This window comes from Hemicordylus capensis, chromosome 4, assembly GCF_027244095.1.
Source record: "Hemicordylus capensis ecotype Gifberg chromosome 4, rHemCap1.1.pri, whole genome shotgun sequence".
NCBI classification, from domain to species: domain Eukaryota; kingdom Metazoa; phylum Chordata; class Lepidosauria; order Squamata; family Cordylidae; genus Hemicordylus; species Hemicordylus capensis.
In genome coordinates, this window is record NC_069660.1 from 194,729,480 (window position 1) to 194,801,568 (window position 72,089).

Sequence of the window (72,089 nt, forward strand, 5' to 3'; positions counted from 1 at the left end):
CAAGCAGCAGGGCACAGGCAGGACAGTCAAAGACCTCACCAGCACAGCAGCAGAGACCAGACAAGAGAAAGAGGCAGCATGACTCTAGACAAAACAGCAGCCGCCACCAGGCAACTCTTTCTTTCACCTCCGTGAAGCTGAGTGGTTTTGCAAGGCCAGGGTCTGCCCTTAAATACAAGCTGAATCTCCCTCCTTTGGAGCCCCCAGCCTAGTTCCTCCCCCAGGGCCAATAGGGTGCCAGTTCTCCGTGACTGACAGCACTGCGGAGCCTATCAGAGGGCCAGACACATCTGTCCAATTGTTATTATTATTATTATTATTATTATTATTATTATTATTATTACTACTACTACTACTACTACTACTACTACATTTGTATCCCACTCTTCCTCCAAGGAGCCCAGAGTGGTGTACTACATACTGAAGTTTCTCCTCACAACAACCCTGTGAAGTAGGTTAGGCTGAGAGAGAAGTGACTGGCCCAGAGTCACCCAGCTAGTATCATGGCTGAATGGGGATTTGAACTCGGGTCTCCCCAGTACTATCTCCCCAGTCCTAGTCCAGCACTCTAACCAGTACACCATGCTGGCAATTAGGGAAGCAGGAGCTCGGCAAATAAAAGTAAGTGACACAGGTGTCACAAAATGGTCGCCAGAACCTAAAATGGAAGCTCGAGCCTTCAAGCCTCTTTGAACCAGTTTGAATAGAACCAGGCTCTGTTTGGTTCAAACTCGGAACGGCATTGCCAATTCAATGCCCTGTTTGGTCTGAGTTCGAGCCTTTGAATCTGTTTGAATTCAAACCTGTTTGCACATCCCTAGTCTCTTCCCAGCTCCAGTTGACTTCAGGGGTTGGCACCACACACCATCTGTTTCTTTGGATAGCCTTCTTCAACCCTGCAAAAGTGATATCGAGATGTAGCTACTAGTCAGTGAGATTTGGTAATATCATTTAGGGCAAACAAAGGTATTCAGAGTGAGTGCAATGCCTGTTCATCCTGTAAGCTGTCCTGGGAATGCACATATTGGCCCATATGATCCACAGTCTTCCAGTGATGAAAGGAGGGCTGTGGGTCTGCAAGGAGCTTTCAGCATCCTTGCACAGCATGCTTCTTACACAGTGGACTGGGCATGGCGAGGCGGGGTGTGTGTGTGTATGATTTGTGCATATCTCCCTTCAAAAGCCCTTTCCACATGCATAAATATGTTGCTCTGCAACCCTCCAGAATATATTTTTGTGGGAAGAGTTTTGTATAAAGAAGAACAAGAACTTAGGATGGAGTTGGGAGAAATGAGCCTTGATTCCCCAATGACTGGGGTCACTGCAGTCACTAGGCACATACTGTCCCTCAGTGGTATTCCTAAATACAAATCTTTACTTTCTTCAATATGTGTGAATTTATTTATTTTTATTTTATTGAACATATTTTTATACCGCCCAAAACTTACGTCTCTGGGCGGTTTACAAGAAGATTGTAAATAACCATTATTAATTTCTATGGGGGGTGGGGGTGAGAATGACAGCATGTGTTTTGCGGGGTGGGGGGCGCTTCTAAGAGAAGCTGCTGAGGAGAGCCCAGAAGCTCTGCCCAGCAGCTGTCCAGTAGCTGCAAGTCCTTTCCACTTTTTGATACATTTGTAGATTTATCAGACTCAGAGAAATTATGTTTAGGCACTGTTTTTTGTTTTTTTTAAAAACAGATGTTCTCATTTTTTTGCTTCTGGACTTGGGCTACGTTCACATTATCAGATTGCATTATCATGAAGTATTTTGATGATGAAAATACGGTACATAACTATGGCCTTGAATTAGGGTGGCAAGGGACTGCATGTTTATGGAGTACTCATGGTTAAGTCACATTTGCTTGTATTTCAGAATGCTTTGCACTTAAAAAAAATCAGTTTCTTGTGAAATCTTTTTTCCTACATATATTTTGTAATGCTCAGGAGTCACATCTAATTTAGCACAAAGCTACCTCAGGGTACACAAGGTATTGGTTTTCCTGCCTGGTCCAGCACTGTTGGTAATAAACTATCAGCAGCAGATTTCTTTCCTGTCACAAATACTAGCTTTGAGTCTTTACATTTGTTTCTTGTAGTCTACCCTCTGTCAAGTAACATGCGGTCAGTTTTTTTAGTTATTGAGTCCTGATGCTCTGTCCTTTCAAAACATCCAGAGAAAGATCTACTTGTGAATTCAAAGTCTGATGAAGTGTTAAGAATAAGCATGAGAAGAAATAAGATGACCTTTTCTAAATTATTCTGGTGAAGAGAGGAATGCATATGTGATGGTGTGCATTCATTCTCTCTCCTCTTATTCCAGCACATCAGAACCCTATTCTGCCATTCCCAGACTGGGTACATCACTGCTCTGTCATTTCAGTAAGTGGTGGTAAATGTAAGCCCCATTCAGACATTTTAAGAAAGACATCTTACTCATGCACAGTGTTTAAAACAGGTCTTGAAGTCCCACCCTGGTCTTGTCAGTCATCCCCTGCAGCATACCACTCATTATTAGAGTAGCATTCCTCTGAAGGGGTGAATGCTGTATCTGTGGTGGTGGGTGCGTCTGTGATCAGAACATCCAGTGTTCTGCATCACTTGAACAATCTGACTATGAGGTCAGTGTTTGTCCCTACAGGCAAATCCTGACTAAAGACCATGGGGTGGGAGGACTTCAGAGCACACTTTCAGGCTCCTCATTTTTTTAATAACATCTGGCTTCTAAAGCATGTGGAGGAAGAAGTCTCCCAGGGTCCAGTGTTGCCCTTCTTAGAGAAGGGAGTATGCCTACAGACTGCTTCCGTGTGAGAGTGAGAGGAGCTGTTTTGCTGAGGAAACACAAGAAGCTTCCAGGTTCAGTTCAAGAATCCTCCACCATGGGATCTTGTTGCTGAACAACAACATATGGGCAGGTAAGCCTCTATTTGAGCCCTAGGAGGACTCAAGACCTAGGCCTGTCTACCAGTCTCTCTTGTTCCTCCTCCTCCTTTTCAGATAGCTCAATGGGGCATACAATTTCCCATATAGAAGTGAAGCAAAGAGGAGCCCTTACAACTCCACAAAAGGAGTCTGATTATTGAACTTGTTTTTATTCAGTTACCACTTTTTGTGCTCAGGGGTTCAGTTCAGGTTCAAGCTATCCAAGAGAGTTTAGATTCAGTTCCACTTCACTGAAAAGCCCTCTCTGGACCATTTTTTGAGTTCTGGTTCAGTTCAACTCCCTGCAATCAGGGAGACTGTGCATCAAATCAGATCAATTTTATATGGTCATCAATGTTTTCATCATGTTGGTTTCGATGCACAAAATGATTAATATTGGCACTGCTTAATACAAAATTTTCCATATATAATACAATATCTTTATTATAGTCATTGACCAGAACAGAATATCACAGGATAAACCAAAGAATAATATGTAATGTATAACAAAAATTAATCAACATAACAGAAAAGCTAGATTAGATCAAATTATATTAAACTCCTAATGATCTTTGTTAGCTATCAAACAGAACTTAGCCACATTATAAGATATTTAGCCCTTTCTCACGATCAGTGAGAAAGGGCTCAAGGGAGAGTGGGGAGGAAGGCTGATAGCACTTACTATCAGTGTGGGGAGAGTGGGGAGGAAGGCTGATAGCACTTACAGACGAGCCCTCTGTCCTTGCTGGGCGAGCAGATCACCTGCCTGGATGATTTCCGGCTGCACCCAGCAGCATGGAAGGTCGAAGGCTGGGGAGTGCCACCCTGCCCCCTGGAACTCCCATTATGCACTGCACGAGTGCATCCCCCTGACACTGGCTGGAAGCCCCACAGTCTCCCAGCTCAAGCTGCAAGCAGCCGGGGCTGGCAGATGATTAAAAAAGCTGGGGCTAAGAGAGCACTACCTCTCTTAACCACATTTAAGAGGGCAGCCTCTTTGTGGGGTCTGCATCTGTGAGCCATGCAAGCTCCTGGCAGTTCTTACAATAATCAAAGTCTGGGCTTGGCTTTCCTAGCCCAGTTTAGGCTGATCATAAGAACAGCCTCATTGTATCATTCTGGTCAGCTAAAAGGTAACTAAGATTTTTTTTAAAAAAAACCAGTATGTCCCAGATAGCAACTTATAAACGGTGTTATATATTTATACTGCAAATCACGATAAAATTGGCAATAAAGAAGTATGTGTGCCGTGGTTTCAATGGCACCCAATTTACAATGAGAAAGACACTCATTATATAAAGGATTTTTTGATATCTCCCTTCCAAAATTGCAACTTGTAGGGCATTGCAACATGCCAACATCGGGGCTCTAAAATATTTTGGCATGGTAATCAAGTTAAGATACCTAGCAGGGTTAAAACGAAAAACTTGATTACCCTGGAAGACACCTGCAGGGATAAAACCCTGCTCAGTTTTTCACTCCATATCATATATTCTCAGTCTGAGATTTATCCTATTGCTTTCATACTCCAGAAGTGTCAGTGCAGAGGAAGAAAAACCATAATAGTGCAACCTCTTCTCTAGCTCTCTTTGCCATCTCGAAGAATAAGTATTTATTAACACAGATGGAGCTAAACCTGTAGGATGGAAAATCAGCTTTAACCCAAATTCAAAGATGCTAATCCATACCCTGGCTTCCACCTTTAGAAGTCCTGCTTCTAAATGGAGAACTGTACATCTAGGGAAAAGGGTTCCTCAAAAACTTGGACTGCACAGAATCCACCCTTGAAAAACTAGAATACATATCAAGTTGAGCTCCATACAATAGCTGAGCTCAAACCTTAGTGAAAAAAGGTTTTATTACATGGGGGATGGACTGAGTGCCCCAGAGCAATAAAAAGTTTGAATTGCTAATTCAGACTTATGTACATTCTGCAAAACGTACTCTCTGTGAGTGTACCTCCAGCTTGGGAGGAGGGATGTAGAATTCTATATTACAAAGTATCCAACTAAACCTCCCTCCTTCTGTGAGAGACTTTTAGAGAAGCATTGGGAAATTACTGCTTGCCAAGGGAGGTTGCAACTGAATATTGTTGACCTCGTCTGAGTGTATATATTCAAAGCAGAAGTGAGAAAAGTGGGAGGAGGTACAGTATGCCTCCTTCTTTGAAACCCTGACATTTCTGCTTGAAATGGGGTTGGCATCATGAATGTCCACCATCAACTCTAAGAAAGTTCTTCAACACCTGAACATTTCTTCTCATTCTGATTTACAATAATAACTTTATAGACATTTTGATGATTTCCCATTATTTCCAATGGACCATTATATCCTGCAGTCAAAACATCAAACCAATGCCAATGCAAGTAATGATTCAATCCAGGCTGATACAGTTATCGGTTGCATGATTCAATAACTGTTTGCATCATAATTGATCCAGGAACTGGATCTGATCTGATATAATTTTGTCTTTGCACAGCCCTAATGGTTATCCACTAGGGGTTTGATAAACTTCCTGGTTTTGTTTTCTGCCTGGAACTACACAAGCAGGGGGGTTGTTAAAAACCTTGAAGGGCATTTCATGGCGGGTGGGCTGCGTATTGGCTTAGTGGGTCAAAATTTATAAAATGGATTGCTCTGCTCCCTTTCAAAAAACCCTATATGTTCTCAGTCTCCCATGTCTTTCCTTCTCAAGTTCCTCCCTCCATTTTAATTGATTTCCCCCCTGACTTCTATATTATTGACTCATTGAACTAAGTTGAATTCATTGAACATAGTATGATGCTTGTGACAGCTGGAACAATTGATTATTTCTTCTAGGTAGGGCGGGAGGAAAGGGAAGGAAAAGACAAATAATATTCTATATATAAACTGAAACAAAACTCTATAAAAGTTCAAATATTAGATAGCATTTATAAAAACATACAGAGAGAGCTAGATTTATTATGTTCCCCCATTATCCCTTGTAATGGCGAACAACACTGTGAAACTTCATTTATGACACGAACAAAATGTATTGACAAAACTCCAGTACTTTGGGAACAAAGGGGCACTGTTTCTTTAACCGTCTCTCTGTTAAAGAAGACATATATCTAATTTTCCAGTTGAACTGCAGTTGTAATTTAATTTTGACAAACTGATCTTTACTGTTGAGCTACATTTTAAAAAATAAAGTTCTGGTTAGTAAAAGTCCCCCTTTTTGTTAGCTTCATGAAATGTTATTTTCATAAACCTCCATTTTATCATACAAACAGAAATTGGCTCCATTTTAGCACCTTTTAAAACAGGAGTGAAACACGAGCCATAGAATTTAAACTATTTCATATAAAATTAAGTACATTGTTATATACCGGAGGGCATGATTGAACATGCCTGCTGTAACTCTAGATGCTCTTTGCAGTGCTTGTCATCTTTGTGATCTCTCTTAAAATGAAGAACCTCCGTCTGTGCACATGACTGTTTCCATTAGCCTCTCAGTGATCTGACTCTAATGACTCTTTTCTGGAGTATAAATTGTATCTGGTAATGTCTTCCAATTATAGATCAGTAACAGAGTTAATGCAGCCTTAGCTTCCATTTAAGAAAGTATCTATTTTTTCCCCCTTCATGGTCATATTTACTGGCAATAGCACAACCCACTTTAACTGGTGGATCAAATGCTATCCTCAATGCTTTTTTCTCAAGCTAACACTGAATCGACTGCTGTAACCTTTGGAATGCACTGCCAAAAGATGTGGTGGGTAGCACATTCATGGAGGATAGGTCTTCACCTATTAGCTGTTGTTAATCATGATAATTCAGTATTTAGAGACAGAACAGAAATATGAAGTGATGGAGTCCAACTAAAGAAGAAGGCCATCACCCTGCTTGTAGGCTTCCTGGAGACATTTGACTGGCCACTGTTGGAAACTAGATTCTAATCTGGACTAAATAAACATTTGGTCGGATCCAGCAGGATTCTTGTTATGTTCTTCATCAGATGGATGTACAAAATGGCTTGGCAAAGGCTGGGTAGTTGTAATGAGGAGGTGGCTAGTGAAGTATGGGGTGGGAAGAGGTGGAGCAGAAGGCAGAATATACCTCTAACAGGAAGTGCCTTCTCCCACCGCCACCTAGCGTCCCAAGCAAACCACTCACCCCACTCCCACTTGTACAGCAGCAATTGGAGGGGTCACCTGTGCTGACCTTCTAATGACCACTGCACAGATGCATTGGCTAGATCAGCAGTGAGGGTGGGGTGAGTAGTTCATGGTCTGCTTGGGATGCTGGGCTGTGGTGGGAGCATTTACCTGCATTTAAAAGTATACTCTGCTTTCCACCTCAGCCTCCTCCACCACCACTGGCTTCCCCATAGAATTGCATATCAGCATATATGTTGAGGTACAGTGGAGGAGAACATGCAATAGGTGATACTCCTTGTGGAACTTTAAGGAACGAACTTGAATGCTCCTTACAGATGGTGCTATTCAAAATATAGTTGAAGTAATCCAGAAAAGCTGGGGAAGGGGGGATGCTTTAAAAGTAAAGCAGTTTTTTATATCGTCAAATAGGAAACTGGAAGAATTGTGAGTCATTTCAGCTCAGCCCTTTATAAAACACCATGCAACGCTGGTGAAGCTTTTGAATCCATCATAAAGCTTAGCACTGTCCAGGGTGAAAATTATGAAGAATATGCCATACAAAGAAAAGGAGAGTACTTATGAAAGGAGAATAGCAGAGGGGACGAAAACTGTACATGGTGTTTTGTTGCTCTGGTCATTGGAACGTTCCTTACTCACTGGTAAATAAGAAATCAGATCACATACCATAAGTAACATGTAATTTGTTTTACCTGCTTCCATTGAAATATTCTGAAGCCAGCCTATTTTTACCCACAAGGTATCATTTGAAAACCTGTGCCATCTGTACAATATGCATGCAATTGAAGAGTTTAAAGCTTGCTCACATACTTTTGAATTCAAATTTCAAAACTTGAAATTTCAGTATAAAAATATGTTAAATAAATAAATAAAATTCTAAAGTAGGGGTGTGCACAAAACCGGGTCTGGCAGCTGTGTTTGAGTTTGAACCACACTCAAACCAGGGCCCCTGGTTTGAGCATGGGTTCTATCGAATCAGGTGTTGGTCCGGTCTGAATTTGAACTGGGCTCAAACTGTTTCAAAGTGGTTCTGCAACTGGAATAATTGAAATTCAAACTGTTCATTATTTCCTGTGGGTAGTGCCTAGGAACACCAAAATGCGTTGGTTGGTACATCATGATGGATGCTACCTACCACCCAACCTGCAAAGCAATCAGGTAATTGGGCTATTTTTAATGATTTTTTTATTTGGGGGGTCATCAGTGGGTCAACCCTTGACCCATTGACCCTGAAAAATTCAAAAATACATTTAAAATAGTCCAATTGCCTGATTGCTTTGCAGGTTGGTTGGTAGGTTGGACCCATCATGATGTACCACCCAACCCATTTTGGTGTCTCTAGGGTACTAGCCATAGGGAATAATGGGCCAGTTTGGATTCCCATTAGTTGCCATGGCAGAACTTGAAGAAACAGCACTGCACATACACAGTGTACATATGCATATTTCAGATAAAGGGATTCTTCCACAGAGCATAGCACAAAGCAGACCAAATATTAATCACTGATACAAATTCTGTGCCAGCCACATAGTGCCAGGTGCCCTGCCCAGGGCCCTCTGATGCACCATTGCCACAAGTTGCTCTACACACACACACACACACACACACACACACACACACACACACACAATTATTCCATAGCAACACAGCACTCTTCTGATAAAATAATATAAGGACAGCCCTGCTGGATCAGGCCCAAGGCCTATCTAGTCTAGCATCCTCTTTCACACAGTGGCCCACCAGGTGCCCCTGACTCTCAGTGTATGGCATCTAGAATGCAGAATTCACAGACTCAGACCACCAGACCACAGAGTCCACAGCGTGCTGCACCGCTGCAAGTGGCCAAGAACCAATAGGAGGGCAGGAATTTTGTAAACATGCTACACAAAATGGCAGCCACCACATTCAAATCAGTTCAATTTGAATCGGGCTCGAACTGGTTGGAACTCAGACTGGTCCCCTCTTTTCAGGAGCCAGTCCAGTTCAAACTCAAACTGGACGAAGTGGGCTGGTTCAAGTCTAACACAATTTGAATTGAACCAGTTCCACACACCCCTATTCTAAGGTCTCCTTGGTTGCTCTAATGCTTGGCTGCCTAGGTCAACATTTCAGCCCCTTCTGATATAATGGCAGCTAAGCCAATAAACTGCCCTGAGCCATTTTTGGAAGGGCAGTATAGAAACTGAATAAATAAATAATAATAAATAAATAGTAGCCAAAGAAGCCATAACAGCTTTGCTTGCCAGGCCAACATCAGACAAAATCAGTCACTTTGCTGCTGGATGTGACACTTACAGTACAGCCCATGAGGTGTATATACTATCAACTGCCAGAAGCAGTGAGAGGGGTCAAGGAGTGCCCTCCATTTGCTGTCCCTGCTGTAGGCACATATAACATATTCTGCTAGCAGAAAAGGGAGTGGCCAAAGCTAACCTTCCATCTATCATTCCTGCTTGTGGGCACTAGTGGCCACTGGAGCACAAGTGGAGAAAGACTCGGCTTGAATCCAACAGATTGCAACATAGAGCTCATTTGAATACCTATGCTCAGGCAATATGTGCATCAAAGAAGTGATTCTTTTCTGCCCATATTGCATCCACAAGTTCACATCTGGCGGAGTTGTTCAGGGTTGTGAGAGGGCTAAAATGTGCCCCTCCTCCCTTGAATCAGAATCTGGAACCATTGATTGCCCACTGTGATGTGTTTAATGAATTCTTTGTGGGGGAAATCTCTCTTATTTGAGCCGACTTAGACTCCATCTCAACAATTACTTCAGTGTCTGATGTGGAGGTGTCCACCGACTCCTCTTGTGTGATTAGGTTGGATCAGTTCCAGTTTGTGACTCCTGAAGATGTGGACAAGCTGATTGGAATGGTGCGGCCTACCACCTGTTCTCTTGACCCTTACCCGGCATGGCTTATATTATCTGGCAGGGTTTTTTTTGTAGAAGGCCTGGTAGAGATTATAAATGTGTCTCTGAGGGAAGGTAGGATGCCTCCTTGTCTTAAGGAGGCAATTATTAGACCACTTCTGAAGAAGCCTACCTTGGATCTCTCTTAGTTGAGCAACTACAGGCCTGTCCCTAACCTTCCATGGCTGGGCAAGGTAATTGAGTGGGTGGTGGCCTCCTAGCTCCAGACAGTTTTGGAGGAAACTGACTATCTTGACCCATTTCAAACTGGCTTTCAGGCTGGCAGTGGGGTGGAGACTGCCTTGCTTGGCCTGTTGGATGATCTTCAATTGGGAATGGACAGAGGAAGTGTGACTCTGTTGGTCCTTTTGGACCTCTCGGCGGCTTTCGATACTATCGACCATAGTATCCTTCTGGAGCGTCTGAGGGGGTTGGGAGTGGGAGGCACTGCTTTGTGGTGGTTCCGCTCCTACCTCTTGGGCAGGTTCCAGGTGGTGTCCTTTGGAGAATGCTGTTCTTCAAAATCTGAACTTTTGTATGGTGTGCCTCCGGGCTCTTTATTCTCTGATGTTGTTCAATATCTACATGAAACCGCTGGGAGAGATCATCAGGAGATTTGGTGCAGGGTGTTATCAGTATGCGAATGACACCCAAATCTATTTCTCCATGTCAGCATCATCAGGAGAGGGCACCTCCCTAAACACCTGCCTGGAGTCGGTGATGGGCTGGATGAGGGATAACAAACTGAGACTAAATCCAGATAAGACAGAGGTACTCATTGTGCGGGGTCGTAACTCGAGAGACGATTTTGATCTGCCTGTTCTGGATAGGGTCACACTTCCCCAGAAGGAACAGGTATGCAGTCTAGGGGTGCTTCTGGATCCAAGCCTCTCCCTGGTCTCCCAGATTGAGGCGGTGGCCAGAAGTGCCTTTTATCCGCTTCGGCTGATATGCTAGCTGCATCCGTTTCTTGAGATGAATGACCTCAAAACAGTGGTACATCTGCTGGTTACCTCCAGACTGGATTACTGCAATGTGCTCTATGTGGGGCTGCCCTTATATGTAGTCCAGAAACTATAGTTGGTCCAGAATGCAGCAGCCAGGTTGGTCTCTGGGTCATCTCGGAGAGACCATATAACTCCTGTACTGAATGAGCTACACTGGCTGCCGATATGTTTCCAGGCAAAATACAAGGTGTTGGTTATTACCTATAAGACACTGAACAGCTTGGGCCCTGGGTATTTAAAAGAACATCTACTTTGTAATGAACCCCACTGCCCACTGAGATCATCTGGAGAGGTCGGTCTGCAGCTGCCACCGGCTCGTCTGGTGACCACTCAGGGACAGGCCTTCTCCGCTTCTGCCCCGAGACTTTGGAATGTGCTTCCTAGTGAAATAAGAACCTTCCCATCTCTGACAGCTTTAAAAAAGTCTTTAAAGATGCATCTGTTTACTCAGGCTTTTTATTAATATTGTTTTAATGTTTTTAATGCTGTTTTAAAATATTGTTTACAAAAATTTAAATTGTTGTAATGTTTCAAACCTTTTGTTTTTGTTTTAACTAACGTTTTACTTTCTGTTTTTATTTTGTTGTAAACCACCCAGAGACGTAAGTTTGGGGAGGTATAAAAATATGTTAATAAATACATAAAATAGTAAGCATCATCCGTTGCCAGTAGACCAAGGGACTAGCCCTCAAGTTTCTGTTGCATTGTTATTACTTGTCTCATGGTTCTCTTCTTTTTTCTGATTGTCTTGATTTTGTTAAATAGGTTTATCCATGTAACATTTTGTGAAAAATTTGCCAATGGAAAGATGGAATGCATACATTCAAACATTTCTGTGAACCGCAAAGGCTAGAAACATTTAAGAACATCATTACAAGGAAACTAAGACTGCCATTAAAATTGTGCTTCACATTCCAGGCCTCATGCTGTGCAAAATATGGACAGCTATGCTTAAAGAAAGCCATGTTTCTCCCAGGCTCCTGCTGGGCATAGCAGTTGGTGAGAGCTAATACAGAATGTAAGCCCTGTGGAACATAAACATCAAACAGCTGTCAAAATGAATTGTGGACTGTATACTATGCCCATTTTCTTACTGCAGGTGAGACTGGTGCTGAACAAGGGAGGAGGCATAGCTCAGCAGAAGAGCACATGCATGCAGAAGGTTCCAGGTTCAATCCCCAGAATATTCAGTTAAAAGGTTTTTAGGTAGCAAGGTCAGGAAAAACCTCTGCTGGAATCTGAAAGCATCTTTGCCAGTCAGGTAGACAGTACCGTACTAAATGAACCAATGAACTGACAAAGAGAAAAGCTGCATAAGCTTTGGTGACAGACCATAGCTCATTGGCAGAGCATGGGCTTTGCATATATAACGGGTCAGATTACTCCTCCTAACTAAATAAAAGGGAACCTATTAAAGTGGTGATTCTCTAATATATAGCAGTGCCATGACTCCCAACATAATCAGAGGAGGCGGGGGAGTTCACTGGGGTGAATCCTTGTATGTAAGGGATTCTCAGTAAGCAATAAGGGATGCAATAAGAACAATTGTCTTTTCATAAAACAGATTGCAAGATAAAGTTTCCATTAACCTTATGCTTCTATTTATATTGTGAGCCCTTTGGGGACAGGGAACCATCTATCTATCTATCTATCTATCTATCTATCTATCTATCTATCTATCTATCTATCTATCTATCTATCTATCTATCCATCCATCCTCTTAGACGTACCCATCACTAATCCCATGTGTGGCAGCTCTCATGAGAATTCATGAGCAGCTGCTGGATAGTGACAGGATGGGAGGGAGGGAAGTAAATGGTGGCGGTGGCAGTGAACCTGTTGGCTGGCCAGCCAGAAAGCAAAAAAAAAAAAAGGCAGTGAATGGCAGCGGCGGCCATCCAGCCATCCAGTGAGCAGGGGGAAGAAGGCAGGCGGGAAGTCAGTGATGGGTGGTAGTAGGTGGGCAGGGGGGAAACAGTGGCAAACAGGAGCGGCGGGAGTAGCGGGTGGGGAAACAGTGGTGTTGGTGGTGGTGGGAAGGCGGAGAACAAAACAGCAGGATGGATGGGTGGGTGACGGCGAACTAGAGGCACAGATGCTCTGCACCCAGCCCAGCTAGTGCTATTTAAAACCTTTTGAGAACTTTGTTGAAAAGTGGTATATAAATATTTGTAGTAGTCAGGGGCTTAGCTAGGGGAAAGGGGGCCCATGTTCGCCCCTCTCCCAGCAACCCCTTGGAGTGCGGGAGACAATGAGGAAAATAGGGAGGGTTGGAGCTGTGGGGCCTTCAAGAGTTGGGGGCCCAGGTTCTTTGAACCCATCCTCTCAATTATAGCTAGAACCCTGGTAGGATAGATTCAATCAGCAGAATCTTCAGTTCAAACAGTCTTAGCTGGCAAGGCTGGGAAATTCCTCTGCCCCAAAACTCAGTTGAGCACTGGCAGTAAGGATATAACTGAACTAGGTGAACCAATAGTCTGGCACCAGTGGTAACTGGTGGTGCTGGGGCTCTGGGGGTGAAGAACTGGACACAGCTGCCTCTCTCTCTCTTTCTGCTCTGCCTCAGCTGCCTCTCTCTCTCTCTCTCTTCTTGCCCTGTCCTGGCTTTATCTTGAGCTGCATGGGCTGGTCATTTGTCAGGTAGAGCTGCACAGGCTGGTCATTCACTGGGGACCATGTATCTCAAGTTAAAGCCAAAATGGAGTGAGAAGAGAGACAGACAATGGGCTTTTCTGGCCAATCACCTAGGTGGATTGGAAGGTGACCCTTTATTTGCCTAGGGACTGAGTGATCCCGGGAGATCAAACTGGTGAATAGGCTTTCTGAAGAATGCAGGAAGGAATGAAATTAAGATGTGTTGAGCAAACTGATACCAGACTGGCAGTGGTAATTCTGCTTTATCAGTCTTGGGAAGGCCAAGGTAGTTTGACAGAAAGGCAGACAGAAAGGGCATCAGAGTGACTCTGCAAATACATGAGACTAGTTTCCAGGATTCTCATGTACATGACATTTTTGACCTCTCCTTTGCCAATGTGTACATGCATCTTTCCTGAACTTCAAAATACAGGCCTGCATTTGTTTGGGGTGGGGTCACATCTAGGTTGCCCAAAAATGGCCACTGCCAATAACTTACATATTTTTAACCTGCGCTTTACCCTGGGTTAAAGGGTGTGAGCACACCCTTTACCCTAGGTACAGGGTTGTGTGTGTGTGCTCGGACTGCACATAGCCCAAGCACACACAGTCGGGCGCCTAGAACACCTGACTCACAGGGGAATCCTCCCATGCACCACACTGCTTGCATGGTGCATTTTGGGATTCCTGGAGGCTGGTACTCATTTTCCAAACCTCCAGTGATCCGCACCACTTGGAGGAGCATGGATCATGTGGGCGTGTAACAGCGCACAGAAGAGATTATCTATTGTCTGGGGTGAAGGTAGCTTTATCCCTGCCTACCCGCCTGCTCTCCCTCCTGACCCCGTTCATGGTCATGTGTATGACCATACTGTGTGACGTTCCATGTGCGTTTTAATGAAATGTGCGCACAGTTAGTAAATGGAGTTGTTTGGCCACTGGAAATAATGCTTGTCCATTTTGTAAGAATGTTTGCATATTGTTTGTGCTTGTGCAAGAGCGCTCTTGCACAACTGCACACACAGTTCATTAAAATGCACACAGAATGTTGTGCACATATTCAGCCAGAATTCTGACCTATATGGACCTTTGGTATGATCCAGGAGGGCTCTTCTTATGTTATATATGTTCACACATATACCAAACTGTGCAGTGAGCCATCTGAAGAGGGGAAGAGCTGTCTGCACTTGGGCTTACTCTGCACTCAATCAGGAACCATGCACGCAATTAGGTCCCCAAATGGGAGGAGACCCTAAATGCATAGGCTCCCCTTTCAGGCAGGACCAGCAGGTATATATGTGGAGGGGGCACAAGTGAATGGCCTTAGGACAAGACAGCTTCATGAGTTCATATGAATTAAACTATTGTAAGGTTTTGCTTTTTTCCTGCCAAGCTCACAATAAAATCCCAAAATGCCTTCACTCCCCAAGCAGTGTAGCTCTGCAGAGATATGTGTATTGTTTTAGAGAGTGTTTCATTTGAACTTTGCCACATCCACAAATAGAGTATTTGCATTGGGGTGCACATTAATTAATTATATGCACCAGAGATCCAAAGGAGGAGATAAAGCTTTCACATCTAATGAAATTTGGATTAACTATTGAAAACTCCAGTACAGCCCTAGACTGTCAGCCAGTGGGTGGCAAAGATTGCTCATTGGAAATGCTTCCAAAACCATTTAGCTCCCCAGTCGGGTTTCTTCCAAGTTGCTGCACATAAAACCCAATTGCAATTTAGGCTTTTTGTGAACACTTTTTTGCATGTGGAATGGAACTGCAGGATACTGAAAAACACAGTATTGGTTGTGGGTAACTGTAAAAGATGCTTTTCCCTCTGTTGATATGCTGTTTCCATGAGGCAGGAATGCCGATATATCTGTAATTGTAATTAAATAAATGGTGTTTGTTACATCTGCGTCTCACATTTCAGGAAAGTGATTCCCACCCCCCCACCCCATTTGACTTGGTTTGGGCAACTGATATGTATCAAACTGCTCCAAAATGGAGCCATTGGCATGGATTTTAAATGGCTTCGGGATGGAGAAGCTTTTTGTTCAAATCTTTTACTATAGCATATACTTTGGATTTATGACTAACCTGAAATAAGATATAAGAAGGAATCTGGTTAGTTCACATACTCAGATGAACTACATTTATCTGTATGTGGTATATGCTCAGAGGAATTTTTTGTTTACAAGCCTTTTTGCCTTCCCTGGCAGCTGGATTGCAAAGGCATTGGAATGGCAGCCCAGTTCCCAGCCTGGCATCTCCCATCAAGCCTGAGGCCGGATTTAAAAGGGACCCTGGATGTGTAAAAGAAACAGATCCATGTTGGGTTGCAGATGGGCAGCATTTCATTTCAATTGGGCTATTTGTGACCATGCTGCATGCATAAGAGACAGCAACTGATTTAATTGTTATGCTGATCATGTGTAACCTAGCCTGACGCAAGTGCATTACTTTTATATATCCAGCATCTCTTTTAAATCAGCCTGGTTGGAATACCTTTCTGGTGCAAGACAGCACTTGCAGTAAAGTTTGCACTTGTTACATCCCTGGCAGAATTTGCACATAACAGAACAGTGGGTTCCATGGACCCATGGTTCCCCTCCCCCTGCTTTCCTCTCCAAATTTGGACGTAATGGAAAGCGATCTCTCTGTGGTCACCAAGACTGCAAGAGAGGAAGGGGAATTGGCTGTGCAGGCAGTGGCGTAACTAGGGAAAACGGCGCCCAGGGCAATCACTGAAATTGCGCCCCCCCCCGCTGCACCCCCCCGCCACCCCCCCAACATACATCTGACTGACACACATGTTTCAGAAAACTTTTATTTAAAAAATTACAAAAATTACCAATATCATACATGTGGTCAAGCTCCTATCTACCACTTCAGATTTATTTTTTAAAACTATCCAAATTGTGGGGCTATCATTAATTTGTTTGGATAGCTCAGGTTAAAATGCTGGAAAACGACAAATTTCAGTATGCTGGGGCTCATGAAATCCCCAAATATTATGCGGAGTTGTACTTGGAAAAACTAAACAGAAGTGCCTGTCTAATTCTCTGCTATGCATTGTAGCATCATGATTACATAAGTTTTAAAAATTAATGGAGAATTTGACTTTTCCCAGATACTCTGAAAATAATTAAATGATATGCAGAGTAAACTGTGTCACTGCTTGGAATATATTCTAGTATTTCAGAAAGACAGTAAAAATGAGAGAAAGAGAAAGAAACTCCCAGTGGGCCTTAATACTAAGGATTTCACATTGATTCAAAGACAAACTGAACATTAATAGCCATATTATTAAGACATCACATTTAACTCACTTATCACAAGAAGCAAAGTAAGAGCAAATGGATACAATCTTAGCTCATAAACTTCAGCTCAGTATTCACAAGCCCTTATTCTCTGTACATAGTGCCAATCTGAATATATGTACAGTGACATATTAATTTTTTTTTAAAAAAAAATTACCTGTAGCCCCTTTGGGGGACATCTTAAAGGCTGTGGGGGGTCTGCAAAGTTTCCCCCTCCTCCCACTGGCCTCTAGGGCCTCACAGGCACCATTTGAGCATGTGCGCTGGTCATTTTTTAAAATATATATATTTTAAAAAATGGCCGCTGAAAACAAAATGGCCACTGTGCATGCTCAAATGGCCTCTGCGAGGCGTGGCATGCCCTAGGGCCTCACAGAGGCCATTTGAGCATGCCCAGTGGACATTTTGTTTTTGGTGGCCATTTTTAAAAATTATTTAATTTTAAGAAATTGCGCCCCCCCTTCAAGTGGTGCCCGGGGCACGTGCCCCCCCTGCCCCCCCATAGATACGCCCCTGTGTGCAGGCTTCCTTCTGGACTGAAGGACAGCCTGCACAGCCAATTATGGCTGGAGTTGAGGGAGGAGCTTCCTCCCTCCATGCTGGTTGAAGGGGAAGCAGCCTATGGTTCTGATTGGACATACTGCAGGGTGTGTCCAACCTTGAGTTGCAGCAATGAAACTCACTCAGAGTTACAAATTTTAAACCTTGGGTTCATTGCCTTGCCAATTGGCAATTGTTCCAGTTTGCACATAATGCTTCGGGAACCTCAGGCCCATTCAACTGGGGTTCTGCATTATGTGTGAATGTGGCCCCTGTGTGTGGGTGTGGGTGAGTGTAGTGGTGGTGGGGGGACAGTCAGGGAAACCAGGGACCTGAGTACAGTTGTGTGCATAAATGCAGTTGGGGACCCTGCGAAGACACCACACACGGACTGGGGGGAGAACCTATTGTCCTTCATGTGCATTAATTATATGCATAGGCAATAAAGTTTGCACAGGACTTCTGGGCTTGTTTGTCTATTGTTACTTTCACCTCTTCCTCCCCGCCTCTCCGTTTGTTTTACCCCCTTATTGAAATTTAGATTGCAAGTTCCTTGGGGCAGAAATCTGTCTCGTCTGCTTATGTTCCTCTGACAGCAATTGCCATGTATACTAATGATTCTGTATACGTTATTATTACTACTAATCTTAAATTTTTAAGGTGGTGAGGTATGACAGTTATAATGAAATAACTATCTGCTTAATTTAGCATGAGCTTGGAGCAAGGCAGATTCGTTAATATGGCCTGTGGGCTCTGCATTAATAATTGGTGTAACTATTCCAATACATAAATAAACCAGTATCTAGCTGGGTTTTTTCCCCATGAAAGAATGCTTTTTGGTTTTTAGGATGTTATGGTTTCACTGCCTTCAGCACAGGAACTCCAGCTGTTACCTATGGTGCTCAGTTTCAAGTTCTCAGGATATATGTAATCTGCTGTATCTCTCTGCGTGTGGGGCAAGAATCCATGTCTTTGTACTGGATTTGAAACTTTCCGAGGGGTTTTGAAGGACTCTTTTTGGAGACTATTTATTTAAACATGAATTTGTTATTCTACTTCAGAAACCATAGGGTCACTTTAACTGTGAAATGGAACTTAGATTTCCCTGCCGCCATCACCACCTACACCACCTTCTCCTGTATTAATATTTCAGCCTTTTCAGTATTAATCTTTCAGAAAAGCTAACTGTATTCCGATATTCGTATTCATTATGTCTTAGGTAAATCTCCTTCCATTTTTGCAAATTTTATTGGAATTCTTTTAATTTAATTTCTGCAGTCTCCTACAGATTCTTTTGTTTGCCTGTGTACAATGCTCGAAATGTACTTCACATTTTGCTTAAGGTGAGACCTGGTGGTATCTTTGAAGTATGCTTGTTCCCACTTCCACCATGAAAAATATCACTAATTCCATCATCGTTCCTGTGATGAAACTAGCTTTCCTCAGAACTATTGCTGAAGTGTCAGTTGAGCAGGAAATTTGTTTGACAACCCTGATAATGCTCCTTTACTTAGAGATCACATTTACATTTAATTGATTTCACTTCTCTTTAAAATATCTGCTGCTCGGGTTAGGGTTAAATCAACTTTTCAGAGCTGTGCATGCCACATAATAATTTCTCATGGTGATTTGAATTCATCTTGTTAGAATCTTGTAGCTACCAAAAATGTCTATGCTGAAGCTTTAAGGAAGTCATATGTATATGTAATAGCTTACTTTGATCATGAATTAAGCCTACAAAGTCAAAGGAGGAGAAATATTTCTGGAGTTACTGTACTTCTCAAATGCATTGAAAAGCTACATCCAACTCTCTTTCTCTTTTCTATCCTACAGACTATTTACAGCTCCTCAGGATTTTCCATCTAGAAGAAAATAACAATTTCAGCAATTTCTTTGAAGCAAAATTGTTGTTGATTGGGGGCATGTGTTTAAATGTAGTGTAGAATGGGCATACCTGTGTATACTGCATGTAATGCAGATGTAATATACATATAATAGGGAAGCATTTAAAATGTAGGTAGTTTAAAAAATGGCCAAGTCATACTAAATTCTGTTGGCTTGGACTAAATGCTTCTGTGCATGTGTAGATTGCCTTTCCCCTAATGAAAGTGTGCTTTTGAGAGAAAAACAAATTTTGGATGAATGGGCACTTATTAGGGAATTTGATTAGCCTTACTCCACTGGACTATAGAAAAGAGTAGTGAATAACTGGAGAAGTGTAGGGGAAGAATGGCATTTCAGTTCCCAAATAGCACAGCGAAGCGAGTTTGATGAGAAAGCAGCAAAGCAAGAGGTCTTGAGACAGTTCTTTCGTATTGAAGAACTACAAGGATTTATTTAAAGAAAAGGTTACAAACAACTGTGAAATAGCTTGCAGCTTAATTCCAGCTGTAGCTCATGGCTGAAGAGAGAGACAAAAAGAAACAGCCAGGGGCGTAACTATAATAGGGCAAGGGGAGACAGTTGTCTGGGGGCCCACTGCCTTGGGACCCCCTCCCCCCAGAGGCAAGTCACATGACTGACTCCCCCAGCCATGCACCCGCCCGGGCTTCCTTCAGTTGTATTCATCCTCCGAAATTGATATGAGTGTTCAGACCTGGAGCTACCAGGTGGGGGCCCATTTTAAAATCATGCCTCTGGGCCCACTCCAACCTTGCTACGCTCCTGGAAACAGCCATCTCTGAAGAGACAAAATGGAGGCTAACACTGGAAGAACAAAGAGTGGAGGAGTCCAGCACTTTTACAGAGCAGGTTTGTAGCCTACTCGGAGAAGAAGAAGCTTCAGGAGGTGATCAAACATTTCTAAACAAAACATCTAGCCTTTCCCCCCTTCAAACTAACTAACAGGAGGAGGGGGGATTTTGAGGGGCTGGTTTCTCTTTAAGGGATAAATCCTAGTCTTTATGTGGGTTATTTGTCTGGGCTAGCATTTGACAGGGCTAGCAAACTCCTGTGTTTTTGTTTGTCTCTGCCTGGAGGGAGTAGAGTCAGCTAGGCTGTGGGAGGACCCACATTCCTTTGAGTCACATCCTGTGACTGAGTTAGAAGCCTTCTCTATACATAAGAGGTGAAGGCCCAAGAGCATAGCAAATAGGATGTTGGAGTTTAGCTGGAAGTGTGCAGGGGAGCCTGGAACAAGTCCCTGTGATCACAAGGAGCCTGGTGGAGAAGATAAGATAAGTACAAATCCCTTCCTTATTTAAGTACTGATCTCGCCATCATATTCTTGAGAAAGGCTGCTTGGACAATTAAATAGCTGACCATTACAGCTGAGACCTATCTTTCTAATAAACGATCTCTAAATATTGTAAACAGCCAACAAAACCAGTATGAATATAGAAAGTCACATGTATGACTATTTGTTCCATGGGCAGCAGAAGTCATGGGTGTGTGCTTGGTGCAAGGAGATCCTGGCTCTCAGGGAACAAATTCATTTCCTTGAGAATAAGGTGATGGATCTGGAGAAGCGCAGAGAGAAAGAGAGGCATGCGGACGAGACCTTCAAGGACATGATAGAGGCATCCCACTCCAAGGTTGTTAGCTCCTTTGCTGTCAGGGAGAATGAAGGTCTTGAGGAAGGTGGACATAGGTCTGAGGAAGAGGGAAACACTCCTTTAGAAGGGACCCCTTCCGTGGATGATGAGCCCATATCCGCTCACACAGGGGATACTTCTCCGGGGGCTGGGGACCTCCTTGTAGTGGGCTATTAGAGGTATAGAGAGATGGGTTTGTGACCCACATATTGACCACACGATTACTTTTCTACCTAGTGCAAAGGTTGCGGACATCACACAGCATCTAGATAGGCAGTTAGGCAGTGCTGGGGAGGAGACAGCAGTTGTGGGGCACATTGCCACAAACAATGTGGGGAAATGTAGTTGGGAGGTCCTGGAAGCCAAATTTAGGCTGATAGGCAGCGTATTGAAGTCCAGGACACCTAATGTAGCATTCTCAGAAATGCTACCTGTTCCACACGCAGGTACAGTGAGACAGGCAAAGCTGAGAGGTTTCAATGTGTGGATGAGATGTTGGTGCTTGGAGGAGGGGTTTAGATTTGTTAGGCACTGGGATACATTTGGGGGAAAGCAAGGCCTGTACAAAAGGGACAGGCTGCACTTAAAACCAAGATGGAGCCAGAAAGGTTGCAGAGCAGCTTTTAAAATGACGCCTGGGGACTAGCCAAAAGCAGCTGGGCAGTATCTGGTTTGGCAAATGCCATCCTTTAAAGTGTGAGGGTGCAAAGGATTCAGATAAGACAGAAGGGGACAGAGCAGAACCACATAAAGAGCAAACAGAAGGCTGTGCCAGCAGGTCAAAGAGTCAAAAGAAAAATAGCATACACCCCAGGTAAGAGATACAGCATATAGGTGCTTATATGCTAATGTCAGAAGCCTCCAAGCCAAGATGGGCAAGCTGGAGTACTTGGGTGCTAATGAAGAAATAGACATAGTAGGCATAACAGAAACATGGTGGAACAGTGAGAACCAGTGGGACACTGTTATCCCTGGATGAAAACTCTATAGAAAGAACAGGGAGCGGTGTCTTGGAGGTGAAGTAGCACTATATGTTAAAGGAGGGATAGAATCTTATAAGGTAGAAAACCTAGGAAGACAGGAGTCCTCCACATAAACCCTATGGGTGACAATACAAGGCCTGAAAGGAAATGTGCAATTGGGGCCGTGCTAGCGCCCTCCAGATCAAAATGCTCACAGTGACTGGGAGTTGCAGCAGGAAATCAGGGAGATGTCAAGGAAAGGCAGGGTAGTAATAATGAGTGACTTCAATTACCCACACATAGATGGGGTAAATTCACAGTCAGGTAATGACAAAGAGGTCAAATTTCTTGATATGCTGAATGACTGTGCCCTAGAACTGTTGGTCTTGAAACCAACCAGAGAGAAGGTGACCTTGGACATAATCCTGAGTGGCACCCAGGACCTGGTGCGTGATGTCAGTGTCATCTACCCTTTAGGGAACAGTGACCATAGTGCGATCAAATTTAGCATACATGTGGGGAGAGAATCACCAAGGAAGTCTAACCCAGACACTTTGAATTTCAGAAGAGGAAACTTCTCCCAAATGAGGAGTATGGTGAAAAGAAAGCTGAAAGGGAAAATCAGGAGAGTCACTTCTCTCCAGAATACATGGAGAGTTTACTCAAAAGCACAATACTAGATGCCCAGTTAGATTGTATACCCAAATGGAGTAAAGGTACCACTAAGTCCAGGAGGATGCCAGCATGGCTAACAGTTAACATCAAGGAAGCCATAAAAGTGAAGAAGACTTCCTTCTGAAATTGGTAGGCCTGCCCAAATTAAGAGAACAGAAAGGAACACAAACTCTGGCAAAAGAAATTCAAGGTAACAATAAGGGAGGCAAAATGAGAGTTTGAGGAACATTTAGCTAAAAGCATCAAGGGGAATAAGAAAAACTTCTTTAAATACATCAGAAGCGGGAAACCTGCCAGGTAGGTGGTTGGACCATTAGACAATGAGGGAGTGAAAGGGATTATTAAGGAGGATATGGAGGCTGCAGAGAAGCTAAATGAATTCTTTGCGTCCATCTTCACAGCAGAGGATACTGAGCATAGACCTGTTCCTGAACCAGGCTTTTTGGGGATGGAGGCTAAAGAACTGAGTCAGATAGAAGTGATAAGAGATGATGTTCTTCACTGAAAACGAGCAGGTCACCAGGGCTGGATGGCATCTATCCAAGAGTCCTCAAAAAACTCAGATGTGAAATTGCCGGGTTCCTAGCTAAAATATATAACTTATCCCTGCAATCAGGCTCTGTACTGGAGGAATGGAAAATTAATGGAAAGCATCCTCAAGGATAAAATTGTAAAAAACATAGGATAGGCTCTGCTGAGAGAGAACCAGCATGGCTTCTGCAAAGGTAAATATGGCCTCACAAACTTTTTGGAATTCTTTGAGAGTGTAAAAATTATTATTAATATTATTATTATTACATTTATATTCCGCTCTTCCTCCAAGGAGCCCATAGCAGTGTACTACATACTTGAGTTTCTCTTTCACAACAACCCTGTGAAGTAGGTTAGGCTGAGAGAGAAGTGACTGGCCCAGAGTCACCCAGCTAGTTTCATGGCTGAATGGGGATTTGAACTCGGGTCTCCCCGGTCCTAGTCCAGCACTCTAACCACTATACCATGCTGGCTCAATGTGTGTTTATCCACAATGTGTGTGGATAAACGTGATTCAGTTGACATAGCATACCTGGACTTCCAAAAAGCTTTCAACAAAGTTCCTCATTTAAGACTCCTGAAAAAACTTAGGATCACAGGAAACTGCCATATACTGAGTCAGACCATTGGTCTATCTAGCTCAGTATTGTCTTCACAGACTGGCAGCGGCTTCTCCAAGGTTGTAGGCAGGAATCTCTCTCAGGCCTATCTTGGAGAAGCCAGGGAGGGAACTTGAAACCTTCTGCTCTTCCCAGAGCGGCTTCATCCCCTGAGGGGAATATCTTGCAGTGCTCACACATCAAGTCTCCCATTCAGCTGCAACCAGGGCAGACCCTGCTTAGCTATGGGGACAAGCCATGCTTGCTACCACAAGACCAGCTCTCCTCTCCTAGACCAGCTCTCCTCTCCTTAGCAGTCATGGGATAAGGGGACAAGTACATGTGTGAATAGATGACTGGTTGAAGGACAAGGAAAGAGAGGGTAGGTATAAATGGAGAATTTTTACAATGGAGGGAAGTAAGTGGGGTCCCCCAGGGAACTGTACTGGAACCGGTGCTTTTTAGTTTATTCATAAATGATTTGGAAGTAGGGGTAAGAAGCGAGGTTGCCAAATGTGCAGATGATACCAAACTCTTTCAGATAGTGAAATCCAAAATGGATTGTGAGGAGCTCCAAAAGGATCTCTCCAAACTGGGTCAGTGGGTGACAAAATGGCAAATGTGGTTCAGTGTTGGCAAGTGTAAAGTGATGCACACTGGTAGAAAAAACCACAACTTCAAGTATATGTTGGTGGGATCTGAGCTGTCGGTGACTGACTAGAAGATGGATCTTGGGGTCTTGGTAGACAACTCGTTGAAAGTGTCGACTCAATTTGCTGAAGCTCTGAAAAAGGCCAGTTCTATGCTAGGGGTCGTTAGGAAGGGGATTGAAAATAAAACTGCTAATATTATAATGCCTTTATACAAAACTATGGTGCGGCCACACCTCGAGTACTGTGTGCAATTCTGGTCACCACATCTGAAAAAGGACACTGTAGAAGTGAAAAAATTGCGGAAGAGTGCAACTAAGATGATCAGGGGTCTAGAACACCTTTCTTATGAGGCAAGGCTACAACACCTGGGGCTATTTAGTTTAGAAAAAAGATGACTGTGGGGAGACAGGATAGTGGTCTATAAAATAATGCATGGTGTGGAGAAAGTGGATAGAGAGAAATTCTTCTCCCTCTCACATACCACTAGAATCAGGGGTCATCCCATGAAATTGATTTCCAAGAAATTTAGGACCAGCAAATGGAGGAACTTTTTCGCACAAAACATAATCAACTTGTGGAATTCTCTGCCACAAGATGTGGTGACAGCCAACAACTTGGATGGCTTTAAGAGGGGTTTGGATAACTTCATGGAGGAGATGTCTGTCAATGCCTATAGCTGGAGGGCTATAGCTCACTTTCAGCCTCAAAGGCAGGAGGCCTCTTAGTACCAGTTGCAGGAGAGTAACAGCAGGAGAGAGGGCATGCCCTCAACTCCTGCCTGCAGGCTTCCACCTCAATATGGTGGGCCACTGTGTGAAAGAGGATGCTGGACTAGATGGGCCTTGGGCCTGATCCAGCAGGGCTATTCTTATTTTCCTATCCATGACCCTAGCACCTCCTCTCATGGTCACTATGAGACATTGCAGCTGAGAGCTGATGCTGCCAGGATCCAACCTACAAGAAGTGCTCTCCTAACTAGGGACTCTTCCAGATTGCATTATACTATGTGCTTTTTAAAGCTTCCACAGTATTTTCATGCCTATTCCGACACAGTTTATATGCTTCCCAGGTACTTTCATGTTTTCTCATAGCTTCTTGTATTTTCCCTAATGAATTTCAGCACTCTGCTTACATGCTGGGGACCATTCTTTGGCTATATCCTTTGTGCTTCCTGCTGGGCAGTGCTTTTGAACCCCTAACTTTTTAATGCACTGTTTTAAAGTACAGCATTTCAAAGTCTCTTATTGTTGAGGGGTATGAGGAGAAACACTAAAATCCTCATTGAGTAGAGTATGCACTGGTGGGAAAGAATTTCAGCCCAAGAGATTATATGGAGACAGGTCGAGTTCAAAAGCAAAGATTTATTAAGAAAGTCAACATAGAGCAACATACCAAAATAGGCGCTAGCCAGTGGTATAGCCTGCAGAATGGTGGCTGGTGTTCTGACCTGGTGGTGGCCCCACCGCACATGTACATGATGTCATGTGCAAAGGAGGCATGGCCTGATCACTGAAGGACCCACCCTGGCCATCCAGACGCATTTCAAAGTTACTAGCTGGCCAGCATTTGCTGGCTGGCTGCATTTATTCCCCTTCCTCTTGGAAGGAGAGAAATGGAAATAAACACAGCCAGACACCCAGTGCTGGCTGGAAATGAGCTCCAGAAAGTATGCTTGGGCTCTTAGAGTCTGGGCCATGCCCCTTTTGTGCATGATGTCATGTGCAAGGAGGGCTCCAGTGGCCCTTTTCATTGGCGGCCTGGGTTCTTTGTCCCGTCCCTCCACTCCCCTAAAAGTACTGAAAGATCAGGCAAAATGTGATAGACATGCCACTTTCCTGTATTTATATTTTTGGCAGTGAGGGAGGAATCAGAATTTTCCACAGTATTTTGAAGTGACATTACTGCAGCCTCAGAACATACTACATTTCCCAAAAACACCCATGCCATTCTCAGGATTCTGAGAAAGTGAAGAGTGTAGGGGGAGGCATTTTTAATTTCATGCTGCAGAAGATGCTGTCAGGAGCAAAGATATAGGAAAGCGGTGTGTCTCCTGCCCATTCTGGTCCTGTAAATAGTTTGAAAGGCAGGGGTGAGAGGGAGCAAAGCAAAGCTTTGGAGCTCTAATTGGCTTTGGCCTACTTTGACTCACTTTGAAAGGTTTGGTTTGACTTGTTTCACAGATCTGCGTTGTCCCCAACCAGACAGCAGTTCAATTTTGACTACAGCAGGCCAAAGTAGCAGAGCAGGCCTCTGTAACTTTACACAGCTCAAATGAACAGGGCTTCTGTTGGGGAGACATCACAGTTGTCAGTGTGGCCACTGACAGGCCTAGACTCCATTGGAAACATAGTGCTGGACTAGATGGAACTTCCAGCAAAACTATTTTTATCTCTACAGAAGAGAAGAGCCAGCATGGTGTAGTGGTTAGAGTGCTGGACTAGGACCGGGGAGATCTGAGTTCAAATCCCCATTCAGCCATGATACTAGCTGGGTGACTCTGGGCCAGTCACGTCTCTCTCAGCCTAACCTACTTCACAGGGTTGTTGTGAGGAGAAACTCAAATATGCAGTACACTGCTCTGGGCTCCTTGAAGGAAGAGCAGGATATAAATGTAATAATAATAACAATAATAACAACAATAATAAAGTATCACTACTAGACTTCTAGCAGGTGTTCAATATCTGTTTCAGCCACATTCAAAATATACTCATCCACAGCTTCCAAGAAATGGCAAACATAAAATCAGAGGCTTATATACTGCACAGCCACCCACTAGTAGAAGTAAATGGTGGGAGCACTGCCTCTGTCTGTCCTGAAACCACACTGGTGTGACTAATGATGGTGCAGAAGCCTCTGTCCAAATGTCATGCTATGACAGGGCAGCTCTTTCCAACTCCCAGCATTCTCTGTGGCAGTCAGGCAGAATCGCTCTGACACAGTGCACCATGTAGACGGAGCTTCTCATGCCATTGGTAGGCATGCCAACATGACTTCAAGATGGACGGAAGTAGCACACACGCTACATGCTTCATTGGCTGTTATGTAAGCCAGAATTCCATAGGCAGTATGTAAACCGGAATTGTACCAAAACCTATAAGAAAACAGAATACATGGAAACTATAAATCTGTAATGTTTTGTGCTAACACTAGCTTAAAAGTACAACAGTAGACACTTTAATTACAGGAATGGATGGTTCTCCCCTATATATACATATCTGCTTCTGCATAGACATTATTTCTTTTTTGATGTTTCAAGTGAAGAAATCAAAACAAACAAAAAACACAACTTACTGAATTTAAGCTGGCTCAACAAATGAGAAATGACTTTATAATAGCTACAAGTACCTTTATACAGAATAATATATGTTTCTATTTAATTCTATTGATTCTACATCAGCAAGGAAAACAAACTATGACCAGTTGCCTGGAAATGCGATCCAGCAATAGAGAGACAATTCAAAGAATGGATTGGGGAAACTTTTTGTCTCGGTAACATTTTAGTGAACTTTGATATACTTGCATGGGCAGCCACCTCACAATTTAATGTTCAGCAAACTGTTTTCATAAGGAAGCATAATTTAGAATAGGCCTGCTTAACTTGGGGCTCTTCAAAGCAAGCACAGCCTAACAGCCGTGTATCTTGGCCAGCCAGGTTCATGATGATGATGATGATGATGATGATGAGCTTTTTGCAATCCCAAGCAGGCAAGTTGTCCCAGAGGGCTACCAGCTACTCTTGAAGTAGATGAGGACTCTACGGCATAAAACTGGGCATACATATATTGTGGAGACAATCTAGGACAAGTCTGCACAATTTGTTACTACAGCTCCCCAAGCATACTGTACGTTGTAGCCTGCCGGGAGCTGGTTATTTTCCCTGTGTTGTAGTCCCAGGCAGGCAACAAAACCATGGGTCACAGTACAGAGAGGTGGGCTTCATTCAGCATAGGTGGTCACAAGCAGTGTTCCTGCTAACAGGGATTCTCAGATGTTGTTGACTAAAACTCCCAGAATCCCCAGCTGCAATGGCTTTTGCTTGGGGATTATGGGAGTTGTGATCAACAACATCTGGAAATCTCTGTTAGAGGGAACACTGGTCACAAGTTGTGCCAGCTTGACCTAAGGAAAGCAGGAAGGGAGTATGAACTTTTCGAGCAGGCTGTCCATTTGGCAGTGGTTGTTTTAGGGCTTAATCCAAGCCATAGATCAGCTCAAGAACATGTGTTCAGTGCCACTTGGAGGAATATGATGTCACAAGTTGGAAAGATATTCTTCTTCACCTGGACATTTTAACCAGTCAGAGGAAACAATATTTATTTCCTCTATTTATACCCCACTTTACAGCAAGCATTGGCTCCCCAAACAGCTTACAGTTAAAATCCACACACAGGTATGATTTGTAATTAGGTTTGTGTGCTGTAGGAGTGGTTGGTGTCTTCTGACCCCTGGAAGTTTGTAATACAACTCAGGGTCTTCTCTTCAGAAGGAAGGGAGAGACAAGCTGCATGGCAAAGATGCCATTTTGTGAGGGCAAATTGCATTTCTGTTCTTCCCACCCTCATCCAGGGGCGTAACAAGGCTGGAGTGGGCCCAGAGACAAAATTTTAAAATGGGCCCCTCACTGATACACACATACTTCACAATATATAATGCACTCACACTCACATCCCCATTATGCCAGCTTCTCTAGAAAACTCCACTACCTCTCTTTAACCCCGTCCCTGCACCCTCCCATGGGGAAGAGCGCTCCTGGCTCAGAGTTGCTTCTGCAGGCAAGGACTTTGCTGCATGCATGCTGCCTTTGCTCCAAACTTGGGGTTGGCTTTTCCACGGCACCGAAGTTCTGAGGGTGTTGGGGAGTCATGTGACTTGCCTCTGGGGGGCCCCTCGAGGTGTGGGGCCCCCCAGGCAGCCGCCTCCCCTTGCCCCTGCCCTCATCCCATGATTATTTCATTTATATACCATTTTCCTATGATATTTGTTCTCAAAGCAACCAATGCACATCCTCCAAATCCATCCTTGTCAGGGTTTTGCTCTGTGTAAATTAAAATCACCTTAGATCTGCTTGCCAGCTGAAAACACCTTCTGCAGGTTTCTGACATGTACTGTAGTAGCTTGCTTAAGAGTAACCAAGTTTAATTTCCAACTTCACTGAGTTTGAGGGTTTTCCCCCCTTTTAAGAGAAAGAGTAAGTATTGACATAATTACAAACAACCACAGGGTGACAGATGTGGTGCCAGTGAGGTGTATGCTTGGACTGCTAGGCAGAAAAGAGTTACCGAACTATAGTCCTGTGTTGGAGCTGAAAAGAATTGAAACTCTCAAGACTGTGAATGCTCCCATTCTGGTGCACACAACCTGAGAACTTGCTTTGTGCAAACTGTGCTTTAGGCAGAATTAGGTGACACCTCCTCCTGCCTTTTTCCAGTTCTTGCCCTATGAGCAAAAATCTATTCCTGTACTTTAGTGGCTTCAAAAACAGCTTTCCAGAATTGCACCTAATCACAATAATTCAAGCTTAGTTTCAAAAAATCACATTGATAATGTGAGGAGATCTTGACATATACGCATCAGTTAGGCACCCCTGGATGGCATGATGCAAAGATAAATGAGTGGGACGAGGGACAATGGACAAGGACCATGAAGATAGATAGATAAGTTTATTCGGTCATTGACCAGCAAATGGACCATGAAGTATTATAGACAGAAGAACATGGTTGCACCTGAAGGGATACACATTCGGTCCAAATCTGAAAAGTTTGACCAACAGTTGCATACTTTCTCGTGAGGCAAGAAGTACCCAGGTTTCATTGTATTCCATTAATATAGCAAAAGTAATTTCTATGGGCTACATTACAGTAAAAAAATTAACTCCTGCTCTGTTGCTGATTCTCTGAACGTATGTTTCTTTTCCACTGAGACTAAGATTTTCTATTTTGAGTCTTCTAGTTTCATGATGTGCTTAATTTTGCAGCTGTGTTCAATTTTCCACAAACCTGGGAAACCAGAACAATAGTATCAATGGAAGAATTTGCTGGAGACATAATTCAGAAGTACCCCTTCCACAAATACTATGATTGTTTAGTAATGTGATCTGGATGGAAGATCTCCAGAACTTTCAAACTCTCAATGGGTTTTACCTTGTTTAAGCAGAATGCCTGATCAACAAAGACTCTAAAGACTTATTTTTTTCACCCAAGCTTTTTAACTGTACTGTGGTTTTAAATTGTTTTAAGGCTTTTTAAAAATCTGTTTTATTCATTCATTCATTCATTCATTCATTCATTCATTCATTCATTCATTCAATTTCTATACTGCCCTTCCAAAAAATTGCTCAGGGCAGTTTACATAGAGAAATAACAAATTTTTAAAAGTTTTTTCTGAGGTGTGAATTCTCATTGTATCATAGCAAATGAGATTTTTTTCAATTAAACAACTCTCATGACCCCACTTCCACTTTTTCACACTCTCTATTACTATGAATAATATGAGGAAGTAATCAATTTAGCACACTTCACCTTATGAAGACAAACCTCATAAAAATAAATTCACCAAAATTCACCCCTCTGCCCAATCACTCTGAAATTGGGGATGGGTGGTAGCCTCCAGCCATTAGGCACTATCTACCAGCCCACCCCATTCCTTTGGGGCAGATCCACTTTCTGCCCCCAATCTGCCCCAAAGACACCCAAACTTCAAATATTCCCAAAAAATCAGCCCTCTGCCCAATCCCCCTGAAATAGGGGTGGTAGCCTCCACCCATTAGGCACTACCACCCCACCCCACTCTTTTGGGGCCGATCCACTTTCTGCCCCCAAACTGCCCCAAAGTCACTAAAACTTCAAAAATTCTCAAAAAATCACCCCTTTGTCCAGACCCCCTGAAATTGGGGTGGTAGCCTCCACCCATTAGGCACTACCACCCCACCCCACTATTCTGCCCCAGGCCCCACTTTCTGCCCCAATCTGCCCCAAAGACATGAAAATTTCAGAAATTTCCCAAAAATCAGCCCTTTGCCCAATCCCCCTGAAATTGGGGTGGTAGCCTGCACCCATTAGGCACTACCACCCCACCCCACTCCTTTTGCCCAGATCCCATGCTATGCCCCCAAACTGCCCCAAAGTCACTAAAAATTCAAAAATTCACCAAAAATCAGGACTTTGCCCAATCCCCCTGAAATTGGGGTGGTAGACTCTACCCATTGGGCAATACCACCCTACCCCAAAATTTTGCCCCTGGGCCCCTTCCCCCCCCCAATGATTCAGATTCAGATTAAATCCAAATCCGAACCGAATCAAGGGTGATTCGGGTGACCCAGATTCGGGCACAAAACAGAACAGGGGTGATTCGGTTCGGGTCCGAGCCGAATCACCCGAAAACCCGAATTCCACACCCCTAACAACAATAAGTATAGCAAATATATATGGATCATCTTATACTCTTAAACAATAAGACTATTATTATTATTATTTTACATTTATATCCCGCTCTTCCTCCAAGGAGCCCAGAGTGGTGTACTACATACTTGAGTTTCTCTTTCACAACAACCCTGTGATGTAGGTTAGGCTGAGAGAGAAGTGACTGGCCCAGAGTCACCCAGCTAGTTTCATGGCTGAATGGGGATTTGAACTCGGGTATCCCTGGTCCTAGTCCAGCACTTTAACCACTACACCATGCTGGCACATTCACAAGACATCTACTAAAATTATTATTGAGCTGACATGGAGGGCAGTTTTGTGGCACCTGAACTGAAAGCCACCTCCATTTTCAGTTATTGTGGGGACTGAGATAGGGCTTAGAAAATGTTTGATTCTTAGAGTCATCCTTGTTAGCTGCATTTTGTTAATAAGACTGTTCTCATGAGCAGTCTAACCCAGACTAGGGCAGCCAAGCTTGGGTTAGGCTGCTCATGTGCGCTGCTCATGTGCGCTGCTCATGGATTCTGGTACTGCTTGCCTGCCTAACCTCACTTTTAAGTCTGGCCTTTAGCCGTGGTTAATTCTGCTAGCGTACTTAAGGGTGTGAGCGCCAGGGGATTGGGACACTCGCCCAGGTTTGTGTGTGTGATCGGTCTGCTTGTAGCCTGAGCACATACAGAGATGGGTTCCTAGATCACCCATCTGATGGGGGTATACCCCAATGCACCACGCTTGTCGTGGAGTGCATTGTGGGATTCATGGAGGCCAGGACGCATTGTTCCAGACTCTGCACAGATCGTGTGTGAGCACAGTCCATGTTTCCCACCACCATTGAGGAATTGTCTGGGGGAAGGGTAAGTTTACTGCAGCCTCCCCACACCCCGCCGCTGCCTGCCTGCCCTGCCCACCTCCCAGTCAAGTAAATAACCTTAATATCTATCTAGGAAAAAATGAATACCCCCCCCCCAAAAATTGAAAACATAAGGGAATATGGCAAACTAAATCAGCAGCAGATAGGGAAAACAATGGGGAAAGAGTATCTACAGACAGCTGCAAACAGCTACAAATAAAGGTAGGATTAAAACCATGTTGGAAGCCCACCCTAAAGGTAAAGACTGGAAAATATTTCACTTAGAACTAATTAAAGATGTCTTAGTAACTTGGCTAGTACCGAGGTCAGCAATGTCTGCTGCTGTAAAAAGGTAAGGAAGGAGAGGATGAACTTGTGGAAACAGTTGATCATCTTTGATTAAGTGCTGTGATCTGCATTGCAGGGCATTATTATTATTATTATTATTTTTTTAATAAGTTTATTCGGTCATTGACCAGCAAACATTTACAATAAACCAGTATGTATTTTACAAATAATATAACAAAACTTGGCCATAACAGAAATAATATCAGTGTCCTCATTAATTAAAAGATAATTTAAATAAAATTCATCAGACCGGCCAGGCAAATTGTCTAACATAGGAGATAAAAGTCTTAAACGGGGTTCCCTATAAAAATCACAATAAAGAATAACATGCGAGGTGGATTCTGTAACCCCTTTGCAGGGCATTACGCAAACAACTGCTGAGTATCTATAGAGAATATAGATTGGGTACAGAACAAATACCGTATTTTACGGACTATAAGACGCTACGGACTATAAGACGCACCTTAATTTTAATCCAGTTTTTCAGAGTTTTAACATATTAAACTGTTAAAACATATAAGACGCACCTGAATTTTGGCGGATATTTTTCGAGGAAAAAAGTGAGTCTTATAGTCCATAAAATACGGTAGTCCCACCAATCTACTATCAAATTAAAAAGGCATACAAAAGTAGTTTTAAATATGCTAAACAACAAGCATTATGAAATGTCTGGAACAAGCTTATTATGGCTACCACTAATAAAGACAGCCACTTTTTGGAGATTGGTTTCAGCAACCGGCTGGGTTAATATGCCTTGTAGAATTCCGGCTAGATCGTGGGAATCTCACTTTTTTGCGTTCTATAATGATGCCCAGCCTAGCCAGATCTTTGTTCCCCCTCTGATTGGGGAGTTGCCCCGTTGGCCTCCTGTTACTCCTGCAGAAATAGCAATAGCAATAGCAATAGCACTTATATTTATATACCGCTTTATAGCCGGAGCTCTCTAAGCGGTTTACAATGATTTGGCATATTGCCCCCAACATTCTGGGTACTCATTTTACCGACCTCAGAAGGATGGAAGGCTGAGTCAACCTTGAGCCCCTGGTCAGGATCGAACTTGTAACCTTCTGGTTACAGGGCGGCAGTTTTACCACTGCGCCACCAGGGGCTCTTAACAGATTTAATAGGTCACCTTAAAAATGGAAAAGCTCCTGGTCCTGATCTTCTTCTTCCTGAACTATTAAAAGCCAATATAGAATGGTAGGCTTTAGTTCTAGCTAATTTATTTACATCTATTAATAGTTCAGGTGTTATACCAGAGCAATGGAAAACAGCAATAGTTGTTCCCATATTCAAAATGGTTTCCATTCAGATCCATCCAACTATCGACCCATTAGTTTGTTGTCAGTGGTTGGCAAATTATATGCTCTGTATCTTTTGGATAAGCTTGAGGCATAGATTTCAGAAAATCAAATTCTCAAGATTGAACAAGCAGGCTTTAGAGCAGGCTGCTCTACCCTCGATCACTGCATGCTCCTGCACCATCTAGCAAAGAAATACTCTAGCGGCCCCAAATGCAATTTTTTGGTTGCCTTTATCGATTTAAAATCTGTGTTTGATTCTATCTCCAGATATTTATTATGGTCCAAACTTGGAAAAACAACAATAGATAAGAGATTGCTATTTTTGATGATGTAGCTTTACTCCAATTCCTCATTATGGGTTAGATATGCTATCAATGGGGCCCTAACTGATTCTGTCCCCTCTATTCGAGGGGTCAGACAGGGCTGCTTCTTGGCCCTGACACTGTTTAATCTCTTTATTAATGATTTGGCTCCATTTCTGGAGAGTGTGGATTCCCATGCCCCGAAGCTGGCTAACAAACGAGTGCCCATTTTACTCTATGCTGATGACGCAGCTGTGCTATCTCAGTCCCAATTAGGTCTGCAAAGACTGTTGCGTGCTTTTGCCGGCTACTGTAATGATAACAAACTAACAGTTAACTACAAAAAAACAAAGGTCCTGGTTTTCTCTAAATCCAGGAAATTATATAAATGGGTAATAAATCAGAACCACATTGAGCAGGTTTACAACTATAAATATTTAGGCATATTATTTCAATATAATCTAAATTGGAAAACCCGCAGGCTGTCTTCAATTCATAAAGTCCGCAATACTCTCAGTGCCTTTTTGCGATTTTATTACTCTAAAGGGGGCCAGTTTGTTCCCATGGCACTCCAGGTATTTCGTACTAAGATTGTGTCCCAACTACTTTTTGGAGTCCTGCTATGGATTCAGGGAGTAACAGCTGAACTGGAGGGAGTACAGTCTATTTTTCTAAGAGCAATCTTTGCAGTGCCTAGGTGCGTGCCTTATTCTGCTCTGTGCTTGGAATCTGGGTCTTTCTCTATTGTCTGTAAAGCCTGGGAGCTTACTTTTGCTAGATGGAGTAAACTCTGTTCAGAGATTCAGGAATTTTCTTTTTTCCAGTATTAATAAGAAAATGGCTCCCTGCCCCCAAAGAGCTCACAATCTTTTACACAAAAATTGTTTTTGTTTAATAGGTTTTTTAAAAACTGTTTTAAACTCATTCTTTAAAAAAACAAAACTAAAAGAAAAACACCACTAGGAGATGGTATAATTTGGTGGTATAAAATGCAATGCAATCTATCTATCTATCTATCTATCTATCTATCTATCTATCTATCTATCTATCTATCTATCTAAAAAGAAACACAAAGGAGACATCAAGAACACCCACAGGGAGGGACAGAATGCTCGGCCTTTTTTGCCCAGTAAAGGAGGGGTTAAAGTTTTTCTGTTGGATGAAAATGTATACTCCATTCTGTGTTTTCATAAGGATGGGAACAAATTTTCACATATTCTGTCTGGTCTGGGACCACTGTGGATTTGTTATTTTAACCACAGGTAATTAGCTGTGCCCAGTTCAGTTTGATTCATGATTATATCTGGATGGATCAAGGTTAGCATTGCTGACATTCAAGAAGTGTTTCTGAATGGCAAATATATTGCTTGCATTTTCACTTCTACTTTAGCATAAACTATTATTCTGATGGTAGGTGACCACTGGCTGTCATTACTATTTTAAGCAAAAATTATGACACCATCACATTGTAACTTATAATAAATGGCATGTTCTCAAAGGAGATGAATGTCAGCTTAAATACTTAATGCTTGACTAAAAGCACTTCAATGTCTTTCTGTTTTCAAGGCACTTAGATTCCATTTGCACATTGCACTTTGCCATGAAACCTTTTGCATTTTCCATTCATTTTTAGCACCTCTTCAGGACAATGCAAGTTTTCCTGGAGCCAGGGGTAGAATATAGAAGAGTGGTGCTATTATGCTAAAAGTGAATGTATATGATCTTCTCTTATGATCAAGTTTTCATCTTAATACACCCTATCCCAATGGAGCCAGGTTTATATTTAACCATGTTCTGAAGAATGGACAACTGCTATCCATCATACAATGGCTAAAAAAAACCCCCTGATTGACTGTACATTAGAAAGGAAACCTTTAAGCCACTAAGTAGTGACCTTTTTTGTGTGTGACAGGATCTCAGGGACAGCCTGTTCATGAGGTGGACTGAGGAAGTTGTCACCGATGCTGTATTACTGTGGGAGGGGGGGGTGCCTCCTTCTCCCTCTGCCCTCCTCCACTTGCCATTTGCTGCCCTTCTCTACCTGTGTTTGTTATCCACTGCCATTCTTCCAGTGATCCCTGTACTGAAAAGGAAGTTTGAAAAGAAATGATCTAGTGTGGTGGTCTAGGGCAGGGTTTCTTAACCTTGGGCCCCCAGATGTTGTTGGACTAGGGATGTGCACCGGACCGGTCCAGGGCCATGTTAGAGGCCTCCAAACCAGTCCGGATTGGGGCTGGTGCGGCAGGGGCGGTATGTAGTTTTAAGGGCGGGGGGTAGTACTTACCCCTCCTGCTGCTTTTCCCCCTCCGACGCTCGACTTTTTAGCAAAGTTTTTGGGGCGGAAGCGTTCCTCCTTGCTGCCCCTGCCCCCGTCGTTGCCTGGCAAAAGGGGAATTTGAGTGCACACATGTGCCCGTCGCTGCCATGCTCATGCGCACACACGGTGTGCGGCGGCAATGGGTGCGTGTGCACTGCAACGGGCGCATGCGTGCACCCAACTTCCCCTTTTGCCGGGCAACAATGGGGGCAGGGGTGGCAGGGAGGAACGCTGTCACCACAAAAACTTTGCTAAAAAGTTGAGTGCCGGAGGGGGAAAAGCGGCGGGAGGGGTAAGTACTACCCCCCCGCTCTTAAAGCTACATAACCTCCAGTGCCAGACCGCACCTCCGTGGTTCTGTGCACATCCCTATGTTGGACATGGCCATTGTGGCTGAGGATTCTGGGAGTTGTAGCCCAACAACGTCTGGGGGCCCAAGGTTAAGAAACCCTGGTCTAGGGTGTCCCATGGGAGATGCTTAAGGTCATCACTCTCCTCAACTATACACTCTCTTTTCTATTTAATTTTCTTGTTCTTTTTCAAATCCAGGTAGCATGGGAAGAGGAAGAAAGGCAGTCATGGAGACCACCGGGTAATTGGAGGGACAGCATTTGATGTGGCAATACACTGAATGACAGTGGATAAGGGCAAAGACAGTGGTGGTATCAGTATTGGATGCCTCACATCAGGTGCCAGAAAATCATATACATTCCATTTATGTGGGATGTCAAATGGAGTAGCTGGGTCTGATAACTGAAGAGAAGTTTCAAGTGGGGTGCTGTAGGATATTGTTCTGTGTCCCGTACTCTTCAACATGTTTATCAGTGATTAGTTGAAGATAATGCTTATCAAATTTGCAGATAACTAAACTGGGACAGATAGCGAACATCTAAGACAGGATTAAAATCCAAAATGACCTCGATTGGATAGAAAACTGGGCTGAACCCGATAACATGAAATTCAACATAGACAAGTGCAGAGTTCTGCACTTGGACAAAAAAAAAATCAAATGTGCAGGTATAGGATGGGAAATACCTGGCTTGACAGTAGTACAGGTGAAAAGGATCTTGAGACTGTAATCATTCACTAGCTGAACCAGAGCCAGCAGTGTGATGGAGCTGTAAAAATGGCTAATGAGATTTTAGGCTGACTTAGTAGAACTATAGTTTCCAAGACACAAGAAGCAATAATAGCACTTTATTCTGCACTAGTGAGACATCATCTCTAGTACTTTGTTCAGTTCAGGACACTGCAGTTTAAGAAGGATGTAGAAGGATGTAGATAAATTGAAAAGAAGTTCAGAAGAAAGCAATGAATATGGTCAAGGATCTGGAAAAGAAGCCCTGTGAAGAAATAATGAAGGAACTGAATAGGTTTAACCTGGAACTTTTCCAGACAGCAAGCTTTACTGAGAGTTCAAATTTGTCTAAAGAAACCGACTCAAAAAGTTGATTGTTTTTACCCCAGACATAAATTGGGCTAGGTTCTAACGCACAATGGAAAACCTGAATCGTGTGTGATGTGCACCCCAATATCTCGCATGGACTTTGGCGTGAATCTGGCCGATGTATGAATGCACATCCTCCATTCTGAGCTAAAAGCCCCATCTGGAAATGGTCCCGGAAAAGATAAGACTGAGTGGGGACATGATTGCACTCTTAATGGCAAGAGTTCAACAATGGAACTGATTACCTAGGGCAATTATGGATGGTCCCTCACTGAAGGTTTTCAAGCAAAGGCCTGAAGCAAAAATCATTTATTGGAGTGCTCTTTTGAATTCCTGCTTTGAGGAGGAGGTTGGGTCAGATGGTTGGCCCCACCCAACCTTATAATTATATAGCCTTATTCAGGCATTACACTATATGTGCATTCAGGTGTCTGTACACGTGGAAATGTTTGTGTGTGAATGGTTATATATGCACTCAATTTAAAATTTAAGCTGAGTAAAGGCTCCCTCAAGGGCAGGGCTTAAATAATACAGTGTAGTGTTTTATTTGTGCTGAACAGAATGTGTTAATAACTGTATCTGCAAGCAGATTTGTACATGGGTACATTGTGCACAGATTGCCCTGCATTGAACATAAATTGTGAATAGGGCTTATGATATGCAGCTGTTAGCAGGTGATAGTGTTTATCAGTGTCACCTATTGACTTCTGCATACTGGGCTGCTTTTAAAGGCACAAAGCCAGAGTTGATAGAAGGGCTTCTGGTCAGCTGGCAATCATCTCCATCACTATCCAGACAGAGTTAAGCACTTTTTAATCCCCTTGACTTCCTAGGGAGAAATTAAAGTGCATTATTTAACAGGTATGTATAGGGAGTTCTTCCCATTCCTTAGTAAAATGAGAGTCTCTGCTTCTTACTGTGACTTTCCCACATTGCCCCTGTAATGTTAGAAACTCCAGGTCATGCGAGGGGATTCTGTAGTGAACACAATTCCTTCCTATGCCAATAAGGTGATGCTGACCCTGTTTTGGGGTCTTCCAATATTACTGGAAGAGGTGTGAGGAGGACTAATTCAGTGGTATACCCTAGTGAAATATCAGAAGGGATCCAATGGGTCGTGTACACTTTTATTTGCTAATCTTCATAGCAGTAATTGACTTTATACACATTTTATGGGAGAGTTCACACAAAATGCAGAAGCTACTTGCAAAGTCTGTACATGACTTGTCTGTGACTGAACCCATGCCAAGGCAGGAACCAAGGCAATAAGCTCTATTCAGTGCTCAAAATTAAATATGTAACCAAGGCTTGAAGTTGGCTTGTCAAACCAAGTACTGCTCACCCAGAGGTGACTATCTATCTATCTATCTATCTATCTATCTATCTATCTATCTATTTATTGTTAAATTTATATACCACCTTTCATTAAAACAATCCCAAGGCAGTTTACAGCAAAATTTAAAAACAAGATTGTGAAAAAGACACAATTAAAATATTAAGCTAAAAATATAAAACAAATCTGATTAAAAATTTAAAACACATGCATAAAAGCAATACAGATTACATAGAACAGCAGCAGAGACAATCATATAAGCCACAATTTAACATGCTTTCTAAACGCTGTGATGGAGACTGAGAAGCCAATCGCCACTGGGAGAGCATTCCAGAGTCTGGGGGCAGCAACAGAGAAGGCCCTGTCCTATCACGTCTGAACTGACACACTTCATGGACCTCTGGTTCATACCAGGTGAGGCAGCCCCCTTTGCAATCAGAGACAAATGACTGCAAAATGGATGACACAGGGAAGGCTTACCAACTGAAGCACAGTGCAAGGCAGGCTGAGATAGCATCCAGGGCATCATTGGGAAACCAGCCAAGGGACTTTCTTCTGACTCAACTTGGCTATTACTAGCAAACTGAAATATGATGTGCCAAGTTCAAGTTCCCTTCATTCTTGGGCTGGGGGAACCTCAGCTTCCACATTATATGTGAACCCAGCCATACACACCTTGAAGAAGTTCACAATATAGGAGGCAAAAATATGTGTATATCCCCTTACTATTTTTCAGGATAGTAACAGCATCTGTCATAATTTACGACCTCATTTGTGCTCCAGTCAAACATATTTTCTGAGAGAAATATTAATCCCTAAGCAACATTCAGCCCTTGATCATTATTCCTTAATTGAAAGAAAAATATTTTCCAGTCTTGTTTCCCCCTACTAAATTATTCACTTTTAAACCATCATCTTTTATTTTCTCCCAGTTGTTGTTGTTTTTTTTTTTTTTAACCGCTTTTAAGATTTTTGAAGTTTGCCCCATGCACTCCATCAAAATGATCCCACTTGCCAAGGGCATTTGGACCAGCTTCTCATTCTGTTTAGACTTTTGTGATGGTCTAAATAGAATGAGGTGGGGTGGGGGGACAAGTAATGGAACACTCAATGGAGCACTTTCAGTCTTTGATTCTCCATGAATAAAAATGAGAAACCGAAATAAAACATTTCTCAAAAGAAAAAGAAAAGAGGGAGAGCTTGAAAGCAGAGCATAAAATGTCTAAAAATCAAGATGCTGCATGAAGCATTCTTTCTAGTCTTTGTTCTAAGGGCCTTTCAGGTTAACAACAGGACTTCAAAATATACGATCCCCATCCCACCCACAAAGTGCAATGATAGAACAGATATAAGTACTAGTCAAAATAAATTCTGGCTGAGTTTTATGTACACAAATATTTTGATTTCTTCATTGGAGGACTGTCATGGTCAAACTATATATGCTATTAAATGTGAACTTGTATTCCATCTTTCCTCCCCACCCCCATCAAATAAAAGCTACAGGGAGGAGGCTACAATCCACATCAGGGCAGTGGTATGGGAGGAGGGAGGTTTAATGGTTTCCTCCTATGCTTGGAGCTGCTATTTATCCTGGAAGGGATGCTGCAATTGGCACAAATAGCAGTTTCTGTCCTGGAGCAAATTATAGATTTGGGGAGGTGTTTGTTGTTGTTTTTAACTGGGGAAATGAATGGAGTAGGGGAAATCATTTAAAAAGACACACACACCCCATGCTGTGGTCCCAATCAAGATTGCTCCCCTTTCATTGTTGCTATTTAAAAGGATGGGGAGAGATGGAAATGCAAGCATGCCTCAAGTGTGACCCTCAAACTATAGTCCTATTCAGACATTACGCTGTGTGTACGAATATACTGGTTTGGGTGAATGACTGCACATCTGTTTGTTTTCAAAGTGTACCTGGGTGTCGGCATTCTGAAAAAAAACAGGATACAGATAGGAAATGTACCTGCATACAGATCTGTATGTGCATCAGTGGCTGACATACTGCACAATGGTATGTCAGCCTAACAACTTTGCATGCAAATGCAAAATTTACCCATTTTTTCCAATGGGCTTCCTCTTGTGTAATGTCATTTGTGCAAATTTTGCATCTGTGTAACTTGCATTTATGCAGAATTATCTGGCTGAAGTACCATTGTACAATATGCCAGCTACAGTATGCACAGATTGTATGTGCTTTGAACTTAATGTGAACAGGCCTTATGTCACTTGTCCATATTTTTTCTCTTCACTGAGCTACATGACTAGCAGATTCATGCAGAGGTGCACCTAGGTAATTTTGGAGCCTGGACCTAAAGGCCTTTGGAGTGCCCCACCCCCCTCAAGTTAAGCATCATTTTTAACATGTAGGTTCTTGAGGGCACAAACCACACCACCAAGAACAGACTAAAAAGCATCCCCCCCCCGGAGGTGTGGAGGCCCTGGACTTCGGCCCCAAAGTCCAGGGGTAAGAACACCTCTGGATTCATGTCCACTGCTGAACTGTACTGCTTCAAACTGCAAGTGTGGGAGCAAATGTATGAATGACCTCCTATACATACAAAACTAGCCCGTCAAGGAGAAGTCTAGGTTAGGGACTAGGGTTGGGACAAATATTTCCTCAAAGTGAAATCTGAATGCAGGTTTTTCCCCCAAGGAGAAACATTGGAGAATTTCTTCACATTGCTCTCTTCCTAACATTCTGTCTCTTCCTGTGCTTGGAGTTCTATATATATTTATTCAAAAATTTGATCCTCCACCTCCCAACATGCAGTGGTATAGCCCAGGTCACATCAACAGACACATCACATGATGAGCCCGCTGAATACTCAGTTTCACTTATCAGTGTAGTGATGAAGAGAAGGCATGATATCTCTCTACCATGCAAAGGCCCAAATAATGTGAACCACGATAAGCCCAGGGATATTCAGTGCAAGGGCTATGGGCTGTTTTCATTTGACTGTATGCTTTGTAATGAATTCCACTGATTTAGGCTGACTAGTTCAACATGTCAGCTGGAATGTGGGGGAGATTTGAAGGCACTTCTGAAAATGTAGAACGTTTTTTCACTTTCAGTTCTATTAAGTCTCTAAATGCCTGTATTGATTTAATCATTAGACTTGTGATGACCTCCAAAAACCAATATTCTTTTGGGGCTTCTCTTTTCTTTTTTAAGAGGAGAGGAATGGTATGAGGAATTCAAGGAAGGTGGGTTCTTTCCCCTCTTGACAAATAGTAGTTTTTATCTCCCATTGTGAGCTTGGATGATTATGGAAGTTATTTCTCATATGGTCTGTAAGCCTGACTTGATTGAAGCAGAAGTATTTTGGATGAAAAAAGGTCCAGACGGGCAGGCAAGAATGGATATTGTGTAGGCTTATATTGAATGTTTGATGATGCATTTTTTCAGCCAGCTAAACTGGAGTACCAGAGCAGACATGTCACGCACTACTAAAATAAGCCTTGTGAGCAAAAAGCAAGACTTGCTAGCATGTTTAACTTCAGAGTGCCCCTGATTGAAACCACAGAGTGCCCCTGTGAAACCACAAAATGTCACCTCCTAATTTGTGATTGTCTCCTTCTAGAAGCAACATTCTGAAAAATGAAAAATCTTGCTAGATAGCCTGCACAAGTCAACATGTCATTTCCAGTTAAAACAGGTCTTCTTTACTTAAGGCCACCAAGTGAACATAACCTGTGAGCTCTGTACAGAGGTTTCATAGGAACGTAGGAAACGACCTTATACAGAGACAGACAGGCTCTCCAAGGTTTCAGGCAGGAGTCTTTCCCAGCGCTGCCTGGAGATGCCAGGGACAGAACCGGGGCCTTCTCTGCATTCATAGCAGATGCTCTGCCAGTTTCAAAAGGGCCTTCTTAACCCTTCTGATTTTGCTGCCAGAATGAGACTGCAAAAAGCAGTGGGAAGTTTTATTGGGCAGACCACACAATGCACCCTGTGGACTGTGTTCAGCAAGGTGGATAACAAGCTGTTTAGGCCTGAATTAAAAGCATCATCATTCCACATCCAGGCTTTTAGGCTTCCTCTTTGCAGATAAAGGCTCAATGCTCACATGTTTGATTGGATTTTATTCATTAACTAGAGTGAAATCTCAAATCGAGAACTCCTCCCAGCCCAACGATTCAAGCAGCCAGAGCAACCTAGTGCCCTGTGTGTGCGCCTATTCAGGCTTGCTAATTTCCAAAATAAGGCTCTTATGGTTTAAAAAGCTGCTGGATAGTAAGTAATGCCATTGGAGAAGTTGCAACTGCCAAGCTTCTTGTCTGCCATTTTATTTCCAGGTCACTAAGAACCATTCAGAGTGAGAGCTGTTCAGTGGGAGTAAGCAACGGGGTTTCCTAAGGAGCTGTATTGGGACCAATGCTATTTAATTTATTCATAAAAGGTGTGAAGACAGGAAGAACATGAGGAGGTATGTCCAGAGTGTGCCTGAGACCTGCTTTTCCATTACTGCTTGTCATCCCAATGACAGATGAAGCTCTGTGCCACTTACAGAGGGCAACTACTTTATTGTGAAATATGAAGCATCCCTCAGTTGTGCCAATTGTCACCATGTTTTATCAGAGGAAAACAGGGGCGTAGCAAGGTTGGAGTGGGCCCAGAGACAAGATTTTAAAATGCCCCCCCCCCAAAGTCCAGGGCCTCCGCACACCCCAGGCCCTCAAGGATTTAAGTCTGATATTTCAAAATAAGTATGCTGCCTAGAAATACATTTCACTGAATACACATACACACACACTTCACAATATATAGTGATATACATCGAGTACTATATATTTGTGCTACTTTTAATGCCCTGAACACACTAGAAACACTAATTATTAAAATAGGACCCTCGCTGCAGATTAGCAAAGGAGACTTTCAGCCATGCAGTGTGAGCCTATGTATGTTTTCTCAGAATTCTGAACAAATTCAGTAAAATTTGATTCCAGGATGTTTTTCACACGAGGCTTTTAAAGCCCTTTAGCAATAGCAATAGCAATAGCACTTACATTTATATACCGCTCTATAGCTGGAAGCTCTCTAAACGGTTTACAATGATTTAGCATATTGCCCCCCAACATTCTGGGTACTCATTTTACCGACCTCAGAAGGATGGAAGGCTGAGTCAACCTTGAGGCCCTTGATCAGGATCGATCTTGTAACCTTCTGGTTACAGGGCGGCAGTTTTACCACTGTGCTACCAGGGACTGTATTGCTGGCCAGGAGGACAAGCACACATCTTTAACACACATCTCTTCTGGAATGGAGGTGCTGCATTCACATGTTCGCCAGATTTACCCTGAAGTCCCTGCGAGTTATTGGGGAGCAGTTCACACACAAGAAAAATAAAATAAAAGCACAACACATGCTTCACAGTTCTCACACAGACCTTCTGGGTTGCAAAACAACTTGAACATAAGTGCATTTATAAATGAATGAATGAATAAATAAAATAAATATAATATTGTTTGTTCCAGAAGTTTTTATAATTTTCTGCCATGAAACAAGCCACTTATAGGACTTTTTAGATAGTTTTTTAAGCCAGCAATTTTTCCAAGCTGTTTTAAATTCAATATTCAGAGACTTCTCAGTCTCCCCCCAACATATCGAAGCCCTATGGCAAGCAGATCCATGGGCGGAACTACCATTAGGCAAGGGGAGACAGTTGTCTGGGGCCCCCACTGCCTTGGGGGGCCCCCAGAGACACCTCACATCTCCCCATTGCCCCCTGCCCAGCCCCAAGGCCCCTCAGCCACTTGCCCTGTTTGCCTTCTCTCTTGCTTGTCCTCCTGGCCAGCAATCGAAGCAGCAGGCAAGCTGCAAAGAGCTCCTTTTCTCCCCGCATCTCAGCTGATTGGCAGGTGGGTGGGGCTTCCAGGGAGACCTCCGTGTAGGCCTCAGTGAACCCTAACCCTATATATCCGGGGGGGGGCAGGTTTGACCACAAAAAAGAGTTCATATTCTACCTGGCAAATGCTGGGCTGGGCAGAGGGTCTGCTGCAGAGAGCTGTGGGGGCCACTCTGCCTGCCTGCCTGCCTCCTTCCTTGCTTTCTTGAGGCCTCCCTGCAAGCCTACTCCAGTTCAGGCTTCAAAAAATCAGCCCTTTGTCCAACCCCCCTTAAATTGGGGTGGTAGCTTCCACCCATTAGGAACTACCACCCCACCCCACTCTTCTGCCCCAGGCCCCACTTTCTGCCCCAATCTGCCCCAAACTATCCCAAAGACACAAAAACTTCAGAAATTCCCCAAAAATCACCCCTTTGCCCAATCCCCCTGAAATTGGGGTGCTAGCCTGTACCCATTAGGCACTACCACCCCACCCCACTCTTTTTGCCCAGATCCCATTCTATGTCCCCAAACTGCCCCAAAGTCACTAAAACTTCAAATATTCCCCCAAAATCAGCCCTTTGCCCAATCCCCCTGAAATTGGGGTGGTAGCTTCCACCCATTGGGCACTACCACCCCAACCCAAAATTTTGCTCCTGGGCCCTTTCCCTCTGAATCGATTTGGATTCTGATTCGGGTTAAATCCGAATCTGAACCGAATCAAGGGTGATTCGGGTGGCCCATATTCGGGCACAAAACAGAACAGGGGTGATTTGGTTTGGGTCCCGAACTGAATCACCGAAAATCTGAATTGCACACCCCTAGAAAAGACATTTTGAAGCTATTCCAACAATCAGTAGAAAGCGGGATAAGGGAGCCTAGCCCACTTTCTATTGATTGTGGGAACCACTGGGCTCGTGGGCAAGCCTGGTGGTTCCAAGGCAGCTAGCCCACCTAATTCCCACTCCCCTTAAATTAGGTTAATGGAGTGAGTGCTCTGTTAACCTCATTTTCTTGCTCATGTGCTGCCGTGGCACACAGCGACACATGAGTAGACCCCCGACTGGGAGGCTGAAGCCAGCCTCCCAGCCTCAGGTGTCTCTCTAGAATGCACGGCCCCTGATCCCCATAGCCCCCACTGGTTCTCTGACAGAGCTGGTAGTTATGTGGGTGGCCGATCTGGCTGCCCAGGGCTGCAGGCATGATCGTCTGTGGGGAGAGCAGGTTAAGTCCTCTCTCCCTGAATCATGTGAAGCACCTCATAGTCTCTGCACTTAGAAGTTTAATTCCAATTAGCTACCATGGCTAATAGTCATGGCTTGTTAATTTGTCTAACCCTCTTCTAAGGTCCATAGCCATAACCTCATTCTATGTCAGTAGATTTCATACATCAATCCTGTGTTGTATGAAGCAATTTTTTTTGTCTGTCTGGAATCTTCTACCAATCAATTTATCAATTGACACAATGAATTTAATTGTGTCCCTCTGAGCTCTCATGCGATGGCAGATAGCAATACATGTCCTTCTATCAACTTCCTCCACACTGTTTGTAATGGTAAACACCTCCATCATCTTTTCTCTTAGCTGTCTTTCCCCTAAAAGCCAGATGCTGTAAACGTCCCACACACTCCATCCCCACATGCCTTTTTCTGTTGGCCTTACCCCATGGTAAGTTGCTTATATTACATGTTGCTCCACAGCGTGGCAGTATTTGTTGGTGTCCTTGCAGTGGAGTCCTATCATTATAGCCACCCTATCTCTAAGGGCTGATTCACACCTGCATGTACATCTCTTAATTAATCATCACTTGATGAATGGGCAAATAGATGTCATTGGCTTAAAAGGTATTGTGCTTGAGGTTATGTTGGATGAAAGTTCTGTGCTGTTATATCAGTAATGACATTCACACATAAGACACAATTTGATATGGCAGTCATGATATTGCACAACATGCATGGGAGAATCAGCCCTAAATTTCAGCTAATAATGCCGTCCATTAATGGATCCATGCTGGGAACAGAAGATATATTCTTCAGAATCATCTCTTCCTACCCAAGCTCTACATCAGTTTCTTTTCAGGCTCATTTCACCTTCAGTATTTGTGTGAGCCAATAAAGTGTCCCCCCCCCCTTTTTTTTTTTTTTTGCTTTCCTCACCAGGCGTAAGAAGATGTTTATCTGTCCCAGGACACACTCCACCGTTGTCAAGTTCCTCCCTATATTTTGTTCTTTGCCTCTCACAGCCAATGACTCTCTGGGGTGCTATTAATACCTTACCTATCACAGAAGTCACCTTCAGCTGCCATGGACTATAAGTCTCCATGGAGAGTTCCCACTGCCTTCTTATACTCCTGGAGCAGTTTTACTGCATGTTCTCACAGAGACTGCTATGAGTCAAAAACTGGTCAACCATGCACACATTCTGGATTCCAACTATGGAAACACACAGGAGGAAAGATGTCATCTCCCTTCCTTTAAGCTAAATCCTGGATTCCCTCCCTCCCCAACAATCCTGATTCCTAACTAACCTTTGGGGTCCTGTTCAAGTTTGTCTCAAGGAAAAGACGCCTGATTGCCAGATAGTTGTTTTCTGTCATTCCCCTGAAGGGAAGCTCTGAACTGAACATGCTTTCTGTTTAGTACCTGTTTAGTACCTCTAACTGTAATCTGAAATTGTTGCTGTTAACTTTCATGAGGTGAAAAGTTTCAAAGAGACCCTGCTCTTTGCAATGTGGACTTTGCTCCTTAAGTCAACATGCTGGCTCCACTGGACAGATATGTTCCTAGAATGAGATCTCAGTTTGGAAGAAAAGATGATAAAGATTCACAGATAGCATAGAAATAGAGGAACCTACCTTATATCGAATCAGACCATTGGACCATCTAGCTCAGTATTGTCTACCAAGACTGGCAGCGGCTTCATCAAGGTTATAGGCAGGAGTCTCTCCCAGCCCTATTTGGAGATGTCAGGGAGGGAACTTGGAACCTTCTTCATGCAAGCATGCAAATCCTCTTCCCAGAGTGGCCTAGTCCCCTAAGAGGAATATCTTAGAGCACACACATGTAGTTCCCCATTCAAATGAAAACCAGGACAGACCCTGCTGAGCAAAGAGGGCAATTTATGCTTGCTACACAAGATCAGCTGTCCTCCCATACTTGTGACTAGAATGCATTTATTTATTTATTTATTTATTTATTTATTTATTTATACCAGTAAAAGTATCTGAACTTAGTTGGGACCATCTCCTGTCTAAATATCCTGATGAGCTTAAATTAGAGTTATTCGGGTGTTGTTGTTTTTTCAATTCCCCTTGAGCCTAGAATTTTGATTAAGCACTAAACTTTACAAAACTATTCTTAAATGATCAAAGTTATAATATGCTAAATAGGTCAAACCACTCAAAGTGTCAGAGAGAACCCTGGCATGGGCTGGATACTTTGGAATATCAAATTGGTTCTTTCCACCACCTCCTTGGGTTTGCCATTTAGTTAAGAATTTGTTTTTGGCTTTCAGTTAGGAAAGGCCAGACAGCTTCAAGAACTTGGGGACTGAGCATCCCAACACAAACCAGAGCTACTTACCAAGGTAAGAGGAATATGGACACCTGTGACAGACAAAATCTTATGACTGGATGACTCAGCTTTAATTCTGATTTAATCATTTCATCTTACCCTAAAACAGATATTAGCAAGATTAGTCTGTTTAATTGTGATCTTCAGTCATCGCATTCACATGACCATATATACCTGGGTGCAGCCTCTGACCTGGGTATGCATGGTTGTGTGGATGTGTGTGTGTGTGTGTGTGTACGTACTCACCCATTCACACAGCATACTAAGGTCAGATGCTTCACCCAGTTATATTTGGTCATGTGAATGGGGTAACTGAGTGCATGCATGGGGTAGCTATCTTTATTGGTTAGCCAAATTTTATGTTACATGAACCTAAATCATGTGCCTTATATGCACAGCCAACAAAAACATCTCATCTCCTCCCTGAGTCTACAAGTAATGTTTAGTTAAAGCAGATATACAATGTGATATCCAAAGCCCAAACATGGAGGTGGGGGAAATAGGCACACATTACTGCCAGGCTATTACCATAAGGAAAACAAGAGGTTCTGGTAAGAACTAATCCACCTACTTTTATTTAAATTAATTTTAACCCACACTAGAATTTTAATGGATAATTACCATCTTCAAATGCATGCACTTTTTGTTGTTAAACACCAAATTCAATATGCAGGGTACCATAAGCCAGTAGTCGCCAGAGACTCATCTGTAAGGACAGAATGCACCATGTGTAGGTGGATGACGACAATGAGATAATGATATCATTATAAATATACTGTAATACACCACTGAAATGTCCCTATGGGGCACTATTTACTGTACTATTTACTGTACTAAAATTTACTGTATTAAATTTGATCAAAATTGGTCCAGGCATTGCAAAGCTGTTAGGGGGAAATGCATACACACAACTGCCATCTTGAATTAGGTTCTGGAATTCATTTATCAGATATAAAAGTTTATTGTCCTCTATAATCTTAACATGTGTAATAGGTCTGGTGCAAATTGGTTAGGCAGTTCACAAGTGAAGATCATTTCCACCTCAAAACTTCACACATATGCCACATTGAATTGGGGTGGGTGACATCATCACACAAATACAATATGGCACTACAATTGTAACAAATTTGGTCCAAATTGGTGCAGGCACTATTAAGTTGTTAGGGAAGAGAGAGAGAGAGAGAGAGAGAGAGAGAGAGAGAGAGAGAGAGAGAGAGAGCGCACAGGATGATCTCACAAGACTACTTTCAATGAGGAAAGTAGGCTAAATCATATATTATGGTTCCCTTTATCTATCTACAGTTGGGGTGTCCAGATATTGTAAGATCTTGTGAAATTTACTCGAGCCAATCAGCATCCATGTCATAAAAATACTATTAACATTCTGCAGACGGCGCTTCTAGGCCAGGGTGTTCTCCATAACAAAAAAAAGGAGAAGGAGAAAGACTGGTTGTACAGGCAACTCTACTACTGGTAACCTGAAAGAGAGGTGCTTATTGACTTCTCTTAAGAATAAGAAGTCCCAGAGCGCCTTAATTCTGATGGCATTTCCTGTTTCACAGGGAAGAAGAGGTGTAATGTTGGGGTGTATCAAAGGACTTGCAACAGCAGGAAAGGACAACCACTGTCATAATCAGGGATATCAAGTAGGGATGTGCTTGATATTGATTTTTTCAATTCGATTTGTGCCTGATTCAAATCACCCCTGATTTGTTTTGTTTCCAAACCTATCCCCCCAAATCACCCCAGATTCGAGTTGGATGTGATTTAACTCAATTGGGATATGAATAGATTAGGACCACTTATATAGGTCCTAGGGGGACCAAATTTGGATGGTGAGTAGATCCCCATGGGTGCCACCTACCACCCAAATTTCAAGGCAGTGGGGCACTGGGTTGATGTTTAAATTTTTAAAAGGTTTTTACTGATTTTGTATATTTCTACCATAGAAAATAATGAGGATTCAAAGTCACCCTAACATGGATCCCCAGATTTAATTTTTTAAAAGCCTAAGCTCTTGCCTTTGTAGAAGTGGAATTATGGAGCAAAATGTGGGGTCAATATTTTTCAAGTGTTTGGAATTTTTGGTGTCTAATAACTTTTCCTCATAATGAATCCCTTTGAAAATTCATTGCACATCTTCATTTCCTCTGTTCATTTTGACTGTCATTGGACAGTGCCAGCTGTCAACTGCCATGTGTCAAATACACCACCACCACTTCACACTCACTGGGGTACTCAGTTTGTTATTTTTAGGATTTTTGAAGTGTTTAGATTCTTTGGTGTCTTCATTACACACCTTCATATCTTCTGTTCATTTTGACCCCACTGCTTTGTGGGTGGAGGTGGGGAATTAGTAGCATCTCATGAACAATAAACTGAGTATTAACCCACACTAGCCCACTGCCTTGTGGGTGGTGTGTGTGTGTGTGTGTGTGTGTGTGTAATTGGCACATGGCAGTTGACAGTTGGCACTGTTCAAAGACAGTCAAAATGAATGTGTGTAATATTGTGTGTGTAATTGTGTGTGTAATTGGCACATGACAGTTGGCACTGTTCAAAGACAGTCAAAATGAATAGTAGAAATGAAGGTGTATAATGAATCCTCATAGGGATTCATTGAGGAAAAGTTATTATATACCAAATATTCCAAACACTTGAAAAATAGTTACCACACATTTTGCTTCCTAACTCCACTTCTACAAAGGCTAGAGCTTAACTTTTTTTTTTTTTTTTTTAAATGAAAGCTGGGAATAAGAGGAAATTTATTGGAGGAATCTGAATCTTGAATCAATTTGAATCTAATCTGGTGTGATTCTATTTGAACCAGAAGCTAGCCAATGGACCACATACAAAGGCAGCCCTACATAGAGCACATTGCAGTCCAACCTGGAGGTTACCAGCTGGTGCACCACTGTTTCCAGGTTATTCTCAAGAAATGGGTGGAGTTTTTGAATCAGTTGCAGCTTGTAAAAAGTATTGCTGGCCACGGCCTCAACCTGAGGCACCAGGGAGAGACCCGAGTCCAAGAGAACTCCCAAGCTATGAACCCATTCTTTCTGGGGGAGTGTAACCTTCCTATCAAGAATAGGAAGTTCTATCCCATATTGCAGATTATGCCCCCCAATAATGAATACCTCCATCTTCCTTGGATTCAGCTTCAGTTTATTATCCCTCATCCAGCCCATTACTACCTGAAAACAGGCATTTAAGAGGCTAACACAATTTCCTGATGTTGATAACAAGGAGAAATAGATTTGGGGGTCATCAGCATATTCATAACATCTGGCACCAAATCCCCTGATGACCTCACCCAGAGGTTTCATGTAGATGTTAAAAAGCCTTGGTGACAGAATGGAAGCCTGGGAGATTCCATATAATAGCTCCCATTTTGGAGTTGGTTCTGTTGGTGATTCTATCAATGCTAACCCATAACACAAATCAAGAATGCTCTTGTCTAAACTTGGAATGGATCTTTTTCTTGCAGCAACGAGAAAAGAAGATAACATCTTTTCATAAAAAATTGCACACAGAGTAACTTACTCAAACATACCCTAACCAACAGTCACTGAGTATCTAATGACAGTCTAAGTGCCCCTGCCAACGCGGTGAGGTGGGTGGCTACTAGAGAAAGGGTCTTTTCAGTCCTTGCCTCCCCAGTGAGTTTCCCCTGGCTTCATCACTTTGTTCTTTTAGCTACCAGGTAAAGACCTTATTGTTCACTCAGGCCTTTTAAATTTTTACCTGCTTAACCCATGCAGAGCATCTGCATGTTAGTACTTGATTGCTCCCCTCACACACACACCTCTGCCACAGCCCGCCTCACCTCAGAGATCTCTCCACCCTCACTTGAGCTGCACTCCTGCTCCTCTTCTTCCATCCCTTTACTCCATCCCCCAAACCCCTTTGGTCATGGCTGCAGTGTTGCTGGCACCTATTGGACAAGCTGCAGCCCCCTATCCCCAGAGACCTTCCCGCCCTCACCCGAGCCCTGCTCCTGCTCCTCCCCACAGGAGCAGCAGTGGTTGACCGGGCCCTTCATCACTGCCACCACCGCCATGACCGCTCGTTCCCCTCAGGCCCCTGACAGGTCTGGGGCCATCCCTTGCCTGCCTGCTTCCCTGCGCCAAAGGCCTCAGTAGCCCCAAACTGCAGCAGTGGTTGACTGGGCCTTTCCTTGCTGCTGCTGCTGCTGCCGCCACCACCATAGCTGCTTGTTCCCCTCAGGCCGCTGATAGGCTCAGGCCGGTCCCTCACCCTTCCTGCTTTCTCTCTTCCCCTCCCTTCTTTCTTTCTCCTCTCTCCTCCACTTGCTCTTCGCCTCTGTCTTTCTCCCCCCATCCTTTCCTGAGTTAACAAATCTTGTTCATCTTGTTTCCTCATCTAGTTCAGACAACGGCAGCCTCCTTCTCCTGAAGGGGCTCTTTCCTCCCTCACAAACCCTCTCTTTGCAGAGTCCTGCCCACTATCCTTATCTTCTATAATAAAAGCCTTGGTGTCCGTCTGTGGATGGACACCAAGGCGTGCGTTCGTGCGTCCCTGGCCTGTACTGGGCATGCACGAAGCGCATGCCCAGAACAGTGCAAGGGAGACACGACCGGCGGCCATCTTGGGCGGCCAGAAGCGGCTGCCCCGAAAAGACCAGGTGTGCGGCAGGGGAAACTGGCCGAAGCGGCAGCAGAGCTGCCGCCTCGGCCGAAAAAGACGGAGTGGAGGCCGGCGGCAGCCAGCGGCAGCTGGCGGCACAGAGCCGACCGCGAATGGCCCGGCCCGGCTGCGGAGGCCGGCAGCGGCGCCCCCAGAGTCCGCCCGGCCGCTGATTGAGGGGGGAAGAGGCGGCGGGGGAAGCCGGCCAAGGCGGCGCCGCCGCCGCGCCGGAGCCGGGCGGGAGGGAGAATTTGGGGCCTGAAGCCGGGCGGTGGGGAGAAGCGGCGGGGGAAGCCGGCCGAGGCCTGGCGGCGCCGGAGCCAGGCGGGAGGGCGAATATGGGCCCCTTCCCTTCCTAGCGCCCGTTAATCAACGGGCTAAAATTTACTTGTGTATGTATAGATTCTTCTCCTCTACAATCAAGCACATCTTTCGACCAGTAACGGTTGCATACCAACTGACCTTAACCATCACAGGGTCCTTCTTCCTATCTGCATATGGAATCTTCACTGCCCAATCAGGTGCTTTGGCTCGCAAACTCTCGTGAGAGCTTCCATGCACGGGATTAGCCATGGGTATGCCTTAGAGAATTATGTAGAGAGATTTTCAGATATTGATTTTCAACTGATTTTAAAAGAGTTTTTAAATTGCTTTGTATTGTATTTTGTATTCCCTTTTGGTCTCTTATGATTTAATGTATTATGTGTTTTTTATTTCATGTTTTATTTCATTATTTATATGTATTAATGCTGTGCTGTGAACTGCCCAGAGAACAATTTGTTATGGGGCGGCTACAAAATATCATTTACTTATCATCATCATCATCTAGCTAGGAGAAAGAGGTGGCAGCAAGGAGTATAGGGCCTTTACTGGGAACACTGCATATGGGCGGATGTGGCTGGCTCACTGGATTTTGGTCTTTACTGGTGCAGGAGATGGTGTGCCACCTGCTGGGCTTTGCCATGGGTGGAGGATGGCATAGAAAGGGTCTCACCTGCTTTGAAGTGTCCCTGATGTTGCTGGCAGTAACTGAGGCTGTTCACATGAGCAGCCCTACCTGGGTAAGGCTGTCCATGTGAAGCACTGGGTAGCCCAAGGTTTTCCTCTAGGCTATTAACAAGGTAGAAGGGCACAAGTGTGTCTTTCTGCTTCAGTACCTGTAGACATAGCACAGTGCATTGGAGGATTTCTGGAGGCAGGGCTGCATTTTCCCAGGCTCTGGATCTCCAGGCTTCTCCCGGCAGTGCTGCTTGCATCGGCATGCAGGTGGCACTGCCAAGAATAGGAAGAGGATCATCTGGGGTTCCCCCTGCTCTCCCCAACCCCAAAGCTTAGGTCATGTGAACAACCTTGCTATTTGGGGAAGGGATTTTTCCAACAGGACCATGACATTCTGCTGTATCAACCTGGCAGTAGTATGGATTGTTAATACTCATTCTTCTTGCTTGCCTGGGGTTATGGTTCGAATCCAGAAATGTGTCCTTATTTGCTTACAGTACTATAATTTTGTTTTTAGCCAAGCACATCTTAATAAGCTGTGAAACTCATTCTAATGCTTCTCCTTTATTTTACAGTCTTGTTTTGTCTTGTTTGGTGTGTTTCTGCTGTTAGGACTAAGTTGATTGTATTGATATGGTCTTGTGTTTTGTATGTTATGGCTTCCCCCCACACTATGAGGCTATTCTCACGACCGAAGGAAAGCGGCCTCAGGGAGCCCAGCCCACTTTCCTGCGGTTGTGGGGACCGCCGGGAGCTGTGCAGCTCATGGCGGTTAGCCAACTTAAGTCCCCTCCGCCCAAAGTCCCCTCTGCCCAAAGTGAGCATTCCACTGACCCAATTTTGGCGATCATGAGTTGCCACAGCGCAGTTCCATGCTGCATTAACACATGAGGAGACCCCTGCCGGGGTCTCCTAAAACAAGCCTCCCGGTCTCGGGGGTCTCCCCAGGATGCCCTGTGCACTCACACAGGGCATCCTGGACTTACGGGGGCCGCGTGGCCCCTGATCCCCACAGGACCTACTGGCTCCAGGGCTGCTCAGGGCTCTGTGGCTTGGTCTGCTCTCCCTACCTAGACCCATCTAACTCTCCACACTGCTCGTATGGAGAGCCTCTTCATGTTGCTTTGTAAATAAACAAACAATTTGCTATATTTACAAAGTTATTATTCTGCCCAAATGACCCAGACCATGCAAATAGCCAGGATGCATGAGCAACAGCCTCCAGAATGTCCACCATGACCACTGAGAGGGCCGAAACGGTGTGAAAAGGGGCCAGACTGGCCCATAGAAGACTGGGGGGCTGGGGGGAAGGGAGAGCGGAACCTCTGGAGACATGCCCCATGGTCACGGCAGCAGCCCCTGGAGGCCACTGGACCCGCCAGCAAAAAGGAATTTTTTTTTTTTCAGTTTAGAACTCTGAACTGGCTCAAACTCAGGCCAGGTGTTTCATTTGGGGACACAAAACTGAACATGCCTGGTCCAGTTCAAGTCAGGTCCAGACTTTAATCGATCTGGGCATACTTGTTTTGTGCACACCCCTAGAGAACTGTGAGATTAGTTGGAAATTTCTGAGATGAGAAACTGTAGTTTGGGACACAGTTATTAAAGCATTTGTTATTTTTAATTATTGGGGTGTGTGTGCACACACACACATGTGTTTTTAAGGGATAATGAAGGATAGATTTAAAGTGAATACAAATTACCTGCTTCTTGTGTCCTTATTCACGGTTGAATAATCATGAGGTGTCACCCTGTCACTATTATTGAATCCACCCATTTCTTTTAATTGTATTTTTTTAGTGGGGGTGGGGAGTGTAGCTTTATCTTAGTTGACGGTTTTACAAAGCTTTTGGTGTTCAACATAGTAAGTTCTACTTTGTGGTTTGGGTAAGCTCTTTCCCATTGTCTCTGATAAGATTTCCCTTTTTAAAATGCCTGGAAATTCAGTAATCCAAAAACCTTTGGTTTAAGTTGAGAGTTAAGATGCGTTTCATTTTCACTCATGATCTAAGAAGAATGGAATCTGCAGGTTAAAGTGTTCATCTTAACTTCCGTGCCATAGAAGCTGTAAAGACTTTTGTACAGTCTGGTATATGATATCGGCTTTAGAAATGATGCTCTGTGCACCCAGTAGGAGAAGAGCTGGTCTTGTGGTAGCAAGCATGCATTGTCCCCTTCGCTAAGAGGGTCCACCCTGGTTTGTATTTGAACAAGAGACTACATGTGAGCACCAGTGTTCCCTCTAACAGGGATTCCCCGATGTTGTTGACTACAAGTCCCAGAATGCCCAGCTGCTGCAATGGCTTTTGTTTGGGGATTATGGGAGTTGTAGTTAACAACGTCTGTGAATCTCTGTTAGAGGGAACACTAGTGAGCACTGTAAGATATTCCCAGTAGGGGATGGGGTTGCTCTGGGAAGAGTATCTGCATGTTTGCATGCAGAAGTTAACAGGTTCCCTCTCTGGCATCTCCAAGAGACTCCTGCCTGCTGAGAGAGACTCCTGCCTGCAACCTTGGAGTAGCCGCTGCCAGTCTGTGTGGACAATACTGAGCTAGATGAATCAATGGTCTGACTTGGTATAAGGCAGCTTTCTGTGTTCCTATATTCCTATGTTACTTTGCCTTGGTCTTTCAGTTGGACATGACATTTAACAGATGCAGTTTTCCTAATCACTTGCTAGAGATGCCCCTGATGAATTTCTGCCATATGCATCTCAGATCATGGCAGAGTTTGGGTACATGGAGCCTCATTTCTAAAGCCACCATCATATACCAGACTGTACAAAGTCTTTACAGCTTATATGGGGTGAAAGTTAAGATGGGCACTTTAACTTGCATTTTCCATTCTTTTTAGAGCACAAGTGAAAATGTAAAGCAACTTAACTCTTGTCTTAAACCAAAGGTTTTGGGATTACTGAATGTATATCCATTGATTTCACTGGCTCAGATATGCCTAACTTTACATAAGATCAGGCTGTTACTTGGAAGTAAACCTCGCTGAATTCAGAGAGACTATTTTCTAAGTAAATATGCATGTTATTGGATTGTTAGCCATGAAACCAGCTCTGTTTAATCTTACAAACTGTGCAGTAAGGGAAAATGAAAGAGCATGCCGCCGCCGCCACCACTTTGTTTCTTCTAGTTTGTTTTGAAACTAGAAAGAAAACAGGAAAACCAGACCGTGATTCCAGAATCATGGAATCTGCACAAGTGAGGGAAAGCCACCACAGAAGCAAAATGAAAATTCCCACCTCACTTGATTCTGTGGGGAGGGTAGGTAAAACCCACTCTCCCTGCAGAACTCCCCAGAGCTCTTCCCATGGATTGTGAGAAGAGCTCCTGTATATATTGTTTCATTATCACAATATAATTTAATCTTGAAAAAAGATGCTTCAACACATAATATTACAAAAGGCTAAGTTTCATATCTTACAGTTCTCCAGGACTGTAAAATAATGGTATGAGGAGAATAAGGAGTGCATATATCTTCGAGATTGCCTCTCTCAGCCAGTTGTATCCCAACCAGTGAGGTCTTCTCAGCTGGCCCTCCTTAGTGTCCCAGGCCCTGGTGTAGTGTGTGGTGCCTGGACCCATAGGAGGGCCTTCTCTGTGGCCACCCTTCTTCTTTGGAATACTCTGCCCCCACCAGATTCTTTCAGCCCCCTCCTTGGCTGCTTTTAAGGTCCTTCTTAAGACCCACATGTTTCACCAAGCATTTGCCTTATTTGTTTTTTGTTTGCACAGGCAAGCAGATGTTATTGACTGGTTTGTTTTATCCAGACATTGTCCTTCCCAAGGACTTGGGATGCCAGAATTTTGTTATCAATATTGTTGTCATTACAGGTATCGCTGCAAAATGTAGGCTGTTCCCAGTAGAGTTGTTTTTTGTAGTTAGCTGATGGTGATTTCTGTGGCCCCTGTAGTGTTGAGGTGCTCTTCAAGGTGTTTTGGAATTGCACCTAGGGTGCCAATTACCACTGGGATTATTTTGGTCTTCTTCTGCCACAGCCTTTCAATTTCGATTTGTAGATCTTTGTATTTTGTTGTTTTTCCTGTTTCTTTTTCTTCTATTCTGCTGTTTATCATCATCATCATCATCATCATCATTGTTATTGGTGTTGTTGTTGTTCACTACCTATTGTCTTTGAAGGAGGCCATATATAAGAAAATCTTAATAAATAAATACATACATACATAAATCTGTTTAAAGTTGGTAAAGAAGACTAATAACGACAGACCTGAATTACTTATATTGACTGGAACTGAAGGAGAAGTACGAGACAGAAAATTAGCGCATTCATAATTACTGCACAATGTTGTCTTGAATAACACTTCCCACTAACACTTCTCCTTTGCACTTACCAAGTAAAGCATGAGCAGCAGGATTTATTGGACCAGTCCTTTTGAAGAGTTGTCTAATTGCTTCAGTGACGTCTGCAGCATGTGCAGCAATTTACTCTGAATGCCAGAGAGGAAAATGAGAAAATGAGAAATTAGTCCCTACTATGAACCATTTCAAATATATCCAGTGCCCACCCTGTTTCCACCTTAGCATTGCTAACCACCAGAAATGGCTTTTTTCAGCCCAAGAGGGAAACAAACTGTTCTAGCAGCAAAAAGAAAGAAAGAAGGAAAAAAGAAAAACCACTTATACCACTTTCCTAAGGGGTTCTGAATCAGTCCATAGTATTTTTTTTCCTGTTTTCTAGACTCTTAAAGTAGATAACATACTATTGGAAAATGTGACCAAGTCACTGAGTCATTCAAGAATTTCTGGTCCTTTTTTGAAACTTTCTAGGATAGAAAGCTTTTACTCACCTTATGCACAGCTGTTACTTCCCTGTACTGGCACCACAAGGATGACCATTTAGGACTTCTTGACACAGTCATTTATTTGGTTAGGCTCACAAGCACTTTTCAAGCAACTGTACTTACCAGGTCTGGGTCTCATGTGTGACTCTTCATCAGCATGGATGGTCCCTAGAAAAGAACCGCAAGCACTCAACTAGTGATGTACAAATGCCTCAAGTTTCAATTTTGAACTAGCACAGTATTTATGGGTTTTCTTGGAAAGCATTGGGGACGGGATGCATCCGTTTACTGAGAGTCCCCTCCCTGCTCAAAATGTTGGCACATAGCTGCTATGGGCACCACCTGTACCTGCCTTATTTCAGAGGTTCCCAGTCTCGAGTCCCCAGATGTTACGATTCCCCTTATCTCGATTACGACTAGATTACGACAGCAATGAATGCACCACAGAGAGACCTTAAAGGCCAAGTTGAAGACAGATCATCCTGGAGAGAATCTGTCTATGTGGTCACTAAGAGTTGACACCGACTTGAAGGCACTTAATCAATCATTTTAAACCAAAATGGCTAAGGGCTCCCTACCGTGGAACTGCAGTTTCCAGCACCAGCTGTGGCAGAGAGCTACTTTGACCTCCCTTCCCTTCCCCTCCCCTCCTCCCAAAACATCCAGAACAAAAGAGAAAGTTTTAGATGTGGATGGAGAAGAACAGCCACATGACATGTTTGCAAAGAATCTAGTGCGAGACTCAATGTCCCAGTTTTGCAAGCAGCAATATTGGGGAATGGGGTTCAAAGCTACTCATGAAAGTGATAAAAAATGTCTGTGGGGGAGGCTTACTGACAGCAAGACAACTTTATAAGCTATTGTTTTGCTGGGAAACAGCGCTGTCAGCAGAGATGGCACAGTTTTTCTGTAGAAGGAAAAAGAACTGCATGTGTTTACTTTCCACAGACCAAGTAAATGTCCCCAATAGTTCATGCTGGGCTGAATTTTTCCACCCCCAGCAACTTTGAAGATGTTTGGCATGGTGTGGGCCTTTTGGGAGCAGTGTCAAAAACTTTGATACTTTCATGAAGTGGTGGGGGGCATGAAGTTATATTTTCAGGTGACTAGGGGAGCAGCTTACCACGCAAGGTAGCCTGTAGGAAACAGCCCTGCTTTGCTTTCGGGACTACTTTAGAGCTTCCATTTGACAGCTATGGTGGCTGCAGTGACAGACCCACAGCAGGTGGGTGGGGAGGGTTAGCAGCAGCATTAGTATTAGTGGCAGTAACAGTGGTAGCAGTGGCACAGCCCTCCAAAATATGTGAACGTGGGCCATGCCAGTGCCACTGCACCACTGTCAGAGCAGTTACACACACACACACACACACACACACACACACACACACACACACCAGCAACTTTCAGTGTGGGTAGGTGGTTCAACACAAAATAACTTTCATTCTTTACAGTGCAGCAGGCTTTGGCTGCCTGGTGTGTTGAACACAGATGGTGCCCGTGTAGGATCTCACAAAATCTCATTGTCCATTCCGAGCTGGCAGACCCAGCCTTAGGGGTGGAAAAGCCAGGGTATTACTCAGGGTGCCTAGCTGAAGGGGATGCTGAGCCAAGCTTGTGCGAGCCACACAACTTGGGAATACTGTCAAACTAACCATGGGGATATGGTACCAAAGGCACTCCTTACCCGAAGTGTTACTTATCCTAAAGTTGGCCCTGCAAGCTAGATATGAACGGTTGCGAAAATTGCACTCAAATACAACTGAGCATCATGACGACACTTTTGTATTCAAAGCAGAAAATGTCCTGGTTCTGCAGTATCACAAAGTGTATGGGACACCTGTAATGAAACTCAGACCTCCATCATCTTGAAGTGAGAGCATCACTCCACAAATGTCTAACAGACTTGCCCCGCCCTTCACCAATTCCCTCATCTTTTCTGACATGAGTGATAGGGACATTTTGCATCTCACCACCTAGAGGGGAGGAAATTATAATACTCTTTGAACTATGGGCAGGTTTGAAACTAACAGTTGCCTGGACCTAGCTCACCCGCTCTGTAATAGCTTTAAAGCTAGAAGGCAAAAATCTGGCCAGTGTTCACCATTTTGCATCTGTTAAAGGGTGTTCCTGGGAAGATGCTGTAGAGATTAACACTCTCTCAGCCAAGAACCTGCCTACTGAGAGACTAAGGGAAAACTCAGTGCTAGTCAGGTAATGCTTTTATATTTTCTTTTGAATTCCTGTGTGCTGTTCTTTACTTCCAGTTTCCCCTATTTTTCCCCAATTCCTTTTTCTGTGGAATTGTTTCTTAATAAAGTTCTTAATAAACCTTTTTCCTTATAAAGCCTTGTTTCTAAATAAAGTTCATCTACTCAGAAGTGGTTTCAGTCTGGTTTTAAAGGGTTATGGAGGGTTACTTGCAAAAGCTATTTCCCATGTGCCTCGGAAGGTCATTCGCTACTGTTGAGTTGCTTTCAGAATACTATATCATTGTGTGGACTCCGGCTCTAAGGCACTAAGTGGAAAAGGAAGTTACAATGATGTATGTTCACAAGTACAAACACTCCAGGTGGCAACATAAGCAGGGCACCCCATCACAGCACTGGGAGCAAAACATTTGGTGGGGTTGTGGTGGTGCCTGAGTTTGGGTTTAAAAGGCAGCCCCAAGCAGGGATTATCGAGCAGCCAATTTCTATTTTTTTTCACGGAAAGTTTGGGGCGGGGGGCTGAGCCCTTCCCCCTTGAGGGTCTGCCATCCCTAGGCTTACTCAGAGCAGAGCTGGTCACCAGGGTCAGCAGTGCTCCAGTCAGAGTGCTCAGAGGCAGTAGTGCAACAGAAGGAGCATGCCGACCCAGTCTCAAGAGAGTGCCAGGCCATGGGGACACCCCCTTACAACTCATGAGAAGGGACATCAGAGGGCAGGGGAGAGAATTGCCAAGCAAAATCTCTAATGATGCCTGATGGCAAAGCATCCCCTTCTCCCACGGACCGCTCTCTTACAAAAGTGCCAGGCCATCGAGCCAATGTTGCTCTATGAAGGAAAGCCGCGGGGATGAGTACCCTGGCAACTGCTCTCCATGTCTTGGTGAATGCCGTCAAGTAGCTGTCAAAGTGTGCCCCCTGCTAGCCCGTCCACCGAAGTGGACATATACAACTTGCTTGGGTCCAAAAGTGGTGATCCCGCTCTCCTGGGGTTGCTGGAAATCAAGGCTCCCCTCTCCCACAATTCCCCATGCCAGCAGATCTGCATGTAGTTCGTTAGTGGACTGAGTCCAGGAATTTTAAATGGATTTTAAAGATCTGTCCATGCACTGAGAGTTTCCCCCGACTGTGCATGCAGCCTGGCTCTGACACATGGTGCATCAAAATCTCCTTTTGGTGTGTGCAAGGCTTTTCAGGGAAGGGTGGGGTATGTGTTGTTCTATTTTTAACCATGGGGAGTTGGGGCCCTCCCACAAGAGGGGGCCCCTTTGCTGGGTTAGCTCAATTCATGACTGTGTGATCCAAAAAAGAAACCTAGGGGTCAAACTGCATGGTCCTCCCCAGGAGACTGGCCCTCTCATGAGAAGGCGTGCCCATCAGCAGCTAGTTGCCAGTGGAGCAGGAGTGTAGTTTGCTCTGCATGCACTGCTGTGATAGGGCGATCCCTTGCAACAGCATCCTAGGTCACGGTGGGACAGACCCCTCAGCATCCTTTGCCCTCTCTCATATACATATCCCCTCCTAGGAAATCTCCATGTCCCCTTCCCTTTCAAGAGTAGTAAGGAAATAGTGCCTCAACCAGTCCCCTGCCTGATCGTGCTTTTGTGGGCCTATTCGTGTTCAGGTCTCTTTGGGCGGGGGGAGCGTGCTATCACTGTTAGAAGAAGTGCTGGTATGGCATGGTATGGTATTTAAAGGGATTTAAATGCCCTTTCCCTGCTGAGGGTGGGCGGTCCATGCTGAAAATACATGATTGTGCTCTGAATGCACCTTCAAGATCATGGCCAATTATGGCCACTCCACTGACGTGCTGACGCTCTGCGTACAGTCTGTCCATGGGGCTTGCCAGGATCGGCCTCAGTGGCCGAGAAGCAGGCAGGGGCTCCTCTCTCCTGGAACTGGAGGTAGGTGGGCCACAGTAGGATGAACGTTGGTGGTTCGATTTACAGTTTAAAATTGAAACGGTGGGTTTGCCAACCTCCAGTTTCACTTTGTGTCTGAATCCGGCCATGGAGTCAGGCCAGGCAGAAGTCAAGGGAAAAGAAAGTTCCAGAGGAGTCAGAGACACACATCATCAGTTCAGGCAGGTGGCGTGGGGTTTAGGGTGGTTTAGTATGCTGTGCTTTGAGATAATTAAACTTGTAGGACTTTCTTATTGAAGTTTTACGCACGCTGCCCCCAGAAAAAAACAAAACTATAAAGTCTTCATAATAATTTAGACTCATTTCAGACTCTATGCTGGTAAACATAACTTTGCTTGACATGAGTAGGGAAGTGACAGAACTCACACAGACCAGATTTTCAAAAGAAATTAAAAAGAATAAACTTTATTTCAAACTGATGTATCTGAGGTTTTGTTTATCTCTACAAGGCTGTAGGGTATTGTGCTTGTTGTTGTTACAAAGTTAGTTACACTTTACTTTGTTGCAAGGTACTCCTTAACTTTTAAATGAAAGTCCAAACCAAGCACTTGAACAGAAATCCAGCCCTTAGTTCAGATTGTCTTATTCCTTTAGTCACAGAAGATCTCTCTTTGAGACTTTCCCTAACCAGACCTAAACCCACAACTAATTCTCTACTGAGTTTCCCCCCTCAGTCCACTTCATCCTCCCACCGACTTTTGATTGGCAGCTCAGCAAGGTTCCAACCATATTTGCATAAAAGTACAGAGCATTAGCCCTTCCCATGCCAGTTCAACACCAGTGGTCATGTTTCTAAAGGTGGCAGTCTCGAGGGGGCAAGTGAGGGATGGGCAGTGAGGCAGTTTGTATGACTACTTGTAGAGGCAAATGTCTCAGACTGAGGAATCACAGCCTGCAGCAACATTTATTTATTTAGATGTTTATCTCACCTTTCAACCAAAGTTCTCAAACTCTTTTACAAACTCAATTTAAAAAGCAATAAAATGCATTAAATGTCTCTCGGCAACTCTTATGATAGATAAGATGACCGTTGGGCTCAGTCAGGGTGAAGAAGGGAGCTGGCCAGACATATAAATGAAAAAAAAAAAAGTCTGGGAATGTTAATTCCCCAGATCATCTTGGGCTGATAGGTAGCATGCAGTACCTTCTGTGGGCATTGCCTGGGTGGCACTGCAGGGAAAGGCTAAATTAAGGCCAGTAACTCCCAGGGCAACAGGCTCAGGGACCCTACCACACTCAGGAGTGCCCACACCATTCTCAGGTCCTATAGGGAAAGTAAAAGATATATTTATTTCCACTTTACTTTAAAATGTGAGCCGCAGAAGGCAAGGCAGCTCCTTGTGTGTCCCCTTCAGAGCAAAGATCACACACCATGGCCTGTCCCCTGCCCTCACCTGTCACTGACTGTGTTCTCCGTTCTGGGATGGGGGTTTGGTAAGGTGGGGCAGAGAGAGAGGAAATGGTGGAGAGGAAGTGGTACAGCCAGCACTGTGTAAGCCTAATACTGGGGTAGGCAACCGTTGGCACTCCAGCTGTTGTTGAATGGCAACTCCCATCATGCCCAGCCATAAATTGTGGTTGGGGTTGATGGGAGTTGTAGTTCCACAACAGATGGAGTGCCTAAGGTTGCCTACTACCCCTGACCTAACATGCTCTTCCTAGGAGGAGACAGGAGTGGCAGGTGGTGGTGGTAGGGATCAGGTTACCCAGGCAACAGGGAATAGCAGTTGAACTCTAGCTGTTGGAGGGAGGCCAGTGAGTGAGAAAATAGGGGAGAGCTGCCGGAGAGATGAATTGAGGCAAACCCATCAAGAGAAAAAACGAGGAAGCTGCAGAAGTTGTTGAAGATAAGCAGAAGAGGCAACAGCTGGAAAGATACACTTATCTAATGAGACAGTTCCTGTGATAGATCCTGAGCAGCACGAATCCATGCTGAAAAAACTTGTCAGGCCTGACAGAAGCTAAGAGGACTTCATGGAATGGGAAAGGGGCACCTCTGGAAATGGGGCAAAGCGAAGTGTATATAGAAAGAATATTGGTATAAATGTCACCATTCTGTTTAAATTGTACCCTTTGACCACTGGTCAAGCAGCCATGAACTGTACCATGGGTGGTTCTACGCACCCCATGCTGCTGTGGGTGTCTAAGACAATGCTGGCATGGTTGTGCAAGAGCACTTTTGTGCTATTATGTAAAGCTTGTATAATCATCCCTGTATGGTGCTACAGCCTTTGGAAATAATGGCCATAGCATCACACAAGCACAACAGCACAGTTTTACATCTTAGCACAAGAGCTAATTGTTGCACTCTTGTGCAACAGCACTGCCGTTGTTTTAGACACCACCCACAGCAGCATGGGTGGAGTAAAACCACCCATAGTATACTGCACAATATTTAAGCCACTGTTTTTAATCAGTTTCTTTCTTTCTTTCTCTACAAATTCTGCTGATCTTACCCTATTCGTTAGATTTCCTTGATCTGGTTGGTCCTGGTTGTCTTTCCAAAGCAGAAGACACACCCAACTTAATCCTGCTTCCCATCATTTCTTTCTCAAGCTGCCCTGACCATCTGAAAGCCTTGGTGCCCCTTCTTGAGATTCTGTGAGGATGAAGCTGTTCTTGTAGGCTTCTCCTTCACCTTTGGAATGCAGGTTAGTTCCACTTTGACCACCTTCTTTCTGGCTTCTCAGTCAAAAGTAACCTCGATGCACATCAAGCTTTTCCAGATTGCATGGCAAGCTTTATTGCGGGGAGAAGTAGCTTAAGTTACATGAGTTAGGATGAGAGTATATAAATGGCCTTAAGTGCATATAAGCATAATTTGGAGTAAAACTGTGGCTATTCACATTTCTGCTTTTTTAAAATTAGAGTTGGCAACAGATCCTTATGCATTTTCAAACCTAGGATCATTCATACTGGCATGCTCCCTCACCTCCTTCTCACCAGTTTCTGGCTAATAGGGTTGTGGCCATTTCTGACCAATATAAGGTGGGGCTACCCTGCTTCCTCCCTCCTATTGGTGAATTCTCCTGTGCTCAGGTAGGCAAGGGGTAGTGTGTATAGGTGTGCCTTGTGGATGACAAGTTTGTTCTCCTCTGTCTGGAAGGATGGAACTGGAGGAAAGAGATAGGTGGATGGATGGATGGATGGATGGATGGAACAATAGGCAGACAAGTCAGAAAGACAGAGAGGCTCATGGTGGTGGGGAGGGGGGTAGAAATTCAAGGTAGGCTTTTGAACCCTCCTCCAGCTGTAGATGCCCCCTGCCACCTGGCATTGCCTCGCTGGCTGCTGCCTGCTGCTTCCCTCTTTCTCTCTCTTTCTCTCCCTCCATGTTGCCCAGAAAGGAAGGCTGTCTTAGCCTGTTGATAGTTGGAAGGAGTCGGAAGAGCCCCCCTGTCCCCCTCCGTGCCTTGCCCCAATGCTCTGCAGAGAGGCACATCTGCTTTGCTGGGGAAATGCCAAGGCAGCCTTCTCCGATGGGCTCTGTGCCCCCCTTCTGTGATGGATTGTCTCCTCTCTTCCTCCTTCCCTCATCTGCTCCTCTAGCCCTGCCAGTGCTGAACTCCAGCCTTTATTGGCCTCAAGCCAGTCTGGTGCAGTTCAGGCAGGCCACCTGGGAGCGAGTGAATGGCAAACTTCCCTCGTATTTTTTAACAAAATCCACTGCTGCCCTCGTGTAAGGCTGCCACATTGACAAGCCAACCATGGAGCAATGGAAATCATTTATTTTTGACTATATTTAATTTTGAAGAGCTTAAATTAAGATCCTGTATATTGATTGCTGGGCCATTTAAAAAGTCCTTAGAGCTGTTTCAGACTTTGATGCAAAGCCTACAAGGGTCTTTTACATATAATAGATCCAAGCAAAATTGGAAATATATTTCCGAATTGAAGCCCTGGTTTGGTCAAGAATGTGCAGTATAACAGCCAAAAAGGCCCTACTGTCTAGTTAACAACAATATAGTGAATGTAAAGACTGATGGAGCTGTGACTACTTTGCAGTTAATAATACAGCTGGAAGAAACAGTATAAGCCACTGCTTAATTTTAATTTTAATTTTTTAAGTACAGTGATGTATGAGGCTTGGCAACAACTTATCCATGCTACTAGGGCAAAAGATACAGCTAGATCTTGGAGTATTATAGCAAGAGCTCTTTGAAAAAATGAGCCAGAGCTGTCTGTCAAATTGCTCCAGAATATCGGGTAATTTATTTTCACACACAGTATGCAGCTGATGTGAATTAGGGGACTGATAGCTCTAAGGTTCATCTTAGTTGGTCAGATGAATTGATGAAAGGCTCTGGGTAGAGATTTTATTTCTATAGAACTGATAAAAGCTATTAGACCTGTGCAAAAATGGTCCAATTTTACCCAGAGCAGAGGGATTCAGAGGGAGTCCAAACCTTTACTTGCACAGCCCAGTTTGGGTTGGAATTCTCTGGCCCTGCTTGGGAAAAATATTAGAGCATTTTGAAGTTCCAAATGGCAGCAGGGATCTCCCAGCCTCCCTCAATCATAGCTGAGGGAGGGACAGCCACCTTCTGGCACCTCTTTGCCCACCTGCCTACCAGTACGCCCACCTGCCCACTCATACATTTTTGTTTATTTTTAAAAGAATTTAGCCTTTAATTGCATTTACAACTTATGCATGAAAGTGAAAGGTTCTCGGATGTTAGGTCACTTCCCCTGAGATTCTCTGATGTCATATCATTTCTTCTGTGATACTCAGATGTGTAATAACTTTTCTTCTGCATTTTCTGAGTACTATTTATCAGTTAAAATGATGGTTGGATTCACTTCTAATTAACCATCCTTACCTTCTTTTGTGTCAGCTTTGAGAACTTCCAGGAAAGTCAGGTGGTGGAGTTGGGGTGTTTTTTTGTGGTTTTTGGGTGATTTCTTTTTTCTTTCCTCATCGACTTCTATGGGGTTTGTTGTTGGGTTTTTTGCTGATTTTACTGACCCTGATATTACCGATCCTAACCTTCTGAAGAGTCCAAAAGGACCAAAATTGACATTTCTGATTCCAGATCTGACCCAGTTTAATCCGGATCTGATTTTTCTCCCAATTGTGCACAGGCCTAAAAGCTAACATTGATTGGTGGGCACCTGTCTTAGCAACCCTACTTACATATATAGACCAATCCACCACTTGTACATCCAAAGATTGGGGATTAGCAATCATTATCCTATTATATAAGAAGGGAAATAAACTTGAACCACTAACTACAGATCAATCAGTTTTTTGAGTGTCATCAATAAAATATACGCAAGGCACCTATACTGGAAGCAATCTGATTGGTTGGAGCAAAATATTATTGCAGATGAACAGGCAGGCTTTAGGCATAATTGATCTACTTTGGAGTAGAAGCCTGTACTTTGGCATTTGGTGAATTAATATATGAACTAACCCAGAGAAGTGTTGAATATAGGCTTTATTGATTTCAAGGCTGCCTTTGACTCAATACTGAGGGACAGACTGTGGAATAAATTTGAAGATACTGCTATAGATAAGCAGCACCAGTAGTTACTTATTAGAAAACTATTTGATAACACTTACAGGTTGACAGTAACTCACAGAGTCATCTAACCAATGTAATACTTATTCAGAAAGGGGTAAGGCAGGGATACAATTTGGATCTGTTAATACAGTATTAACCTTTTAAATCAATTCCACGATAACGAGTTTGTCAAGCCCCAATTTTCATTTCCCCAAATTAGCCAAAAAGCATCTAACAGCTCTCTTATATGCTGATGATGTGGTACAGCACTTCCTGAATCTTAGGCCAGAATCCAGTGACTGCACGTGAACCCCTTCTACCCAGGAAAAGCCCCATACCCCTTGCTGCCACCTTCTCCTCCTAGCTAGATGCTGAGTCACAGGATGAGACTAGCTGGCCAGGTACTGTTGGTTAGGGAATGTGTAAGTGGATTATTGTATGTGTGTGATTCTTTATGAAGAGATATCCAGTTCCTTCCTTACTGCTGCAGGGGAAAGATCTTTTCCATTTTCAGATCAGAGCTTGCTTGGTTTCTGCAGCTTTGCGAACTGTTGTTTTGGCTGTAGTCTTTTCATAAGAACAGCCCTGCTGGATCAGGCCCAAGGCCGATCTAGTCCAGCATCCTCTTTCACACAGTGGCCCACCAGATGCTGCTGGAACCAGACCTCTATCATGTCTCCCCACAGGTGTCTTTTTTCTAAACAAAACAGCCCCAGGTGTTGTAGCCTTGCGTCATAAAGAAGGTGCTCTAGGCCCCTGATCATCTTGGTTGCCCTCTTCTGCAGCTTTTCCAGTTCTACAATGCCCTTTTTAGATGTGGTGACCAGAATATACACAGTACTCCAGGTGTGGCCACAAACATTTACACATATCCTTGTATAGTCCCCCCCCTTTTAAAATGGTCGTGGGGGGGGGGCGAGATCTGGATCAGAACCAAGGCATGGTTGTTTAACCCTTTAATCCCTGCACTAGAATTTAACAGATGAGGGGGAATGACCCTTCCTTGAAAGTCTCACAGTCTAGCAATAAACACAATGGAGGCAGCAAAAGGGGAGGGCAGGGAGAATAATTAGAGGTAGAATGTGTTATTATTTCACGTTATTATTATTTCAATGTATTTGATTGATTCCGTCAATAAAGTGGGCACAGTTAGGTAAAGGTAAAGTGTGCCGTTGAGTCAGTGTCAACTCCTGGCGACCACAGAACGCTGTTGTTGCCTTTGGTAGAATACAGGAGGGGTTTACCATTGTCTCCTCCCGCACAGTATGAAATGATGCCTTTCAGCATCTTCCTATATCGCTGCTGTCCAATATAGGTGTTTCCCATATTCTGGGAAACATTTAGCCTAAAAATAAATAAATAATGAAGAGTTTGTTACACTTGCCACAAAGAAATCTGAGAACAGCTGTTCAAAATTCACCAGAAGAGCGTAGTTTAAATGTCAGGTCAGTAACATTTAGATGATGAGGGAAATGCTTTCAAAATGTAAGCGCTGTTGGACAACAAAGGACAAAGTCTTGGACACTGTGGAATCTTATTTCCAGATTGCTGAAGCTGCTAAAGGACAGCCACGAGTAGAAGCAGCCCTTGGCTGAGTGCAAGGGATTTGGCAGGACCATCTCAGAAGTATCAGTGCATTAGGAAAGCTGCATATGAAGCATCAAGTACAGCTTGAACTTGGGGGAAAGAATCTTCCACACAACAGATACACACTTGGATGTGCTATACTGAGTATCTCCTCCTTTGTTTTGAGAAAATCTTGTTCATATCACATGTTCCAATTGCCCTTATCAAACAGGGACTGTCCTCATTATTTTTTTAAAATAAAAGAATCTCTCCCTCACAGGTTACAATCTCAGGGAGTGTGTATACACTTCTCTATATACTGAAGTCATTCACACAACCAACAACTGGAAACTAGGACAAGTGTCCTACCCAGTGTTGGGAGCTGTGTGTGCTCCCAATTTTGGGTTGTGTGGGAGCAAACAACTAGTAAGGAAGAGGGAGAAGTGAATGTGCGGAATCAAGGTAGTAGGAAAAGCTGGGTAGGACAGCTTTTCATCCTACCCTGGTCAAATGCTGGGCAAGAAAGCTGGCTAGGACACCCTAGACCTAAGTTGTTTACACCCACACAACCGAAAATTGGGAGCACATACAGCTCCCAAACCTGGGTAGGACACTTGTCCTACCCAGTTTTCGGTTGTGTGAATGACCTCACATTGAGGCTGTTCAAACGAACAACTCTATGTAGGCTTGCATAGTCCTTCCCAGGGTAAGACTGTGCAAAGACAACAAACACTTCTTTGACTTACCCCAAGACCCAAAGTTTGTGGAATGGTGTAGCAGTGAGGGGGCCAGGCAGCATGTGGCAAGCAGCCAAGTTTTCAGCCCTACCATGTGATATCTGCAGCATTATTACTACCAGAACAATGTGATAAAGGACAAATACTGGGCAGTTGTCTGTCCCAGGTCACAGTGTTGTGATGACTACTACTTCCTAGCTGTAGGTCAGTGACTCAGAACAGATGAAAGCTGTGAGATCATTGGTTCATCGAGCTCAGAATTGTCTGCATTGACTGGCTGCAGAGTTTCAAATGGAGGTCTTTTCCAGCCCTACCTGGTGATGCTAGGATTGAATTTGGGTGTGGACCTTCTGGATGCATGCAAAGCATATTCTCTACAACTGAGCTATGTCCTCATCCTCAACTGCACAAACCACACTGGACAATTGAAAAATAAGTCATGGGATGCATTCCTAAGCTATTTGCTGGATCATTTGCTTCTGAAATCCAGGACAGATGCAGTATTTGTATGTATTGTATACTTTCATTCACATTCACAGAATATGAATACAAAGGA

General features: G+C 43.7%; 1 long non-coding RNA gene across 3 annotated transcripts; it reads right to left on the reverse strand.

Annotated features, from left to right (window-relative positions):
• Nucleotides 1–30,070: 30,070 nt before the first annotated feature.
• On the reverse strand, nucleotides 30,071–54,276 carry LOC128324384 (uncharacterized). 3 transcript variants are annotated; one of them, XR_008306820.1, is made up of 3 exons: nucleotides 54,253–54,276; nucleotides 49,765–49,849; nucleotides 30,071–30,420 (listed from the first exon to the last, which is right to left on the reverse strand). It is a non-coding gene; the product is annotated as an uncharacterized LOC128324384 (long non-coding RNA). The 3 variants fall into 3 exon arrangements; XR_008306822.1 differs by lacking the exon at nucleotides 54,253–54,276 and adding an exon at nucleotides 54,179–54,235; XR_008306821.1 differs by lacking the exons at nucleotides 30,071–30,420; nucleotides 54,253–54,276 and adding exons at nucleotides 48,553–48,668; nucleotides 54,179–54,235.
• Between the last annotated feature and the right edge of the window lie 17,813 nt (nucleotides 54,277–72,089).